General features: G+C 38.4%; 3 protein-coding genes, 1 non-coding gene and 1 pseudogene across 7 annotated transcripts; 3 read left to right on the top strand and 2 right to left on the bottom strand.

The window, feature by feature from the left end:
• The first annotated feature begins 16,921 nt into the window (after positions 1 to 16,921).
• Positions 16,922 to 30,990, top strand: LOC132057351 (uncharacterized). Its single transcript, XM_059449917.1, has 15 exons — positions 16,922 to 17,138; positions 17,336 to 17,618; positions 20,523 to 20,598; positions 20,692 to 20,781; positions 20,855 to 20,899; positions 21,737 to 21,817; positions 24,481 to 24,538; positions 24,642 to 24,700; positions 25,080 to 25,190; positions 25,277 to 25,413; positions 25,557 to 25,596; positions 26,863 to 26,925; positions 27,333 to 27,526; positions 29,533 to 30,022; positions 30,758 to 30,990. The coding sequence occupies exons 1-14, from the start codon at positions 16,937 to 16,939 to the stop codon at positions 30,014 to 30,016; spliced, it is 1,923 nt and encodes a 640-aa protein (XP_059305900.1). The 5' UTR covers positions 16,922 to 16,936; the 3' UTR covers positions 30,017 to 30,022; positions 30,758 to 30,990.
• Positions 30,991 to 32,170: 1,180 nt separating this feature from the next.
• TRNAY-GUA (transfer RNA tyrosine (anticodon GUA)) lies at positions 32,171 to 32,254 on the bottom strand. The gene is given in 2 exon segments: positions 32,171 to 32,206; positions 32,218 to 32,254. It is a non-coding gene; the product is annotated as a tRNA-Tyr (tRNA).
• Positions 32,255 to 32,338: 84 nt separating this feature from the next.
• LOC132057350 (pentatricopeptide repeat-containing protein At2g32630-like) lies at positions 32,339 to 45,571 on the top strand. Of its 4 annotated transcripts, XR_009415132.1 has the most exons (6): positions 32,339 to 33,402; positions 40,095 to 41,138; positions 44,268 to 44,343; positions 44,436 to 44,525; positions 44,599 to 44,643; positions 45,491 to 45,571. XR_009415132.1 is itself a non-coding variant. In XM_059449916.1 (3 exons), exons 1-2 carry the CDS (start codon positions 32,422 to 32,424, stop codon positions 41,145 to 41,147), a joined length of 2,034 nt encoding a protein of 677 aa, XP_059305899.1. In that variant the 5' UTR covers positions 32,339 to 32,421; the 3' UTR covers positions 41,148 to 41,196; positions 44,268 to 44,343. The 4 variants fall into 4 exon arrangements, 2 of the variants coding, with proteins under 2 accessions (XP_059305899.1, XP_059305898.1); XR_009415133.1 differs by lacking the exons at positions 44,436 to 44,525; positions 44,599 to 44,643; positions 45,491 to 45,571 and adding an exon at positions 41,296 to 41,346 and having other exon boundaries at positions 40,095 to 41,196; XM_059449916.1 differs by lacking the exons at positions 44,436 to 44,525; positions 44,599 to 44,643; positions 45,491 to 45,571 and having other exon boundaries at positions 40,095 to 41,196.
• A 747-nt stretch (positions 45,572 to 46,318) lies between these two features.
• On the top strand, positions 46,319 to 51,415 carry LOC132057352 (mediator-associated protein 2-like; annotated as a pseudogene).
• A 17,451-nt stretch (positions 51,416 to 68,866) lies between these two features.
• Positions 68,867 to 71,082, bottom strand: LOC132058007 (uncharacterized). Its single transcript, XM_059450576.1, has 2 exons — positions 69,449 to 71,082; positions 68,867 to 69,326 (listed from the first exon to the last, which is right to left on the bottom strand). Exons 1-2 carry the CDS (start codon positions 71,080 to 71,082, stop codon positions 68,867 to 68,869), a joined length of 2,094 nt encoding a protein of 697 aa, XP_059306559.1.
• Between the last annotated feature and the right edge of the window lie 540 nt (positions 71,083 to 71,622).

Here is a 71,622-nt window from a genome sequence, read left to right as displayed (position 1 = left end):
CCTAGTAATCTTCCATTGAGCAAATTATTTCCTTGATTTTTTCTTTTATACATTGCATATGACTTATGAGCACAAACCAACTTAGTTTAGCTTGGAGCTCTCCCAGTTTGTTTCTTGGCTTGCTATTGAAACAAACTTCAATTTCCATGGCAGTCCTTACCGCCTTTAATTTTATTAGCTACGTGCTTTCATGATCAATTGATAGATTAACTCCTTTTTTTTTTCTTATAACTTTGGTGTTGGGGTCAGTTTGCGTGCACCTCGGGTAACTCTACGGGGTACTTGCTACTTCTCACGGAAGAGCTACAGGTAACTCTATCCACCATGGGCTTGGACAAAGAGGGAGAAATCACCTAGTGTTTTTGCGAAAGTTTAACTCTTTTTTTCCTCTTAAGGTGAGAACTTGAATTGGTTGCACCTCTCTGTTAGAAAACTAATATTTTTCTATTTAATATCTCAATAATAAAAAGAATATTTCTAACATTCCTATTGACTTTAATACAAAGGATTTGATTCTATTTTAATAATCTTAAATGCCTTTTGACTATTGATTAACATTTTCCTTCAAACCTCTCCTTTTCTAACGGCTGCTACAATTGTCAGTTGGAATGACAATTGATTCTAATTGAATAATCATTATGGCCTCATTATAATATCAGATTTGGACGTTAACCCTCTGCTCATTTCATTGCCTATGTATTATCCCTGTAACTTCACTTTGTAGTGTGTAGAAGATAGAGAACACAATTCTTCTTTCTTTCTTCTCTTGTCTTTGGGTTTTCTCTTTGGTTAATCTTTGTTAGATTCTGGCTCCTAGTTTTGTACTAGAAGAGCTTGTTGAATTCTGGGGAATACACTCATATCGGGTGAAATATCCTTAAGGACAGTGTCTCAAGCTTTCAAGAATTTCCTGTAAGGTTCGTGATCAAGTAGTTTCCGACAAAGTTCATGATCAAATATTTTCCGTAAGATTTCCAACACTCTCTAGTTACTGCAAGTTAACTTCAGTATAAAATAAGGAATAAGGTTAGAAACAGGATGAGAGGTGTTTTCTTAACCTTTACAGGGTAATCAGATTATTATGTGTCTCTTTTCTTGTCAAGCTTTCTACTGATGGCACTTTTCTTATCCCTTAAAAAAATTGGCACATTTTATTCATCTTTCAAAACAAAAAAGAGTAAACAAAAAGGAGCTGCTAACATCTACAAGCCTTGTATGTCTTAATCATGGATCAATATCGAACTCAATATGTGGCAATCTCAATAACCCATCTTATTATAGAACCCATCTGGTGCAATATATTTGTTGAAATGTTGTTGTAGCATGCATTCTCATCCATGTCGCAACTGATCCAGTAAGCTACGTGTCCAGTGCAGGGAGAACTGCCTTCGGTAAGATGAAAGGATCAAAAGTTGTGCATAGCAAATGTGTCTTATTTATCTAAGTATTTAGTGAGAGCAGTACACATTTCTTAAATCAGAGGCTACCGGAGATTGAAAAAGGGTTTTGGGGACCATGAAAACTTCTAACATGTACGTTCTGAAGACTTCCTCATAAATGTCTGAAGTTTGAACTGCACAAGCAATGCCAACTTTAGAGTTATATATTTGAAGTTTTTGAAATGACTAACCTTACAAAAAATTATAAACTAGGCTTGCCACACAGCCATATAAATTGGACTAACCTTTCAAATTATTATTTTGGTTTCAAATGGAATATTATATATTTTTATTTTCAATCATCAATTTGATTAGTTTGTAATGAGTTCTTTTTCGAGTTTTATGTACTCCTGCTGTCCTGCATCAAAATTTATTACCATTTCTAAAACATAAATAAATCAAACTTTTTAGAAATCAAATCAGGAGAATTAGTTAACTCTCAAAATATGAAACAACGCATTAAATATGAGATTAACGGATTGGAGCATATAAGATGGATACATTAATAATTAATCAATCAATATATAATATAAAGCAAGGCATAGACAAGGTGATTGACACCTCTCTATGGCCTAGAATACCATTTATCTTTTTTCTCATTTTTTTGACTTTTTATCTTAAATTTTCTGTTTATCTTATTTTTAAAAAGCTGAAAGTCTCTAAATGAATTACCCAAATAATGAGGAACAAAAACTGAAAGTCTCTAAATGCATTACCCATTTAGTGAGGAACCACGTTCATTTGGCATATCTGTTACTTAAAACACATTCAAGTAAATGGAAGGTGAAAAGACCAATGTTGTGACTGCTACTAATTCAGTATGAACCAAACGAAATAAACGACAATAACAACTTCTATTAATACTTCACTGAACAATTACAGTAACTGTTTGGGAATGAAAATACAACAATTGAAATTACACTTAAGATAATTAGAAGAAGAAGAAGGGCAAAGGAGTGGAGAAAGAGAATAGAAACAGGGAAGAAGCAGATAGTGGAAGAAGGAAGTTAATACAATTTTGCATACCCCTAATTGTCCCAACTCCTATTCCTTATACTCACGTACAATCTGATCTATAACTGATTTATCGGGGGGTCCCACGAATAATCCCTCAACATTCTATTAGCTACACGTAGCCTAGAACTTTTCCTCGTGCCACCTAGGATATCCTTTTCATCAGCCATCGCAACTGAACGGGAAGTTGCCGTGTCATTCGTAACATTACCCCCCTCCGCAAAAGGAACCTTGTCCTCAAGGTTTGTTGAAGTATCAAGCAACTGCAGAGGAGTAATCTGATTTTCAGGTCTGCCAATGCATCTCTTAAGCATAGAAATATGAAACACTGGGTGAATCTGTGCACTTACTGGCAGTTCCAGTTTAAAAGCAACCTGACCGACTCGCTTTAGTACCCGGAAAGGTCCAAAGAAACGACGACCCAATTTGTGATGAAGTTGCTGCCTAACTGAGGACTGTCTGTAAGGCTTTAATTTAACAAAGACCCAGTCTCCCTCAGAGAAGTTATCATCCCGCCTTTTCCGATCAGCGACCTCTTTCATCCTAACTTGTGCCTTCTGCAAGTTAAGCTTTAGAATGCCTAAGACTTCGTCTCGGCGGGTCATGTATTGATCCACCAAATCATCCGAGCTGCCACCAAGGACATAACGAACCATAGCAAGAGGTTCTCTACCGTAAAGGGGCCTGAAATGGGGTCATACCAGCTGCGGATTGATGGGAAGTGTTGTACCAAAATTCTACCCATGGCAACATGGATACCCTATCATGAGGTGTATCTGCAACAAAGCAACGAAGATACGTTTCAACACATTTGTTTAAAGCTTCAGATTGGCCGTCGGTTTGAGGGTGATAAGCAGTACTTGTAGCCAAAGTAGTCCCCTGAAGTCTGTGTATTTCCTTCCAAAAGGAATTTAGGAACCTTGGGTCTCTATCAGAAATAATAACACGAGGGGCACCATGTAGCTTCAAGACATGGCTGACAAAAGCCACTGCCACAGATTGCGCAGAAAAACTAGAAGGCAAAGCCACAAAGTGCCCATATTTGGTCAGGCGGTCAATAACCGTCATAATGGTCGCCTTGCCCTTCGAGGAAGGCAAGCAAGTAACAAAGTCCATGGAAACTTCCTCAAAGACCATATCCGGAATTGGAAGGGGCTGCAACAAGCCCGGAGGTAATCAAGAAGAGTCCTTCATCTGTTGACAAACTTGGCAAGAAGATACATAGTTCTTGACGTCCTTTCTCATCCCTTTCCAAAAGAAATTCGAAGACAACCGATGAAAGGTTCTGGTTTCCCCAGCATGACCACCCACCAATGTTGAGTGAAACTCATGTAGTAATTGCAGTCGAAGAGGAAAATCAGAAGGAAGCACCAACCGGTTCTTGTAGAACAGTAAACCGTTGCGAAAATAAAATGCAGCAACATCAGCTAAACCTTGCTGCAAAGCAGCCTGCCAGTCTAATAACTCGGGATGGGACAGATTAGCCTCGCGAAGCTCAGTGATGAAATCAAAGGTCCGAGTAGATAAAGCTAGAAAAGAAGCTGTAGGAGTGCGGGATAGAGCGTCGGCTGCTAAATTTTGACGGCCAGGGCGATAGAGAATATTAAAATCATACCCCACAAGCTTACAAAGCCAACGCTGTTGTTCCGGAGTTTGAATGACCTGCTCTGTTAAATTCTTGAGTGCTTGTTGATCTGTCAAGATGGTGAAGCGACGACCTAACAAATATTGGCACCATTTGCAAACTGCCTCAGTGATGGCATACATCTCCCGGTGGTAAGTCGAGGCCTTCTGCATGCGAGGGCACAACTTTTGACTATAAAAGGCAATGGGATGTCCAGCTTGCGTTAAAATAGCACCAATACCCGTACTGGAAGCGTCTGTTTCAATCTGAAAGGGCTGGCAAAAATCAGGTAACACAAGGACAGGGGCGGAGCTCAACATGTCCTTTAATTTGTCAAAAGCAGCCTGGGTCGCAGAGTTCCAAGTAAAGGAGTGCTTTCGTAACAAATCTGTGAAGGGGCTGGACACTTGAGCATAATGACGAATAAAACGCCTATAGTAGCCGGCTAAACCAAGAAAGCTCCGGAGTTCCTTTAAATTTCGAGGAGACGTCCATCGTTGAATTGCAAGCACCTTGTCCGGATCTACCAAAAGCCCCTGTGGTGATAGAACGTGTCCCAAGTAATCGACATGAGATTGGCCAAAGACACACTTGGACAGTTTAGCCACAAGCTGGTGGCGACGAAGCAGCAACAACACTTGAGAAAGATGCTCCAAATGTAGCTCCCAAGTCGGACTATAGACCAAGATATCGTCAAAGAAAACCAAAACGAACTTGCGGAGATACGGTCGGAATATGTCATTCATCAAAGCCTGGAAAGTGGAGGGGGCATTCGACAGACCAAAAGGCATAACCAGAAATTCATAGTGACCGTCGTGTGTGCGAAAAGCATTCTTTTCCACATCAGTAGCTTTGATACTGATTTGGTGATAGCCTGCCAACAAATCCAGCTTTGAAAAAATTTGAGAGCCATGAAGTTCATCAAATAATTCATCTATTGTAGGAATGGGAAAACGATCACGGACTGTAATGGCATTGAGAGCTCTATAATCAACACAAAAACTCCACGTGCCGTCCTTCTTTCGTACCAACAAGACGGGCGAGGAATATGGACTAGTACTAGGGCGGATGATACCATCCTTCAACATCTCAGCCACTAATCTTTCCATTTCACGCTTTTGGAAATATGGATACCAGTAAGGTTTGACGTTGATAGGCCCGGAGTTAGACAACAAATGAATGGCATGGTCTTGTGGGCGCGGTGGTGGCAAGGACCCTGGTTTCTGAAAGATATCAAATAACCCATCTATGAGCTCCTTAAGATCCGGTGGATGAGCCAGAGGATTATTCGGTGCATGGGAAGCCAAAGCAAGGTGAGAGTAAGAGGCTACAGAATCAGAGTTGTGCAAACGACGGAGACTTTGAAGTTGCACGGGTTGAAACTCAGGGGAAGTTTCCCCATCCCAGTGGACACGTTGATCACCGTGGTTAAATTCGAAATAACATGCTGCATAATTAATCACAACTGGTCCGAGGGTAGCCAACCAAGAAACCCCTAGAAGCAAATCGGCATCGTGCATCGGTAAAACATAGAAATCGAGGTGAAGTTCAAGGCCCTGAATGGTTAAGGGCACCGAACGAACAATGCCTTCACAGCCAAGGCGTTGTCCACTGTCGACGACAACAGAAAAATTCTTCGTGGACTCCACTGGTAGGTGAAGGAATTTAGCAACCCTGGTCTGAATAAAATTGTGGGTACTAGCCCCATCAAGAAGTACCTGGACAGGGGACCCTCGAATATGGCCATGGAAACGTAAGGTGTTTGCTGAAATACCACCAGCCAAGGCGTGAAAGGAAATAGCAGACTGAGCTTCCACCTCTGAAATCTGAAGATGTTCTGCTAGAGCTTCGTCAGAAATGGCCGAATCGAAATTACCCGAAGCATCTAAGTATTCATCAGTGATCAACAAAAGGTGAGAGGAAAGTTTACATTTGTGGCCCGGGGTAAATTTTTCATCACAGGAGAAGCATAGGCCCTTTTCTCGACGTTCACGAAGCTCTGTCGGTGAGAGTCGTTTGATCGGAAATTTAGGTTTAGGTACAGAGGAAGTAGGGATAGAGATCGGCGAAAGAGCAGATGTCGGGGTGGGCAAAAGTGGTTGCGATTTGGGCCAACTGGACCGAGGCGGCCCACGATCGCGCTAAAGCTTATGCTCATATAATTGGGCCAAGTGGATTGCTTCGTCTAATGTTTTGGGGTTTGCAATGAGTACATCGTCCTTAATCTCAGGTTTAAGGCCCGACGTGAAGCCGTGCAATATCATAGCATCTGGAAGAGCAACTGCTTCAGTCACGATTGCCTCAAATTGCGCCTGATAAGCAGCCACTGTAGTCAACTGCTGGAGCTTAGCCAAACGTCCCTCCGGTTCCTCAAGATACCGCTTTTTGGATCGAGAAATCAATTTCTCAGAAAAAGCCGCCCAATCACTTAATTGCTTGTTATGAAAAAGCCAACGATACCAAGCAAGAGCGTCACCACAATAAAAAGAAGAAATAGACAGTTGCTGATCAGGAGCAATACCATAGAACTCAAAATATCGAGCAGCCTGAAAAACCCACCCCTCCGGATTGTCACCCGAAAAACGGCCAAGTTCCACCGGCGCCGGCTTATGGCGCAGAGTTGGGTTGGTGGCCCCCGCCGAAGACGATCCCGCAGTCAGATTCAAGTCAGCCGAAGCAAAACGAGAGCGACTAGATTCAGAAAATAAGGAAGTGACCTGATTGCCCAAAGCCGCAATATGAGTGATGATCTCTTGAAATTTTCGTTGATGGCCATCCACCTTAGCATCGAGATTGGCCATGGAAGCATTGACTCCCTGAATTTCCTCTTTGAAGCCCAACTGAGTCTCCTTAATCTCTTTCACGGAGTCATCCAACTTTTGCAGACGAGTATCAACCATGGCAAAGAGAAATCAATGAAAGCACCAATGTTGTGACTGCTACTAATTCACTATGAACCAAACGAAATAAACGACAATAACAACTTCCTATTAATACTTCACTGAACAATTACAGTAACTGTTTGGGAATGAAAATACAACAATTGAAATTACACTTAAGATAACTAGAAGAAGAAGAAGAAGGGCAAAGGAGTGGAGAAAGAGAATAGAAACAGGGAAGAAGCAAATAGTGGAAGAAGGAAGTTAATACAATTTTGCATACCCCTAATTGTCCCAACTCCTATTCCTTATACTCACGTACAATCTGATCTATAACTGATTTATCGGGGGGTCCCACGAATAATCCCTCAACATTCTATTAGCTACACGTAGCCTAGAACTTTTCCTCGTGCCACCTAGGATATCCTTTTCATCAGCCATCGTGGCCTTTTCAACTGAACGGGAAGTTGCCGTGTCATTCGTAACAACCAACCGCTCAATTTTTCCAGTGCTAGATTGGCTTTGTGGCCTTTTTCACCATCAATGTTAACTATCTCTTCTTTCTCGGTGTCCCTTTTCCCTTTATTGTTTCTTCTGTTAAATATCTTTTTCCTCCCTTGATTCTATAACTCCTTGTATTACTATGCAAGTTCGTGCAAAGTACTTGATCTTTGTCACATTATCGGGCAAATTCATCTCAGTCCAACCTCTTTTCTTGGTAATCCATTTACAGTAGCACAGAGCAGTTTCATAAATTTAAATTATAGAATGATTGCATAGAAGACACACATGATCATGATGAGACGGGAAAAGCACAGAGATATAGAATCAATGAAGAGTAGAGTAAACATATTATTCAGTTTTTCTGAATATAAGAAGAGATGGACTGCTAATTCTGTCAAAATTCGCAGAGCTGAAAAATGCTACTATACTACTATTAATGCCTCCAAATGTACTATAGTCCATTTGTAAGATCGAGTCGTAGTATTTGATCTCCATTCTGATGAAGATTCTGAATCTGCACCACACTTCATATAGACTTTGGTCGCTTCTAAATTAGTGGAATGTTACTTTCTTTAGAGCTTTTGGGGTTATGATGCATTTGAAGAAATCATCACAAATCATATTTCTTGCTTCCTTGGGAGCAGTTGAGAGTAGCGTGGAGCCTTGGACGATGCAAATTGAATTACGCAATTTTGTCATACTGATGAATTGTGGTGGTCAACTGTTATAGATTATGCAAAAATCAAGTATTTTTAGACAACTAAAATTAGAGGAAAAGATTTAAGTATTAAAATATTTTTTAATGATCTAATATTTTAAAAAAAATAACATTTTATATTATTAATGAGCACTTTTATAACCGCGCGAAGCGCGAATAAGTTTACTAGTTCTATATATGATACAATTCGGAGTCAAGATTTTCGACAAGGGGATTCAAAAATGTAAATGGATTGTCTCTAGCGAGACTCAAACCCACAACAATGGACTAAACATTATGCCCTTTGGCCGCTGAGTTGAAGTTCATATTGTGTTAAGGAGATTCAAAACTTAATAATTATACATAAATAAACAAATTGACCTTATATATATAATATAATTTTTCGACAAAGGGAATTCAACTTTGAAACCCGTTGCACTCCTATATACAATTAAACAAAAGTTATACTCCTATATATAAATATAAAAAGAAGTCGAAACAACCCTTTTATTTATTTTCAAAGTGAAATTAATTACCATATGAAAGGATGTAACTTAATTGTCCCAAAATTGGGATAAATACAAAAAGTTCATAAGCCTCACCTGTATAAAATTATTAGGGGTAAATATGACAACGTATAAAAGTATTGGGGGTGAACTGTGATGCACAACTAAGTTCTAACGTGTGTGTGAAAAAAAAAACAAAAAAAAAACAAAACTGAAATTGAATTTTCAAATCCTTTCTCCACTTTCAGGTAGGGGTGAACATGGACCGGGTTGGTTTGAATTTTTTAAACACCAAACCAAATCAATTGCGTCGGTTTTTTAAATTTATACACCAAACCAAACTAATAAAATTCGGGTTTTTCAACCTCGGGTTTTTTTAGAAATAGTCTTGATACAAAACATATAACTTTTACTTCAAATATTTCTTTAGTCCTAGTAAGATACAACTATACAATTAAGGTGTTTCTTAAGAAAATAACACAAAATGTGATAAAAGTGATGATATTGTATTTTTTTCTTTTTAAAAAAAAAAATTATTTTAATTACATAGGGGCTAGGGGAAGGGGAAATGGGAGAGGGGATTACAACGTGGGGATTCAAACCCTCGCCAATAAGGTGAAAGTTTAGGTAGCCAACCAACTGAGCTATATTAAAATATTCAACAAAAACTAATAAAATCGGTTAAAATAACTATTGTTAATTAACAAGCCATAAAGAAAATGACCATAATCTAAAAATACTAAGTCATCCTAAAATAAGTACGGCTAATAAGTATTAATTACATGACAAAGAAAAAAAACTTAAGTTATGTATTTTCACTCTCTAAACCAATTATGCAAAACTAAATAATAGATATCCAATAGTATTGTCATTCCTAGTGGTAAATTGATTTTTTTTTTTTAGCATTAGTGTTGAGTTGGTTTTGGTTTGGACTTTATTTGAGTTACTAACATTCATAGGATATAAAACTTATTGACATTCAAAATTATAAGTTCAAGCTTGAATAATATGATAATAGACAAAAAAAAAAACTACGAAAAATTTAAGAAATATTTATAAATTACATTACAAATATATGTTTTTATGTTTAAAATATATTAAAAATTGAATACATGTAATGTCGGGTTGGTTTGGTTCGGTTTGACTTTTTTTAGTTAAAACCAAACCGAACCAATTATGGTCGGATTTTTTTTTCAACACCAAACCAAGTCAAACCAAACTACTAGTCGGGTTTTTTTCTTGGTTTGACTCAGTTTATCGGTTTGGTGCGGTTTGTCGGTTTACTTTGTACGTCCGTACTTTCAGGTACTCTTGTTTAGATTTTAGATTTCAAATTTTTCATTTTTTTTTCTTTTTTCTATTGTAAAAAATGATTACTTGTAATTTGTTATCTCTGTTGTTAAAATAACCTTTAGGGATTTGATTTATGTAGTGTTTTTGAGGGCTGTGTTTAATTATGTTGCCTTTCTTTTATGTAAATTGCAAAATAAGTCTATGCATCTTGGTATAGGATACCCTTTTGAGATTACCAACTATTATTACAAATAGGCTTAATACTTCAGCATCCTCTTAAACTTTTCTGTAAATTTCATTTAGACACTCAAACTGCAGCTTGTTCTAATCAAGCACCTTACTCTGTCTCAATCCGAGTTAGTTGGGGACTTGGAGTTGGAGCCAGCTATATGAATCCTCACTGATTGTGTCGTTCGATTTGACATAATATAAGTCGTACTTATAACAAAGGAAAAGTATTTACAGCTTGTCAAGATTCTTTATATGGGACATGATGTAATAGGAGTGGCAAACGGGTGGGTCAGGTCGGATATGGGCGGGTTGAAAACGGGTTAAACAAAAAACAGATAAAATATCCAACCTGCCCATACTTAACACGGATAAAAAATGGGTTAACCGACGGATTCATGGTCAGGTGAGAACACAAGTTAAAAGTCAAAATAAGCCTCCACTCTAAGAAAGCAAGAACTCATGAAAAATAACAAGAAGATAAATGCTTATTGATAATATGGATATCCATTTTTTTGGTGGATAATATTCATATTTGATCCATTTTTAAATGATGAGTTATCCAACCCATATTTAATGGGTCCGAATGGATGGTTACTGGTTTCTTTTAACCATTTTGCTAGCCCTAGGCATAAATAATATATGCGTAGTATGCATTATTTGTGCACCATAACTTACGAACTTTCAACAGGTGAGAGTTGGTGATATATTGAAATGCATAAATTCTTGCATTTTAGTATTACTGTTCCACTGTACAGATTCCTCTGTCCCTCCCTGCACATTCAAGTTGGAGTACAATGAAACTTGATGGATGATAGCGAGTGCATGATGGGTCGAACAATTTATTCTTCTGATACAAACTAATAGTCCTAAACTCCACATTTTTCACTCATCAAATGCGCGGTAGAGTTTAGTGGAGTTTATTGCTTAAATAGTAACCAAACTATTGGAAATAGTGATAGAGTCACTTTTCTTTCGTTTGTATCAGAAAAGTCACTTATCTTTTGCTATTTCACTCAAATGTATATATGACCAGTTTTTAGTGGAGTTCATTGCTTAAACCGTCACTGGACTATTAAATCTGTTTTAGTGAAATAGCAAAAGATAAGTGACTTTTCTAATACAAAAGAAAGAAAAGTGACTTCGTTCACCTATTTATAATAGTTCGGTGACCATTTAAGCAATAAACTCGAGTTTAATGATCTGATAGGTATGGTTAGAAGGTGTCATTTGACAACTCTTACTACAATGTTTGATGCTTTCCAGCAGTTGAACTTCATTTAATAGCTATAGCTTATTCTCATTGTTTCCAAACACTATTGGATGAGTATCTGTGCTATACTCCATGGTTTCGGCCAATGACAGAGCCACCTTTGTTGAAGGGATGTCAACTGACACCCTTGAAAAATTTACCCTGTGTATATAGGTAAATTTCTTATTATATATATATATACTACTCATTCTGTCCCAATTCACGTGGCACCGTTTGGTTAGGCACAACATTTAAGAAAGAAAGAAATACTTTTGAAATTTATGGTCTAAAACAAAAAAACCTTAGACTTTGTGTGGCTATAAATTATTTCATTAAGGTTAAAATGAGAATTTTAAAGTTAAGTTGCTTCTAATTATAGAAGGAGGTGACATTCTGTTTGGGCAAACTAAAAAGGAAAGTGTGTCATATAAATTGGGACGGAAGGAGTATTTGTTTGAATCCAACTTCTTTATGTGTTTACTTGTTTTTATTTTGGCTCCCTTTAGTGAAAATTCTAACTCCACCACTGGTTCCAGCCTAAACAAAAACATTTCGTCTTGTATGATTGTGATAGATGATACTATATGGTTTCTCTTGTCTGCCCACTTAACTAAATGTTTCTGACCGGATGTTATAGACGGTGGTAGTGGATCTATAGATGATCCTAGCAAGGAAGAGATCACAGATGCTACTAAGGGTGTGTTCGGTATGGAGGAAAATGTTTTCCTGCAAAATGTTTTCTTGAAAAATAAGTGGATTTTTACTTTTTTTTCTCATGTTCGTTTGGGTAGCGAAAAATAAGTAAATTTCTTACTTATTTTCTCACGTTCGTTTAATTGGTAGAAAACATTTTCAGGAAAATACCTACCCAAGCCCCACAACTTCACCCCAACCACCCCCCACCCCCACCACCCAATTTTTTTTTTTTTTGAAGTTTTTAATTTTTTTTTTTTCTGAATTTTCTAAACCACCACATCCCCACGCCACCGCCCAACCCCCAATTTTTTTTTTTTTCTGAATTTTGCTAAACCACCACATCTCTCCCCCCACCCTGCGTGGACCCATACCACACCCACCCACCCACCCCCCCCCCCAATTTTTTTTTTTTGAAGTTTTAAATTTTCTTTTCTTGGTTTTCTACAAAAGAAACCCAAAAGAAAAATTTAGAAAAAAAAATCGAGGGGGGGGGGGGGGGTGTAGGGCGGGGGTAGGCGCACGTGTGTGTGGCATTTAATAGTTGGGAGTGGTTGGAGGACAATGGGTATGCACGGTTGCGGGAAGTGGTGGGGTTTGATAGTCAAAGGGGGTGAGCGTGGGTGGTGATCAAAAAAAAAAAAACTTTTTTTCAATTTTTTTTTTTTGGGGAGCGGGCGGGGGCAGGGGCGGGGTGGCGGGGGGTGGGGGTGTGGGCTTGGTTGGGGTTTGGTGGATTGGTGGCATTGAACGCATCATGATTGCTTTTCTCTATTTTTATTACAAGCCTATTTTTTCCCTTTTTGAGTTTAACTTCGTTTTCCTGTTAAAAATATTTTCTAAAATTTTTAAACAAACGAACATGAGAAAATTGAAAAATGTTTTCCTTCATACCGAACACACCCTAAATCCGTTGGCGAGGAAAATGTTGGTCGCGGGGATGATAATCTAACCCCTGCAGAGAGGCGATACATAGAACAAAGAGAGAAGATTGACATGCATAAGACGGCCAAGACTGATAATAAATCACATCGTGACCGAATCGAAGATTTCAATCAGTACTTGGCGAACATGAGCGAGCACTATGACATTCCCAAAGTCGGCCCTGGATGATCAGCACCAAATCAGGAATTCGCCGAACATGAGTGTTTGTTTTATGGTGTTACAAAGGGTGTACTTGTACAGATTTAAGGTACTTATATAGTGACATAACTTGTACCTGTTTGAATTTAGTGAAATATTTCAGGATGTGGAGAATTCTTCTTAATTGCTTAATTTTTGAAGATAGTATTGCTGGATCATTAATTGTTATGAGAGATTTTTGGATGTCCCTATTCTTTTTGGTCTAGTCTAAAAAATTCATTAAGTGGGAATCGACCATTGGTCCTCTCAGTAAATAACTAAGTTTTTAAGGTATTAAGTGGGAATTGTTCCTATTCTACTTATATAGTCTGTGAAAGAGTATTCATGGAGTGTGCTAGATTTTTTTTCCCAAGTAGTGTGGAATTTCAAATTGATCAAATACTCGAACATAACAAAAGTAGTAGAGATTAGTTCGTGTGAAAGTGCTTTTCTTTTGTCACCCGTTGTTCGATATTCGTTTTGGGGCTCAAGCGTCTGAATAATTCCAATAGGAAGTTTCAAACTAACTCTAATTAAAGTATACTTCCTCTCCCCATATGATTCTTTTTTTATTGGGGAGAAAGGATCATACCCATCACCAAAGGTTGTGATGGGATAGGGAGGATTGGTCAATTCTTAACTAGAGGTCTCAAGTTTGACGTTGAGAATGATTTTTTTTTTTTTTTGTTGGAAACAATTTCTCTTTTAATAGAGTTTATTTGGGATGAATCCGAATTAATTGGAGTCACGGATCGCTTTCAGATTCCCTCGACTTTCATTCAGATGGAGGGGCAGTCTTAACATCAACTAAATATGCGAGTAAGAAAGGCAATTCTTACAACTTTTTGATCCTGAAAGCAACACTCGACCTAGGAATTCTTGTTTGAACCACCAAGACATTTGAGGAAATAAAAGCCCTTTTGAAAGAAACTATACCAGAACAAATGGACCGTTTGATTCAGAAACAAGCATAAGAAGATTAATTAAATTGAAAACTTTGATTTAGTTTTTGGATTTTCAAATTATTATACTTTTTAAGTAAATGTGATTAAAAAAATATTTAAAATTATATGTTATAATTATTTAATTCGTCCGTTTGACATGTCAATAAATTATTATATAAGATAACATTAAAGTGATTTGGATGCCTTGATAATCCGTGACGCCAAATTTCTTGTGTTAGGGCTTGAGTGTCGAGATCTAACCTCTATATATGATTTCTCTAAAAACTAGCATGTCAAATGTTGGACAAACTATAAACATATCTTGTCAAAATATATCTTTCCTTCAATACGTAATTACTGAATTACCGTATCGAAGTTTGATTTTGCCATACCTTACCGAACTATGAAAATTCATATTTGAAATCTATTTGCAATTACCAATAACTAAAACGAACTTTAAAAATACCAAATCGAATACCGAACGCCCACCAACACACAACACATCTTGAAAAGCCAATTTTTTCTGTTCAAATTAATAAATGGCCATAAAAAACCATTCCCCTCATCTCTGCCAAGTAATTTTATTAAAATGGTCACTTAAAAAGTTGAGACATTACAATTTCCCTCAACTTTAACGCTATTAGTGTATTTTGCGCACCCTATTAACAAGAAAGCCTCTTCCCTCCCATTTTTTTCAGGGCCAAAGGCACTTTTGTACCCAAAATTTGTGCACAAAAATATTTTTAGTTTCAAGTAAAATTTTTGGGAGAGCCAACATCCCAACATGTTCATAATCTTTATCAACCCATCGTATAATAAAGTTTTTAGCATATTTTGAAATTATAATTTTTGGATTTTAGATGTCCAATAACCGAAAATGAAAGTGTTCGTCATATGTATTCATAAAATCCAAATTGACCAACCGTATCCGATCCGTAGGGGATCAAACTTTTAGAAAATGATGTTTATATTCGGTATACACTAATAGCGTGAATCGTACCCATTTCTCGAATGGATGCCGTAGCCCAATCTAAAGGCCAAAACGTCCCAACACCTAGTTCATAATCTTTATCCACCAACTTATAGTAAAGTTCATTAAACAAAATCATCAAAAAAAAAAAAAAATGAACTTCAAACATCAACAAAGTAAACTGAAATTCCAAACAAATGTCCAATAACCTAAAATGAAAGTGTTCATAAATTTCGCGCATAGTGGAAGCTTAGTCTGGTCGATTTTTTTAAAATTTAATAAAAAACCCGTATCCGATCCGAATTCAAAATTTAATAAAATATAATCAACGTCCGAACTAAATATCCAAAGTCCGAAATCGAACCATTTAAGTGAAATAATTGATTTGGGCAAATATTAGGATATTTTTGTTAGCATTCATAACCGTGTATAAATAGTCAAATAACTAAAGGACAAAAACATCCAGTCGATACACTTTCCTTTTCACGCTGTCACAAAAAGCATGATACATTTCTATAACCAAATTAACTCAAAACCTTACTTTTACCCTTAATAAAATATATACAACTATCACTTGTTTTAAACCATAAGTTTCGAAAGTGTAAACACTTGTCAAATCAAGAAAGAATTAATTTTAGCCAATATAAGGTTTAAAAACCCTCGTTATATTTTGGGTCAAAAATACCCGTTTACTTTCATCAAATTATTCTCCGTTAAAGTTGTTGGACATCCTATCTTACGTGGCACTAACATTTGATGAGTTGGATGGCATATTTACCTCAACCCTAACTCATTTTACTCAATTTGTTCTTAACAAAAAATATTCCCTCGCCAAATCGAAACAATGTGGTAGATCGTCGGGAAACAATGAAAAATACGAAAAAAACGTTTTATACATTCCTCGCAAAATGGATGTGATTTGGCAATTACTTTAATTTTAAAAATTTTGATCGAAAATTGTTCCAATTAATGTGTTGACGAGGTTTTCCAAAAGTGTGCGTCCTAAAATAATCCATTAAATAAAGGTGGGTCGTACGGTGCACGTGGTTGTGACTTGTGGTGGAGGAAGGTAAAAAGGAAATTAATTTAATTTAATAAAATAAATGAAAGAATTTTTTATTTAACTTTTTTTGTTGAATGATTAAAAAAAAAGTTTTGTCTAAGATCGATTCGTCCCCCAAAAAAAAAGTTTTCAAGTTAACCTTCATCTTCAATTTTCGTGGCGGTAACTACGGTGGTGGAGAGAAAGAAATTTTAGTGGTGGAACCCAACAAATAATGAATGACAAAATGAGTTAGGGGCAGCATGTCATGTCCGTTGGATGTTTCGATTGAGGATATATTTGATCCAATAATATACACGGAGGATATATTTAAACCTAAAGTATAACGAGGGTATATTTAAATTTTCTTAACTAATTCATAATATTTATATGACTAGAAATCATTTTTTCAAATTTTTAAAAGTTAAATTTAAAAATTTAAATTATTTAATTAAACAGTTAAATTATTTATTTTTATACGTAAAATTAGTATTTTTTTTTTGTAAGGAGGTATGCAAATGTCCAAGCGAACTTTTTTTATCACATATTTATGAAACTTTCCCCCCAATCTAAATGCCCAAAAAGTAAATAGTTAGTTGAAAAAAGTTAATGACGTTACAATTTGTGTTTGTGTATTTCGTCCACACCCTATTTCCCTTACTTTTATAGAGAGCGTGTTGTGTTCCCTCCCATTTATTTTTGTCACACAAAATTGAGGGACAAAAGGGCATGGCAACTGGCGGTGACGATGATGAGAGATTCCTTAGCGCAATTGGCGTTATGGATTTCAGTAGTGATGATTCTGAATTAGCACTTCTCTTACCAGACGAAGCAGCAGCAGCAGCAGCCGAGGACGAGGTAGAAGAAGAAGAAGAAGAAGAAGAAGAAACCGAAGAAGAAGAAGAAGACGAAGAGGATGAAGAAGAATCGGGTAAATTTATTATGCATATTTTTAGAAGAAGAAGAAGACGAGACAAGTTTGTGTAGGGTTTGCAATTGGCCAAACCATATTAAATTTATTATGCACATTTTAGTATAGTCTCTTTTGTTTCTCATTTATCTTGAATTCAAGGTTTGCAATGGTAAACTTTCCGTATGACGCCCTGTTATTTCGATCGATCCCAACAGGAAGGACAACGTTGCGCAGGGTTTTATACGGAAATCGTAGTGGTGTTGCTATGAGTTCATCTCGAGAGCAAGCGATTAGACATGAGAATTTGGAGGATTATGCTGTGGAAAGTGGAGATGCTGCTATGAGGAGGACGAAAGGCGGGGAAACGGCATCGCAAGATGTTGATGAGGAAGGAGGGGGAAGTGAAGGAGGAGGAGAGTGGAATCGAAGTGAGATTGATGGTTTGTTTTGCTCTATTTGTATGGAAGCTTGGACTAACGACGGCGACCACCAAATCTGGTAATTTATACTCCCTCTCTCCATTTTTACTTGTCTATGTCCACTTTTATGTGTCTAGTTGGAAAACGGATGTATGCAGATCTTATCTTTACCTTTGTGAGGTAGATAGGTCAAGTTTCCGGTAGACCCTCGGCTGTAAAAATTACCCGACACAATAATGTCAGAAAAGAGATAGCAAAATAACAAGATACAACAACAAATAGTAATACACAGCAAGGAATAAGAAACTACGTGATACTGATATACTACTACTAAAAGGAAAAGAGGAGAGAAGAGGAGGAGACCTGCCCCCTCTCTTCCCACAAAGAAGTCGACAACCTTAGCTACCTTCTAACTTTCTACCCTACCTTCATTCCTTCCTATCTTGGGTCATGTCCTCAGTCATATGAAGTTGTATCGTGTTATGTCCTGTCTAATCACCTCCCCTAGTTCTTCTTCAGCCTACCTGTACCTCTCCTAACTCCTGCTACCGTCAACCTGTCGCACCTCCTTACTGGTGCATTCTCGCACCTCCTTTTCACATGCCCGAATCACCTCAGCCTCGCTTCCCTCATCTTGTCCACTGATGCCACTCCCACTTTATTCCGTATAACTTCGTTCCTAATCAAATCTCTCCGAGTATGCCCACACATCCATCTGAGCATCCTCATCTCAGTTACCTTCATCTTCTGAGCATGAGCATTCCTGACTGGCCAACACTCTGCCAGACAACAATGCTGGTCTAACCACCACTCCGTAGAACTTTCCTTTAAGCCTTGGCAACACCTTCTTATTGCACAATACCCCGGAGGCAAGCCTCTATTTCACTCACCCCGCTCCAATGCGATGTGTGACATCATCATCAATCTCCCGGTCTCACTAAATTACATACCCAAGATACTTGAAGCTTCCTCTCTTGAGTATGATTTGTTCCTCTATCTTCACTTCTACCCTCCGTCTCATGCGCTACGCCACTGAACTTGCACTCTAGGTACTCCGTTTTAGTCCCTGCTTAACCTGAAACCTTTAGACTCTAATTGTTGAGTTGGAAACTTTAAGGAATTGTTAGTGGCTGCACAACTTTTAAAATATGTTTGATTGATTTCAATCATGACTTAGTAATAATTAAGGGGTGATATTGTAAAAATTATCATTCTATTTATGGCTCCTTAATGGGTGTGACAAGTCAATACAGGACAAGTAAAAATGGATTGAGGGAGTATTTGTTTCTCAAGAGTTAATTTCACTAATCTTCAGAGCTGAATCACACTCCCTTCTTTTCAATTTGTTTGTCTGGTTTTGACTTGGCACGTAGTTTAAGAAAATAAAGAAGACTTGTGAATCTTGTGGTCTTAAACTAATTATATGTAGAATGTAATAAAATGCCCTTTAATCTTGTGGTCTTACACATGCCACATGGAAAGTTGGAACTAAAGAGTTGCCAAAAAAGGAAAGAAACATTATTTTTTTAAACAGACGAAAAAGGAAAGTAAGACAAACAAATTGAAACGGAGGGAGTATTAGATTAATTCGATGTTTAGAATTAAATTTTAGATATTTGAAAACTATAAGAAAAAGTACTATATGGTGAAAAAATACTATCTTAAAAGTGTTAGTTAAAGTTCATGTAGTTTGAATCTCGAGAAACAAAAAAGTGACAAGTATTTGGGGACGGATGGGTACTAATTATGATGACGTCAGTAGCATACAACCTCAGCAACAAACTAGGTTAACAACTGGTTGGATCAACTATATAAATTCTTAGTACGTGTTCCCCCATTTGGAACTGTGACAATTTTGAAAGAAATTGGGTATATCATATGATGTATGCGTAGCTAAGTCTTGTAGATTACAGTTTATAATAGTAATATTGAGTTTCGGCAGCATAACTGAATGTGTTATACCTGTGAATGTTAGAATCATCTACATTCAACCTTATAAAAAAAGAATTATCTACATCAATAGCAAGACAGATAAATGAAGCCTCGGGGGAATGATATAGCACAATGAATGTTTTTCATGCTATAGTAATCTCTGTTACTGTTCTATTTTTTATTTGTTGTCAAGATCTTCATTAATCTCGTTTAGTAACCTTTACCTTTTCATTAAAAAAAAACAAAAAAACAGCTTAGTGCAACATGTAAAAGGGAACAAGATTTGTAAAAACTTCTTTTATGACAACTTAAGTACAATGATGTAACTTGAAAAGAAAAATTCTGTAGAAGACCTCTAATTTTTTCCGTACTAAATCTAGAGGGTCTGTGGGTTGTGTATTTTAAAAGTTTGTTTCAATTGGCTTGATAAGTGACAGCTGAATGGTCACGATTCACATCCGACAAACGGTGCAATAAACATACAGGATGAAATGATGGAAGGTGGTTGATATTATTTGTGGATGTTCTATATAGCCATTGAAATGCACCGCTTATAGGTGCCAAATTATAACTATTTAAGGTGTTAGGAGGAGATGAAGTAGACCGAAAATACATGGAGAGCAGTTGTTAGTGAAGTCTTATCATCTCTTGAAATCAATGTGGACGTAGCTAACACTATAATACAATGCAAGTAAAAGGCTCATACAAGCAATATCAACTAATTGGAATTATGGTTAGGGACTTACATGTCACTGTAGGGATAACTTTACCTTATCAAAAAAAAAAATAAAAAAATGTCACCGTAAGGATAAGCTTGGTATTTACAGAGTCCCTAGTTTTAGAGACAGATTTACCACGAAACATAACTTATTTAGTTATGGAATGACATTGACCCAAATAAAGTTGAATGTATATTGATAATTCATACAGTCGACCAAACTAGTGGAGTTGAGGTTTAGCTAATTTATTGATAGATATACAACTGATCACGAAAAATATGATTTTCAACTGTTAATACTTCTTTCGTCTTCCACCTTTTAATCTTTTGCAGCTGTCTTCCTTGTGGGCATATATATGGTTTGTCATGTATCAAAAAGTGGTTGCAACAAAAAGGAAGTTTAGGAAAGGTATTTCTTATAATAATTTGGTCATTGTTTTATAAAATATCTGAGATCCTTTTTCAGTTCATCCCTCACGTTCTTTGTTTTGTTCTTTTGTAGTGCCCTCAATGTAATAAGAAATGCACAGTGAAGGGTATCCGTGTACTTTATGCTTCTCAACTTCATGCTGTTGATGAAGAGCTTCAAAAGGTCTTAATTTGACGCTTATATATATTGAAGGTTGCTCTATGAGATAGTGATCCAATCCTTTCCTCTTTTGCAGAAAATTCGGTCTCTTGAAGCTAGATGTTTTTCTCTTGAAAAAGAGGTAAGGAAAAAATGAAGGTTTTAGAATTAGTCAGTGTGACCTCCTGATAGAACTGAGGTCTGACGTCTAAATGAAGAATCACAGTGGAGACCTTCAAGGTTTTCCATGTAGCCAATGCAAAGTACTTGAGGAAAACGTATCAGACTGGCCTAACCCACCCACCCACCCCTTTCAAAAAAAAAAAAAAAAAAAAAAAAAAAACAATAGGACGATTGAAAGATGGTTATCTTTTTGTGTCTTAGGCTGGGGTTTTCCTTTGCTCGATTAAGGAATGGTGCAGCTTAAAAAAATTGTTAGTTTTCAAATGGAGAAAGTCTCTCAAGATATTAAAAACTTGACGTATGTTTGTGGAAACCTCTGAAATAGTTGTTATAGGTAAGGGAAGTGTCTCTCATTTTTTAGATGGAACACAAGGAGAAAGATGAGTAGTTGAAGAGGTTGCATTAGCTTTTTCAATCATCTAAAATTAAACAGAAATAAGTAAGATAAACATAGTTCCTTGCCTTATAACATTTAAGCTATACTCAAAGGGAAAAATAAAACGCCTTGAATTGGAGAAGAAAACCAAAACCTCCCCTTCCCTTCCTCTCCCTTTTACCCTTATTCACTATGTACAGCCAAATTGTTTGCTTTTAACAGCTTGCTCTCTCTGGAAGGGTATTCAATTTACCTGTCACTTTAGCCTTGGTCGGGTCCCAGATTCACCCTGGGTTGGCTGCAATAATGATACTTCTGCTTTAACGACTGTTGAAAACAATTTTCTCACCTCTCTGGAGGTGCTAAATTGCATCTTTCTTTACATGTTCTCATGGTGATTATAAGATTAAATATGTGCAGTGTACTGACTGGTGTAAGAAAGAAGTTGAGTGGAGGAGGAGAGAAGCTGAGTTGCATAAGCAAGTGGAGCACCTCAAAGAGGTCTGTCTCGTTTTGTGTGCTATATCACTTTTTATGTGATATGGTTACTACCAAAAACACCCACTGTAAATTTTGTTTAAACTTTTTGTCTATGGTTTGCACAACTAGCTGATTATGCCTACTTCATCAGTATTTTTTTTTTTTTAAGCACTCATTGAGCCCCGACTAATCCCGGGGGTGCACAAAGCCCTCGGCAAGGAGTTTCCTTGTTTGAAAATTCGGTGGTTTCCCAGTCCAATGCCCTTATTGTTTATTCGAACTTGAGACCTACTTCATCAGTATTTTACTTCATCAGTATTTTACTCATTGCCTTTCTCTTGTTTGAAAACTCCAATGTTATATTCCCTTTCTTCCTGAGGACCAAATTGACTTTGGTGCATTTTCTTTAATACATATTATGGAACTCTTTTTCCTGCCAGCATTCCATTTTAACATTCTTCAGAATATGACATTTTTCAACGCCTTTTAGGTTAAACCAGGTACTTGTTTTGCTTTCTAAGAAATATTCTTGAATGTTTATATTCCCCTTTCCTAGTTTATTCTAGCCATCTCTTTCGGATTTTTGATTTATGCTGTAGCTTTTTTTGGATAACAACAACAACATACCCAGTTGGATCCCACAACGTGAGGTCTGGGGAGGGTAAAGTGTACGCAAACCTTACCCCACCTCGAAGGTAGGGAGGTCGTTTCCGAAAGATCTCGCTAAAGAAACAAGGAAAACAAGGGAAACAAGGGAAAAGAGTCAGATACGGATAAACAAATCAAAACCATGTGAAAATGAGAAATAGCAAGAGTAACGAAGTCATGATAAAATAACAAAGATAGATAAGACCAACACATAGAAGCAGGATAAAAATACTCCTAATACGAGAAAGGAAACCTCGCGGCCCCCCACTAGCCCTCCTGATACTCGACCTCCACCCCCTCTTATCACCGGTCATGTCCTCGGTAAGCTGAAGTAACGCCATGTCCCGCCAAATCACCCTCCCCCCCCGCCTTTTCGGCCTACCCCTCCCCTCTCTTCGGCCCACCACCGCCATCCTCTCACACCTTCTCGGCGGGCGCGTTAGCGCGTCTCCGCCGCACGTGGCCGAACCACCTCAACCTCCCTTCCCGCATCTTATCCACCACGGGGGCCACACCCACCTTATCCCGAATCACTTCATTCCGAATCCTATCTCTCTCCCGGGTATGCCGCACATCCATCTCAAAGATCCGCATCTCACTACCTTCATCTTCTCCGGACACGCGCTTTCTTAACGCCGCATTCCGTCCCATACAACATAGCCGGCCTAACCACCGCTTTTTGTAGAACTTTCCCTTTAGAATAGCGCCACCTTCTCATCACATAACACCCCGACGCGACTTCCATTTCATCCATCCCGCTCCCGCGACGTGTGACATCGTCGTCAATCTCGCCGGTCCATGGATGATCGACCCTAGGTACTTGAAACTTTTTTTCTTCGGGACGACCGAGTATCCACCGCACGTCCTTGTCCTCTACTTGACTCCCATTATCGAACTTGCACTCTAAGTACTCGTCTTAGTCCCGCTCAACTCGAAACCCTTCGACTCCGCAGTCTCGTCGCCAAACCTCCGGGCCTCGCGTTAACACCGCCCCGCGACTCGTCAATAAGCACAATGTCATCCGCAAATAACATGCACCACGGTACCTCTCCTTGAATGTGTGGCTTGTCGAGCGTCCATCAAGCACAAAGAACGAAACGGCTAAGCGCGGACCCCTGGTGCAGGCCCATCGTGACTGGAAAGTGTTCCGAGTCACCTCCAACCGTCCTCACCCGGGTTTTGGCTCCATCATACATGTCCTTAATCGCTCTAATGTATGCTACGGGATTACCCTCAGCCTTCTGCACATCTCCACGCACCTCTTGGGACTTTGTCGTAAGCCTTCTCAAGGTCGACAAACACCATGTGCAAGTCGACTTCTTCTTATCCCTATACTGCTCCACCAACCTCCTCACTAGGTGAATGGTTTCTGTAGTCGAACACCCCGGAATGAATCCGAACTGGTTCTCCGAAATAGAAACTAACTTCCTCATCCTCGCTTCCACCACTCTCTCCCAAACTTTCATCGTATGGCTCAACAAACTCGATACCCCTATAGTTGTTGCGTAGCCTCGAATATCCCCTTGTTTTTACACAACGGGATCATAGTGCTCCATCTCCACTCTTCATGCATCTCCGCCGTCCTAAAAATAACATTCAACAACCGCGTAAAATTCTACCGGTATTTCATCTGGCCCGGTCGCCCTCCCCCTGCTCATCTTCCGCATAACCCCCTCGACCTCTTCAACCTTGACCCGCCTGCAGTATCCAAAATCGCGGCGGCTCTCAGAGAGCTCCAATTCGCCTAAAACTATGTTCCGGTCCCCCTCTTCGTTCAGGAGTTTATGAAAGTAGGACTGCCATCTTCGTCTAATAAGGGCATCCTCCACCAAAACTTTCCCTCCCTCGTCTTTGATACACTTCACTTGATCCAGGTCCCGAGCCTTCCTCTCCCTCACTCTGGCTAGCCTGTACAACTTCTTGTCCCCCCCTTTTTCCCCCAAATCTTCATACAAGTTTCACAATAGTATAGATATCTCTGTTAATCTTTGTTCATCAAAGCAGCATATTACTTACTGTATATCTATTCTTCGTAGAGAACAACTGAGGGCTCGCCAAGTGAGATGCAAAACAGGTCATCTGGAAGCATTTTTGGTAAGCAGTCCATGAGAAATCCTTGCTTAGGGGTATTGATACTATTGGGTATGTTGTATCATCATTTCACGCTGAAGTTCCAGTACCTCTCTATGTCGTGCAGGACGCAATAATGTCTCCAAATCTGCAAGACGTGAATATGTGAATGGTTTTGCTTTTCAGGTTTGCCATCTGCTCTGCTCTTGTCAAATGTGAAAATTGAGCTATAGGAATTCTGTTCTTTTTAAGTTTGATTTCTTATTAGTAGCAATTGAGAAATCATTACTCCTTTATCCATTGTTGTTCCAAATTTATTGCAACTTGTGTACCATGATGCACTGGAAATATACTCACCTTTAGGTTAGCACTTGCGTAGCATCAATAGTCTGAATGAGACTGGGAACATAGTACAGGCTGGTCAGTTCCCTTCCTGCTTATTGGCCCAAGACATGACCTTTATTTTCTCTGTTAACTCGTTTTTCTTACTGGCTTTATATTGAGAATGAACTAGCATACCCCCGTTGACTGAGGTTTAGTAACATTATGTTTTATCCGTTTGTAGAAAGAGTTTCAGATTGATGGTGCTCGCCTATTTGATGTGGACAGCAATGGTGAGAATTTGATGATTGCCAGAAGGCTCTCTGGAATGGGAGGACAGCATATGCTTACCAAAGTAAATTTCATAGGTCGCCTTATTGGTCTCTAATGATTTGTGGTCTGCGTACGTTCTTCAACTTTTTCTACTTTTGCATTTTGCAGATCAGTCTGTTACCTCCGCATGAAAGAGAAGACATTATGCTTCCTCTGAACATGAAAACTATCAAGGACTTGCATGTTTCTCCTCATGAAAGACTCATACTCTTGGCTTCTTTAGGAAAGAAGTTGTCAGTTCTTAGGTTGATAACCTCCCTCCACTTTCTGCCAAATAATTGCTGTATAACAGCAAAATATACTTAATTGAAAAATATCTGTGTTAGTTTCCGTTTTGTGTTTCCCTCCTGGTAAGCATCTTATTTATTTTGTTCTCTTTCTTTTGCAGTGCTGAAAACAACCATATTGTTCTGACATACGACTTACCGGTAATAACTCTAGGTCTTCTTTTATATTTGTCTTTTTGCTTTCACTGGTTAAGTTTGTGTAAAGCTAAAATTGCTCGCAGAGTTGTTGGGTAATGTATTAGATATTTTATTTTGGTTGATAAGCTCTCTGGATGAGAAATCTTCTGTTTGAATGTTTGTCGATTAGAGTTCTTGTGGAGTAATTATTCTGTACGCTGTATACACTTTATGGTAACTGGTAGGCCTCATAGGTCCCTTATTTTCACAGTTAAATTTACAGAGCGACTACTAGATTGGGGTGGACCTTCACTATCAGCATCAGAAGCCAATCTTAGGAAGTGCTACTTTTTATTGACAACTTGAGACTTGACAAAATACAATTTTCTTTAAAATAGCAATTAGCGTTGGTTCTACCCTACCCTCCTAATACATAGAACACAAATCTCAGCCGTACTTTTTTGCAGCAGAAGATTATGTGCAAAGTACTGATTATTGCTTGTCTTATTTCTGTTGAAGTTTCTGCTTTTTTTTCCATCTTATCTTTGTTGTTGATTGTAATACTAAAGCCTGTTGAATTTTTCAAAGTTATATATTTCCTGCCTGCTTGATAATTTGTCTGGATGGCGAGGTTGCATTTTCTCCCTGTCATCTAGATGTTGATGGGCCACGGACAGTTTACTTGGAAAAATAGTAAGAAATTTCTGTTTTTATCAAAAAAATGGTAAAACATTTTTGCATAATTTCCCAAGTCTCATTGGCAGGTTAGGAGTTTGTCGAGTCCAAGGCTGCTTTAAGTTATATTTAAATCTCTGTAAGTTGTCAAAGTAATTGAAAGAAGTTTTAAGAGCCTGTGGGGAATTTCATAAATCATCAAAGACAATACCATGTTTAAAACTTTAAAAGGAATGCTCTTTTTAAAATATTGAGGTGGTTCTTTTGGACATTCAAAAAAAGAGATGGAATTTCTAACAGATTTACAAGGTAAAAGATGCATCTCTTGAGCTGCAAAAAGTACTGCCTTTATAACATGCCTCCGAATGCCTTGCTGCTATGATTGTCTAGATTCAATTGCTGCGTCGTCGACTTTTACACTCTCAGTAGTGTGCTTCCTGATAATAATCCTTTTGTTACTATTGTTATTTTTCTAATTCTGTTACTGTTGTTGACTTCTCTATAGGATGGGTTTGTTGCTAATGGATAGAGTATCACTTTTGTTCTAGACTTCTAATGCCATTGGCCAAAGTTAATTTGATTCTTCCTTTTTTTTAATCTATTCGGAATGTGCAGGCTGTTCCTTGGTCATGTTCGTGGGATCTCAACATGTCGCATAGCATGTATGTTGGATTACAGGTCCTAACACATAATCCATCTGTTGGAAAATAGTTCCACTTTTTGTTTTTTGCGAGTCCAACAAAATAATCTTCAACTAATAATTCTGAATCTATTCTCTCATTATTTTGACATGGCAGAAAATTACAACTTATAGTCTTTTTATATGTAGTTTATAAGTATCTGATGTTCAAAAAATGAGTGAATATATACCTAAGTTAGCTCGGAAAATTTGTCAAGTTGACCATCATAGAATCTGAAGTGACAAGCAAGTTGGTATTGTTGGAACATTTATTCTTTTTCATTAGTTAGTCTCTCTTTCAAGTCTAGCAACGCCATTGTTATTTATCAAAAAGAAAACAGTTACTATCTCTTTTCTTCTTTTTCCTCCTGAGTAATGTGTCATATTTTTAATTTCGTGTTTGCAGAATGGCATGGTTTTGCAGTTTGATCGGCGTCAAACTACTGTTCCAGTGGAATCTTTGACTGGGTTAACAGGAAATCCTGTTCATACTCTGTGTTCCCTTTTTGCTGATCCTACACTTGGTGCCGGTGTTAAAAGTGTTCTTTCTGCATCTTCAGTAGGCTTGTGCCACTGGAACTTTGGTAGCAGTAATGAAAGGTGAGTTCTGGTATGGTAACTACTCTAAATTTCACTTAGTTGTTGGTTCTTGAGGTGAACAAGTTTTTCTTACTGTCTACTATCTTTTGAGTTGCAGCATCCATTACTGTAGCTTTAGAACTGTTAGGATCCCGACGACTCTTTGCTGAGTAACTGACTCAAGAATTTTTGCACTTTGGAATATCTCTGAGTAGATTATTCCTGTAACCTGACAGTTGTAATCATTAACTAACTGCAAATTTAGATCTGAGGAATTTTCTTAAAGGGGCCTAACTGAAAATTTAGATTGTAGGAATATTCTTAAAGGAGCCTGCATTTTCTGGTCTCCGAATATGTTTTAGGTACTCATTCATCCTGTACAAAAGACTGATGTAGAAAAACTAGTGGGTTATATGGAAAAAAAAATGTTTGAGGCATTTAGTTGGCCATTTTTCCAGTTTTTGTAGAAAGAGATATTGCTTAAATAGGGGCAGACTATACTCATTATCTTTGTTTATAATAGCTTACATGCTGTGGTGAGATTAAGAGTGATTGTGTTCAATGCAAATTGTGGCTCACTAAATAGTCCAGCTGGCTATTGAGTTATGGGTTCTTGAGAATGTAAGCTTTTTGTTATGGTAAAACAGTTAATTGCTAGTACGATATGGTGATCAAATATCTCAAAAGATAGGTTAGAAATGATATTATCTTCAGACAGCGTCACAACGATGATACACGGGAGGTGATTGATTACATTTTGTTCCTTGAAGTTGTTTGTTATCGCATTTCGCCTTTTCCTGATAGATTTTAACTCTAAAAGATACTCTTAATTGGAATAACAAGGTTATCAGGTAATGTCAAGGATTTAACTTGGTCATTGATTTCTTATTGACTTAGTTTATTGTGGAGACAACATGAATTTGTGTCTTGATATTCCCACAATCTGAAGCCATGGCAAGGCTTTACGCCTAAAGTCTTAAGGTTTGCCAGGAAGGATCTTTTTTCTTTGATTAGTTAAAGTTCCCTGTGGACCATTTGGCGGACGGTTGGAAATTCATTGGATAAACAAGCCCCCCCTCCCTCCTTCTCTACCCCTCTTCACTTAAATGCTAGGGTTTTGTATCCGGAAAGGTTTGAACTCGTGAAATGTGATTAACCCACACATCATGAGCTATGAAGAATCTTGAAATTATTGCAAAGAACTTTCACTACTTGAATTGTCAAAAGTACAATCTTACCTTTTATTTTGGAGGATTTAACCTCGTTAATGTATTTAGGTCCTTCCTCGTTCACAATTCAATCTACTATTTCTACAAATATCTATGGGTATATAAAGCTTCTTAGAGGCAAAGTTTATTGCTTTTTTATGCAGAAATTTTTTGCTCGTATGCCAACCGTTTTCTGATTTTCGACGTGCTAGCCCTAGTAGTAAGAACAATTTCTCTGAATGTGCATGGCTGTGTCTAGAATCATGTTAAGAGGAGTTGGTGGATAGTTCGCCAGCAGTTGTGGCGTTCAAGTGATAAGAGCATCTGTTACGTGGATGTAGATCGAGTTTGCTTTTAAAGCTGGTCTGAGAGATTGTTTATCGTGAAGGTCTACTTTATTGTCCACTGATGATTTTAAGTGATAAGAATCAGAGGCGGATTCAGAATTTAAGCTTTATAGGTTCAACTTTTACAGTATTTTGGTTGAACAATTATATTCTTTAAGTTATGGGTTCATATCTACTACTTGTTGCAATTTTTGTAAATTTTTTACACATTAAGTACTGGGTTCAAATGAACCCGGTACCAATACTCTACATCCATTTCTGATAAGAGCTTGTAAATGATAGTTGATGTAGATCGTAGCAGGACTTATTATGTGACTTTTCATGCTGGTCTAAAAGAGAGCCTTTCTTGAAGTTCTGTCTTATTCCCTCGTAGTAGACAAGATTGCTTTCAAAAATAAATTGTTTGAATGTTTGACTATGCCCAGAATCTATGAATTCCATATTAATAATAGAGTTTCATTTATCACTGAAGGCCGTGCTTGGTCCCTGAGTCGGAGAATCAAGGAATCTGTATATCTCTCGCTTATGGAGATAGAAATGATGACGTAGTTGCCTCTTTCCGTCCTAAACTGGAGAGCTCTGGTGACATGGCTGCTTCTCAAGTATTGCCTACTCCAGTTTCTACAATGGAGCAAGCAGTAGACGGTTCTCATGTTCTTTACAGGAGAATGGGTACCAGATACCAGAAGTTAGGATCGTCTTGTGCGAAAGTGAGTGGCATCCGACTTCCAAAATCTGCTATAATTGATAGAGGGAAGAACGCCATGTTTGCTTCTGGTGATGAATCAACAATGGAACTGGTCTTACAAGATTTGCCATCTTTAAATGTGGCTCAGCGCATTAAATCTCTCGACGGACCTATTCGTGATGTGAGGTATGCACGCCTCCGAAATTCAGGATGGCTCGGTTGTTTGAGTGAGGATACATTGCAGCTTTACTCAACTAAGCTCCAATGAAGAAAGGTAACTTTTCATAGCTTGTTTACCGTCTTTGATTGCTTTAGCTATGTTTATGTTTACAGTCCAAAAATGCCTTTCTGTTCTTTCTGCTCGACTCCTTTAAAGTGTATTGGGATGCACTAAAGTTTTGCCTTGTGTATCAGAATTCCAAATTATAGACTCTTGCTAATTTGGTACTAGAGTTAGTCGCCTCCTCTTACAGCCTGGCCTAGCTAAAGTGTTCATTTTTTTTAAAATTTAAACAGCCAAGATTTTAGGGGGAAAAAAGTGCTTGTGAGTATTAGCAGAAGTTTTTCCAGAAGCTGAAAAAAACAGTTTTTCCCCGGAAGCACTTTTGGAACCTTGACCAAGCACAAAATACTTCGATAATATTGCAAAGTGATTTTTCAAATTAATTCGCCAAAAACAAATTGTTAGTCTCCAAATGTTCTTTTTCCAAAAAGAATTTCTGACAAAAAGCATTTTTCAAAATAAGCATGTTTTGGAAGCTTGACCAAACATGATATTAGCCTCTCAGCGATAGAACGGTTTCATATATGCATGTTTGATACCCATTGTGTGTACTGCAAGCATTTTGCCAAGTCTAGTCTTCTGGTCTTGAATTTGGAGTTATGCCTGTTGTCAATAATGTGATTTATGTAGATGCAGAATAATTAGTTTCTACCGACTGCCTATGCTATTTACTAAATGATGATACCGTCTCCAGTCAGTTTGATTTTGATTTTTTTTTTATTGCAGGTGGCTTCGAAGACTCCTTAAATCACCAGTATGTTGGATGCTTCATGTGACCGATTTTGACTGTATAGTTTTGCGTCTAATGTGTAGAAATAGCATCGTTTTTGTAACTTTTTGGGGTCAGAGAGCAGTCAGGTTGTAGAAACGATAATTTAATAGTGGTAAGTTATACAGCCGTGTATAATTTAACATAAGGTAAAATTGACCTGCGACGACAGGTAAATCTTCTTATCAAATTTGGTATGGTAACTCGAAAAAATAGAGTAGAGACTTTGCTATAACTACTTAACTAGTTAAATTGCACATAGTGTAAGAACTCTCTAATAAATTATTTATTGGTGAAACGGAAGAGCTGATGTATAAGAAAGACACCTTATTTGACATCTATAAATGAGTTTTAGATGAACCTAGCTCTTTTTTTCTTTCTTAAATTGGTAACACAATCCGGTGTTTAGAACAAATTGATATGATTAATCTAGATTTGTGTCGTAATAACCTCTTAATCTTTCAAATCAGAAAGTGGTTGAGATTTGTAATTTTGCACCATACAAGGACAGACGTACGTAAACTTCCATTCAAAGATTAAATTCCAATATCTTCGTACTTTTTGGGTGTTTTGTAGCACAACTCAAGTTTATGACAAATATTGTTCGTTTTAGCTTTGTAGACCTTACAGATTTGTCTCTTCGTCTACGTCATTATCGAATCCAAAAGCGCATCTAACGGTGTATCATGTACATTTGTTACGATAAAGCTTTTCAATTCTAACATGGAATTCGTTTAAGGTTCCAAGCTTGAACTTTCAGTCCTTCTCTTTAATCAATCGGGCAATTTGCAGGATTGTCCTTCGCTGGGGGTGGTCTTTAATTTTTGCCCCTCAAATTGATGGTCTTTAACTTTTGCCCTTACGGCCCAAATTCTGCCTTACATGGGCAAAGGCAGAATTTCTGCCCCCGTAATTTGAGCCTTAAGGTAGAATTTGCATGGGCAAAAATTCTACCTCTGCTCATGCAAATTCTGCTTTAAGGCCCAAATTTGCCTTGCATAGGCAGAATTCTGCCTTAACTTTTTTTTTATTTTTTTATTTTTTACTGTGGGTTCGAATCCACAACCTTGAGATATTAGGCGAAGGACATAACTTAAAGACCACCAATTTGAAGGGAAAAAATTAAAGACCACCCCAAAATGAAGCATAATCCGCGCAAAAAAAAAAAGTAATCAATCCATATCGGCCCGTCTTCCATCATGGGCGTCACGGACAACCCCTAAAAATTGTGTCCTTGTTGAGGTTTGACCCAACACTGAGGTAGTGTCCTTTAGAGAGAGCAATTATCCAATTTGCAAATATTTAACAACATAACGATTATTTAACTATGCAATAAAGATTTTTACAGAAGGTAAAAAAGAAAAAATATATCCGACCTGCCGGATTCGAACCAGCGACCTAAAGATTACAGTACCAACTACAGTCTTCCGCTCTACCAACTGAGCTAAGGTCGGTTTGTTATTTTTCCTTCGACTATTCATTTTAATACAATACTATTTAGATCTTTCATTTTCTTCGCCATTTCTACGTTGTTCTACGTAAACTGTACTTACTGAATACTCCCTCCATTCCATAATTTACTATACTTATTTCTTTTTTCCATAAACCCTAATTCATTAAAATGAATCTGAAACACTTAATTTGCAAGCAAACAATCAACAAATTATCAAATGGAATTCTATCTCAATACCCTCATTTTCACCAGAAAGCTGCAATCTTTACATTCTTGGTTCCGCCCCCCACCTGTTCGACGAAATGTCACAATGATTTTTTCCACTATAATCGAAAAAATGAAACTTGGGGTTGTAAAAGATTGATTCACACAGGTGCTGAACAAGTGTTAATTGATAATGCCACAATGAATGAGTTCTTATCAAGATTTGTTTGGATAATGCGTGGTAAACTCAAACCTGATTTTGACAAGAAAACAATTGATGTTATGCTTTTGGTTATTGTTGGTAAGGTTGTTGAGGAGTTAGAAAAAGGCGGTTTTGATCAGATAGTTGGAGGTGATTTTAGTGAGGATTTGTGGAAGACAGTGTGGGAAGTGAGCAATGTGGTGTTGGAAGATATGGAGAAAGCGAAAAGGAAAGAGAAAATGAAGAGCTTTCTTGAAGCTGAGCAAGTTAAAGACATGTGTAGGTTTGCTGGCGAAGTTGGTATTCGCGGAGAGATGCTTAGGGAGTTAAGGTTCAAATGGGCGCGCGAGAAAATGGAGGAGAGTGAGTTTTATCAGAGTCTTGAACGTCGTCTTAAGGAAGAAGAAGAGGAGGAGGATAGTGTCGGAGAAAGTGAAGTTGTGTCTCTTCCCAAAAGGCGTGGGAAGATTAACTACAAGATTTATGGACTTGATTTGTCCGATTCGAAATGGTCTCAAGTGGCTGATAAGGTTCATGAGGCTGAGAAAATCATATGGCCTCAAGAACCAAAACCAATAGCTGGCAAGTGCAAAATTATTACTGAGAATATACTTTCGTCAGAAGTTGAAGATGATCCTTCTTCACTTCTAGGAGAATGGGTAGAACTTCTCCAACCTAGTAGGGTAGACTGGATGAATTTACTTGATAGATTGAAGGAACAAAATGCTCATCTTTATTTGAAGGTATTCCTTCTCCAGTTTAAGCGTTTTCTTATTCGCGTGACTTTGAATTATTGTTGCATTTTAACTTTCATTTGTCCCATTGTTTTAGTGTCAACTTGGATCCACAGAAAAATCTGAATGGACCTACAAAATGCGGGGGGCTTTAAGTTAATGTCCTTAATATTACTTGTTCCTGAATGCACGTTCTTCTTACTGATAATGTTCATAAGTACAGAAATCTTTTAAGCAGATTAGGTTTCTTCTAACTTTTTTTGGTTGGTATTTTTTATTTTTTTGATCAGGTGAAGTTATAGTGTGTATATATGCCCTGCTAGTATAATCAAAGTTTACTAAGCAAGGAAGGAACTTTGATCTGTAGCTTGCTATTTGACTAGCTTATAGTGCTTCATATTGTTGATCCCAATAGAATCTAGTTTGGAAGTAGCGAGTTCGACCAAACCTATTGTGTCTGGCTAAGACCTTACATATAAGTTGGAAAAAAAATAAAAGTATTGTATTTTGATGAGGAATAAACTAAAGTAAGTTTTTTTTTTTTTTTTTTTTTTTTTTTTGATGAGATAAATGATTTCAGCTAGTTAAGGGACAGGGAGCTGACAAAGTTCAGAAAGGTAACAGGGGAATCTAATGGAGATAAATAAACTCAGCTATACAAAAACATGAGGCATTTAGCTTTTAAAGATTGGTAGGTAGTTGATATCCCATCAAAGCATCTTCTATTCCTTTCATTCCAGATACTCCAACAGATGGCTGCAGGTATCATCTTCCAGATTCTCTTGATGGCACTATCAACTCTCCAGCAACTCCAGCTTACAAAAACATCGCTGATACTCTGAGGCATGACCCATTTGAGTCCAAAAAGTACTAAAAACATATTCCATAAATTTGCAGCTATTGGACACTGTAGAAATAAGTGGTTGTGAGTTTCTGCTTCCTTCATGCACATATAACATCTGTTAGCCATCTAAAACGTCCTTCTAGCTAGATTGTCTTGAGTCAAGCAAGCTTCATGAAGTGCAGTCCAGCTAAAGCAGCTGATCTTAGGGGGCAGTTTGATCTTCCATATTAGCTTCCAAGGCCAATGAGCTGTAATTTCATTCTGTCGGCCTAGAATTTTGTATGCTGCTTTAACTGAGAACTTTCCGTTCCTTGTTTCTCCCCAATTGAGTTGGTCTGGTGTTTCACTGTTTATTGCAACACTATGAAGTGCTGCTAGTAAGCTTACCAACTCCTCCATTTCCCAATCTTGTATGTTCCTTCTAAGGATGATGTTCCATGAATTCCTTTCTCTGTGTTGTTGAACTGTAGAGTTTGGCTCCTTTGATAACTGAAACATGTTGGGATAAGCAGCCATTAAAGGGATGTCGCCTAACCATTTGTCTCTCCAAAATCTGATATGCTGCCCATTCCCTGCTACTAAGTGTTGGTGTTGTGAGAACTCCTCCCATAACTTGCTTATGCTTCTCCGTACACCAACCCCATATGGCTCTGTTGGGATATGAGAGCACCAGTGGTTTAGCGCTCCATGCTTGGCAATAATTACATCCTTCCAAAGGCTCGCTCCTCCCGAGTGTATCTCCATAACCATTTCATTAGTAGGCTTTTGTTGTGCAGTGATAAGTCTCTAATGCCGAGGCCGCCCAACTTTTTTGGTAACAAGACTATTGGCCACTGCACCAAATGAAATTTATGGTCGGTGCTATTCCCTTTCCAAAGGAAATTCCTTCTAGTTTTGTCCAATTGCTCCAAAGCCTTACTGGTTATGGGATGTAGTGACATACTGTAGGTTGGGATGCTATCAAGCACATTGTTAATCAATGTTAGTCTGCCCCCCATTGATAGGTACTGCATTTGCCAAGTAGCAAGTCTCTTTTCAAACTTCTCGATGACTCTACTCCAAATGCCCTCTGTCTTATATTTAGCCCCTAGTGGGAGTCCTAAGTATGTGGTTGGAAAAGTACCAGTTCTGCAACCCAGTATGTCTGCCAGTTCCTCAACATTCTGCACTTCATTTACAGGATAAATCACACTCTTGAGCATGTTTATATGAAGACCTGAAACTGCTTCAAATATTAGTAGAGTAAGGTTTAGATGGAGGATCTGCTCTCTGTCAGCCCCACAGAAGACCAAAGTGTCATCTGCATATAGCAAATGGGAGATGTTGACTGCTCTATCCCTTCCTATATCAAAACCAGTTAGCCATTGCAATTGCTTGGCTTTGTTCAACATTCTACTCAACCCTTCCATAGCTAGTATGAACAGAAAAGGTGAAAGGGGGTCACCTTGCCTCAGGCCTCTTTGTGAAGAGAAAAATCCTACTGGGCTTCGGTTAATTAGAACAGAATACTTCACAGTAGAAATGTTGAACTGAATCCATTTAATCCACCTACCACCAAACCCCATTTGTTTGAGCATAGATATGAGATAAGACCAATTCAATTGGTCAAAGGCTTTTTCGACATCTAATTTGCAAAGTAATCCAGCACTCCCTTGTTTCAATTGCCAATCAAGCACCTCATTAGCTATGAGTGAGGCATCTCTGATTTGTCTCCCCTTGATGAAGGCATTCTGCTGACTTGAAACCAGTTTCCCTATCACTCCCTTCAGTCTTCCTGCAAGAACTTTAGCAATGATCTTGTATATGCTTCCAATTAGACTGATAGGTCTGTAATCCCTAAGCTCCAATGCCCCTTTTTTCTTAGGGATAAGTGCAATGAAGGAAGCATTACAAGACTTAACCATCCAACAATGTTGATGGTACTGTTGCATAGCTGCTAACAAGTCTGTCTTAATAAATTCCCAAGAACTCTGGAAAAAGGCCATAGTATAACCATCAGGCCCAGGGGCTTTGTTAGGGGCACATGATTTAATGACTGCTAGCACTTCTTCCTCTCCAAAAGCTGCTTCTAAGCTACTGCTTTCCTCTGCTGTGATGGAAGCAATTCCTTCCAAATTTACAGTAGGCCTCCAGTCTTCTTGCTCAGTGTACAGTTTTTCAAAGAAGTCAAGTGTCTTCCTTTTTATTGTCTCCTTATCTTCGATGATCACATTGTCCACCAGAAGTCTATCTATGCAATTGGATCTCCTATTAGAATTAGCAATCTTCTGGAAAAATTTGGTATTCTTGTCCCCTTCCTTGAGCCAAAGGCACCTAGATTTCTGGCTCCATGAGATCTCCTCTATCTTGGCACAACATCTCAGCTTTCAGACTTGTCATTTGACTAGCCTCTGTCATGTTCAATTGTCTGCCTTCAGTGTTTTGCTCTAAGATCATCAATTCATCTAGTGCTTTGCCTTTCCTAGTCTCTAATTTACCAAACTCCTCCTTATTCCAAATATTTATGTCCTTCAGATTCTTCGGTTTTTGCATAAGGATGAAGTCAGGTCTCCCATTGGAATTGTAGCTTTGCCACCAGTTTTTCAGTTTGTCCACAAAGCCATCAACTTCCAGCCACATGTTTTCAAATTTAAAGTAGGAGGGAGTGGCATCCCAGTCCCCATTTTCCAGCAAAATGGGTCTGTGATCTGAAATTACTTTAGGCAATGCAATTTGTTTCACAGCTTTGAAAGAGTCATTCCATTCTGGGGATACGAGAAATCTATCAATTCTAGATGCTTGTTGATTGTTCTCTCCTCTTGACCATGTATATTGGGCTCCCTGCAATGGTAGGTCAATGATCTCTAAGTCTTGGATTATGTTCTGAGAATGTTTCCATGGCTCTTGATCTCCTAGTGCAATTTAGCCTTTCACTTTCAAATCGGCATACATTGAAGTCACCCCCTATGACCCATTGATGCTCCCAAAGTCCTTTTATCCCTGCTAATTCATCCCACATCTCTTCCCTCTCTTGATTAGTGTGTGGACCATAAATTCCAGTGAAGCACCACCTAAACTCTTCAAGTGAACTCTGCAGCATACATGAAATTGAATAGCAGCCCAGTTGTGCATCCATTTTCACCCATTTCCTTTTGTCCCAGATTACTAATATACCACCTTTTGTGCCAGCTGCTTCAAGCTCTACCCAATCAACCCATCTGTTTCCCCATATCTGTTGTATAAGCCTATTGTTGCAGCCTTGGATTTTTGTCTCTTGCAAACATAATATGTCAACCTTCCAACTCTGAATGAGGGATTTGATGGTGTCTCTCTTCGCCTCCTCATTCAGCCCCCTAATGTTCCAACTAAGGACTTTCAAATTCATCCAGACAGTGAAGTGTACTGCCTGCCCCTGCTCCCACTGCTTTGTTGCTCTTTTTTGTCATAATTAATCCCACTGATTAATCTTTTCCGTTCCCCTTCCCCTCCGCTTTTCTTCCCTTTCTCAGACCCCTGTTGCTTTAACTCCTGTTCTTGGATTTGTTTTTGTCTTCTTTGCTCCATCCTTTTAACTAATTCTAAGAGATCATGTTCAAACCCTATAGCGTTGACCCCAAATGCTTTGCATGCCTTTACCATTGTGATTTTTGTTCACTTTGATGCTCAATAACAGTAGGTTTTTCTATAGCCAGTGGAATAGGGCCTTCGTACCAAGACAATGGTAATGCTTCACATATCGCTTGAGAGGGGAAATCTGTATCTGAGCTGGAGAACGCAACCAATTCCTCACCTGAGGTATGTAGTCGCAGTGGCCTGTGGATTCTTTCTTGGGGAATTCTTTCATCGTCTGCATCTGAATGCCTCTCCCCTGATGTTTGCTCTGCAGGATTTACTTGCATGGCAATTTCAAAGTCACTGGAGTCTGAAGGGGCTGAAAGAGCACCGAATCTGTTGGAAGATGGGCTGGGCTTTTTAACCTGCCAGATGGTTTTGAGTTTAAGAAGTTTGGCCTCATTTAAAGCTTTATTTTTTCCCCTCTTGCCATTTGGGCCTGTTTTGTAATAATTCTGATCAGCTTCTAGGCCCAGTTGTCTTTTAATTGGCCCTGGCCCACTCCCTATTAAACTGTTGGACTCTTTGACTTTTGCCCTTTTATCTACTGGATAAAACAGACTGCCACTTTTTGAATTAAAGCTGTCCCTTTGTACCTCCTCATATGATACAGTGTTCGAGGTACCAACTTCTTCCGACGTTTTCCTTATCTCGGGAGCAGTGCCTTTTCCGGCGAGATTAACGACGGTGTGCAGATCTTCTAAAATTGAGAGTTCAAAACCCCAATCTTCTTTGAGCAATTCTATGGTCCTTGGAATTACCTTCATGTTCTTCTCCACACAGATACGAGCCCATAGCATGTGTGTTCTGTGTTTCGTGTCTTCATCTACTTCGACGTAACCTCCACACTTGTTCCCAATAAATTTGAATGTTTCTGTTGACCAGGCATGGAGTGGAATTCCGAAAACCTTTATCCATTTATGTTCTGACTTTTTTGTGGTTAGCTTTGATCCGGCCACTGGCGTCCACCATTCGAGAGTCAGCCTCCTCCCTTTCCAGAACCAATTGCCTGCTTTAACCCTGCTTGCCTCCAATCTGGATGGGAGCTCAAAGAGAAATTGGTTATGGTTAATGGGTGTGACTTCAAGTCCTGCAGTGACTTGCCACCTGCCCACAAACCATTTTTGGATGATATTTGCATTTGGGCTTGTATTAAATGGATCATTAAATTCTCCCACAAGACACCTCGAGAGGAAGTACTCTGTTTCCCCCATCTCCCTGTTACTGGTTTTCCCTGCTTCAGAACTGATTGTGCTTGACCATTTTGGGATCCTTGCTGCCTCCATGTAGGATTTGGACTGCTCATCTGCTAAATGGAATCTTGGATCTACAAAAGGACCCAGATATATTTGTATCTTCCCTGCAATGTCATCCCATCCCTTGTTGTATCTGTCTTCTGGGATGATGACTGATGCCTTTTTGTCCCCTAGAATAGTCTCTATTCTCACAAATCGACCATAACTGTTGAAGTTTTGTATCACTCTGAATGATTACGCCTGTACTTTTCTTCCCCATCTTCTGCATTTGTTGCCTGGCTGCAAAGAGGCCTGCTTTAGGGCTTCACATATCCATCTGAGATTGCTTCGTCTAACCTGATGCTGCTCCTGAACTTTCTGCTATTTTCTGTTAAGATGAACCAACTATCTCCACTGCTCGTTAATCTAAAAAACTTCCCACTCGAAGTAAAAGAAATGCCCTGCTCCATAACTTAGGCAATAAATGTATAAAGAGCTGAATCGATTGCTGTCTGACTATCTGACACAGGTCTTACGTATAAGTGAAAATAAAATTAGGTTGTTATTACAGTACCAGTTTGTAAAAAAAATAAAAAAAAAAAAAATTAGGTTGTTCTCTTCACATGTTGGACTATTTATTTTCCTTTTTGTTTTTTGAAATGGTAAGTTTTTATTCACATGTTGGACAAATTATCTTGAGAGAAAAAGTACATGTTGACTTGCCATCTTATGCACTGGTTTAGTGCTGCAATATAAATGTTTCTCTGGTTTCCTTTTCATCCTGCAAGGAACTTAAACATAGAGTTAGATTAGTTAGTGAAATGCATGCCAAGAAAGTTAGTCAAAATTATTAACTTTTGCTTTGAAAAGAAAAATATTCTAACTTTTGCCAATGTAGAAATCTTTGACGACTGTTCCATTCAGTAACCAAATGTAGTGAAAAGTCTGAATTTAAATTTCCACCTATCAAAAAGAATGTGAATTTAAATTGTTAAGTATAGGCTAACTCTGACATTTAGTAAACATGTTAGATTGCAGAGCATGTGCTTGGCGAAGAGTCCTTCCAAACAAACATACGTGACTACTCAAAACTCATTGATGCCCATGCTAGAGATAACCGGCTAGAAGATGCCGAGAGAATTATCAAAAAGATGAGTGAAAATGGGATTGGACCTGATATTCTCACATCAACAACCATGGTTCACATGTACAGCAAAGCAGGTAACCTGGATCGAGCAAAAGCTGCATTTGAGAGCTTGAGAATTCAAGGATTCTTACCAGACGTGGGGGTTTACAAATCCATGATCCTAGCCTATGTAAATGCTGGTCAGCCAAAGTTGGGTGAATCATTAATGAGGGAAATGGAGGCAAGAGACATCAAGCCTTCTAAGGAGATCTTTATGGCTCTCCTAAGGTCATTTGCTCAGCATGGTGATGTTAATGGAGCCCAAAGAATAGCAAGTACAATGCAGTTTTCAGGATTTCAGCCCACTTTAGAGTCATGCACATCACTTGTTGAGGCATATGGAAAAGCTGGTGACTCTGATCAGGCAAGGCATAATTTTGATTACATGATCAAACTTGGACACAAGCCAGATGATAGATGCACTGCTAGCATGATAGCAGCTTATGAGAAGAAGAACCTGCTGGATAAAGCCTTAAATCTTCTATTGGAGCTTGAGAAAGATGGCTTTGAGCCTGGGGTGGTTACTTACTCGGTTTTGGTGGATTGGATGGGTAAAATGCAGCTAATTGATGAGGCTGAACAGTTCTTGGATAAAATTGCTGAGCAGGGTGAGGCTCCTCCATTTAACGTTCATATTGGCCTATGTGACATGTATGCAAGAGCTAATGTTGAGAAAAAGGCTCTTCAAGCTCTTGGAGTTCTGGAGGCCAAAAACGAGCAGTTGGGAGCAGAAGAATTCGAGAGGATTATACGGTCACTTATAGCTGGTGGATTTGTGCAAGACGCTCAAAAGTTTCAAGGATTGATGGAAGCTCGGGGATATACGGTATCCGAGCAACTTCGAGTAACACTCAACGCGTCTCAAACTTTTTTTCGCAGGAGACCATCTGTAAGATAATGTTCCAGAGCATTTTACGGCCATGCGGCCCATGCCTTTCTGACTTTAGGTATCTGTGATGTTGGAGTTTTTGCTTCACTGAATTATTATGTTTCCGGTTTACAACTTGTTGGAACACATGATTTGTTACGCTTTATTTAATTTGCAGAATCTCTTTGAGAAAATTTTTGTTCAGTTCTTATTGAAAAGGTGACATCTTGTAGGTTCTTTCTTCCCTGATGTGATCATTCCTTTATCTTGTTATTGTATGTGTGCAAGTTAAAGTTAAATAGATAGCTTTATTCTATGTAGTTTTGGGGCTAAAAATAAATGAGTGTTTTGTTTTTGCTGTATGAGCTATTTACGTTACCCAACAACCATGAGAGCTTTAATTGAACTGTTTTGGGTTTTGCAACCAGAAAAGAGGCCTGAGTTTGGGCAGATTGTGAAAATACCGGAGCAGTTTGAATCATCAGTCTCTTATGATGGAACTCTGAATCTTGTTAAAGATCACTGGATCCAAAATATTGTCCTGTGCTGCAAAATGCTTCATTACATCAAATGTTTCATGAATGCCAATGCCGAAACCTATGTTCGCTTGAGTTTTCTAGATGATCTGCCTTTTGTAGTTTCACCAGGTCTCTATCCAATTAAACTGCTTTTGGTTGCACACTGTTGTATATCTCTGCTCTGCCATTAAGAAAATGTGAATTATTAGGTTGTAGTTGTGCGTTGAGGTGGCCTATTTTGCATGATAGGTACAAAAAGTATGCTTTGTAATTTTGCATGGCAGGCACACAAAATATGGTCATCAAGTTTTGGATGCAAATGCCATCTGTAAGCCTACGTTAAGCTGAACGGAATAAATTCCATACTTTTTTATGTGGTATATTACATAATTCTCAGGCCAATACAACCCTTGTTAATAAACATTATAGTGCCTTTACTTGCATTACACACTTCTTCTGATGTTTTCCGCTACTTTAATATCGCAAGCAGGAAATAGAGGAAAAAACAACTGTCCACAACAAGAGATTAAAAAAACTAACTAAGCAAAGATGGACATTGATACACTTTATTATATGCAAGAGATTCCATAATTAATGTTGACAAAAGACATTACCTAATTTTATTTATTTAAAGAAACAATAACTGTTAAGCAACTCACAATAAAATAGTTTTTGTTCAATACTTGCTGATTTTGATAATGTATCTTACTTATTTGAGTATTTTGAACTTTGGCATCCATATTATCTTCATATATATGCAAACTCATGCTTATACCACTGTTAGTGTAGAAAAGCAATGCACTGATAAAAATATTCTTCACAGTGAGAAGAAAAGAAAGTGACATTACCAGCACATCATAGGACTACTCCCAAATTCATCTATTGTAAGTGCTTCAAATATTCTTATTTTCTCTTTTTACTCTTCTAATAAAGAAATAGAATTGGAGCATCATCTAATTTAGAAGTTTGGAATCTTCCTCTCTTGTTAATTGCACGGGGTTTAGTTTGATACTCTATTTATTTAATTTGGTAAACTGAAACAACTTCTGCAGAATGTATTTTCTAGTATTTTTGGTGACTCTTTGAAGGGGAGGAACGGTAAAGCTGTCTCCGTGTGACCTATAGATCACGGGTTTGAGCCGTGGAAGCAGCCACTAGTGCTTGCATTAGGGTAAGGTGTCTACATCACATCCTAGGGGTGCTGCCCTTCCCCGAACCCTGCTAACACGGGATGCTTTGCACACAGGGCTGTCCTTTTTTGGATGACTCTTTGCTAATCTAAACTGTACAAGCACTACAAGAAATGTGACTTTTAACGGCCACTTCTTAATGAAAGGATAGGAATTCGGTTGTTAAATATATTTATAGCGACCAATTTTATTTCCGGTCGTTACAAGCAATTTTAGTTTAAATTGAGCAGAGGCAAACATCCGATGTGTAAAAGATGTAATATCCAGTCGTTAAAGTAAGAACAAAAAAAAGAAGCTCGTTTTCGTAATCATTTTTTCCCAATATTGCATCTCCCGCCCTCAGGAAAAAGAAAACCGATAAGAAACACTCTAAGACAGAAACATAGAACAAAAACCGTCAAGCCACAAACACAGAATGGCTAGGACTCATTTCGTCACCTCGATTTTGATAATTCATAGGGTTCAGCTCTCTTCTTGGCGAGGTATGTTTTTAATTTTCTGAATCTGTATTAGTTTGGTAGTAGTGGAAATTTAGATGTATTAATTTGTATTGGTATTTGTTCAGTGTTTCTCTTCTCCTTCTCGTCAATGCATGTTTCAGCCGAATCAGTAATAGCAGATAAGCCGAATCAGTAATAGCAGATAAGTTTTAGGACTATTAACTACTATGGTGTCCTTTTCAATCTTTCCCATTTGTCTGTTTTTTATTTTTCTAGTTTATCATATTTCAATTTCAACAAATCTAATGCTGATTCAGAGTGTGGTAAGTAACCTAAACTCGTTTAGAATATTTCTTATGGCTTACCCATCTGTATTACCCATACCTAATTGGCCTTAATTGGCTATTGTTGTTATCTAGACACACGAAAGAACAAATATTTGACCATAATCTTATGCATAAAAAGGGATGAAAAATAATCATACTCTAAATAATGTGGATCGATGTTGTCTGGAATGGATATGTAAACGCTTTGGTAATATTTGTTAGAAATTAGTTGTCACTGAAATTAAAGGACAATATAGTATTATATTCGTCCTATTCAGTAGAGGGCTAGTCTGTTGTATTTAATACAATTATTTCCAGCCAATAATAATTCTTACACCAAGAAAGTTATCTTCTCTTCGGCTGGTTAATAGAATTCTCAAATCATCAGCTTCCTCCTCTTATATATAGTCTGGTTATATATTATATCTCCTGTGGCGTAAAGAGGATTGTTTGAACTTGATAGAGGACTTTTTAGGATTACTGTAAGTATCTCTCTTTCAGTAAAATGTAAATTTTTGGAGGTGGCCAGCATACCCTTAATGCTGAGGAATACAAAATTACCAGTTTCAAAAAAAAGTAGATTAGCTAATTGATTGATAGATATACAGCTGATAACGAAAAATATGATTTTCAAGTGTTAATACTTCTATTGGCTTCGCCTTTTGATCTTTTGCAGCTGTCTTCCTTGTGGGCATATATATGGTTTGTCATGTATCAAAAAGTGGGTGCAACAAAAGGGAAGTTTAGGAAAGGTATTTCTTATAATAATTTGGTCCTTGTTTTATACAATATTAAGATCCTTTTTCAGTTCATCCCTCACAATCTTTTTTTTGTTATTTTGTAGTGCCCTCAATGTAATAAGAAATGCACAGTGAAGGGTATCCGAGTACTTTATGCTTGTCGACTTCATGCTGTCGATGAAGAGCTTCAAAAGGTCTTAATTTGACGCTTATATATATTGAAGGTTGCTCCATGAGATAGTGATTTAACCCCTTCCTCTTTTGCAGAAAATCCGGTCTCTTGAAGCTAGATGTTTTTCTCTTAAAAAAGAGGTAAGGAAAAAAATGAAGGTTTTAGATTTAGCCAGTGCGATCTCCTGATAGAACTCGGGTCTGACGTCTAAATGAAGATTCCCAGTGGAGACCTTCAAGGTTTTCCATGTAGCCAACACAAACTACTTGCGGAAAACGTATCAGACTGACCTAACCCACCCCTTCAAAAAAAGGAAAAAAACAAACAATAGGACGATTGAATGATGGTTATCTTTTTGTGTCTTAAGTTGGGGTTTTCCTTTACTCGATTAAGGAACTGTGCAGCTGAAAAGATTTGTTAGTTTTCAAATGGACAAAGTGTCTCAAGATTTTAAAAACTTGACATATGTTTGTGGAAACCTTTGAAATAGTTGTTATAGGTAAGGGGAGTTTCTCTCATTTTTTAGATGGAACCCAAGGAGAAAAACGAGTAGTTGAAGAGGTTGCATTAGCTTTTTCAATCATCTAAAATTAAACAGAAATAAATAAGATAAACATAGTTCCTTCCCTTATAACATTTAAGCTATACCCAAAGGGGAAAATAAAACGCATTGAATTGGAGAAGAAAACCAAAACCTTTCCCTTCCCCGTTCCCCTCCCTTCCCTTGCCCTCCTTTGTACCCTTATTCACTACGTACAGCCAAAATTGTTTGCTTTTAACAGCTTGCTTGTTTTCTCTCTGTAAGGGTATTCAAGTCACCTGTCACCTTATCCTTGGTCGGGCAGCAAATTGACCCTGGGTTGGCTGCAATAATGATACTTCTGCTTTAACTGACTTTTGAAAACAATTTTCTCACCTCTCTGGAGGTGCTAAATTACATCTTTCTTTACATGTTCTTATGGTGATTATAAGATTAAATATGTGCAGTGTACAGACTGGTGTAAGAAAGAAATTGAGTGGAGGAGGAGAGAAGCTGAGTTGCATAAGCAAGTGGAGCACCTCAAAGAGGTATGTCTCGTTTTGTGTAGTATATCACTTTTTCTGTGATATGGTTGTTACTACCAAAAACACCCACTGTAAATTTTGTTTAAACTTTATCTAGGGTTTGCAAAACTCTCTGATTATGCCTGCTTCATCAGTATTTTACTTATTGCCTTTCCCTTGTTTGAAAACTCCAATGTTATATTCTCTTTGCCCTTTGTCAAGTTAGTTGCATGCCTCTTCCTGAGGACCAAATTGACTTTGGTGCATTTTCTTTAATACATATTATGGAACTCTTTTTCCTGCCAGCATTCCCTTTTAACATTCTTCAGAATATGACATTTTTCAGCGCCTTTTAGGTTAAACCAGGTACTTGTTTTGCTTTCTAAGAAATATTCTCGAATGTGTATATTCCCCTTTCCTAGTTTATTCTAGCCCTTTCTTTCGGATTTTTGATTTATGCTGTAGCTTTTTGGCTTGAGAAAATTTGGATAACAAGTTTCAATGCAATAGTATAGATATCCCTGTTAATGCAATAGTATAGATATCCCTGTTAATCTTTGTTCATCAAAGCTGCATATTACTTACTGTATATCTATTCTTCGTAGAGAACAACCGAGGGCTCGCCAAGTAAGATGCAAAACAGGTTATCTGGATGCATTTTTGGTAAGCAATCCATGAGAAATCCTTGCTTAGGGATATTGATACTATTGGGTATGTTGTATCATCGTTTCACGCTAAAGTTCCAGTATCTATCTATGTCGTGCAGGACGCAATAACGACTCCAAATCTGCAAGACGTGAATCTGTGAATGGTTTTGTTTTACATGTTTGCCATTTCTCTGCTCTTGTCAAATGTGAAAATTGAGCTAAAGGAATTCTGTTCTTTTTAAGTTCGATATTTTATAGTAGCAATTGAGAAATAATTACTCCTTTATCCATTGTTGTTCCACATTTATTGCAACTTGTGTACCAAGATGCACTGGAAATATACTCACCTTTAGGTTAGCACTTACGTAGCATCAATAGTCTGAATGAGACTGAGAACATAGTACAAGCTGGTCAGTTCCCTTCCTGCTTATTGGCCCAAAACATGACACTTATTTTCTCTCTTAACTCTTTTTTCTTACCGGCTTTATATTGAGAATGAACTAGCATACCCCCGTTGACTGTGGTTTAGTAACATTATGTTTTATCCCTTTGTAAAAAGAGTTTCAGATTGATGGTGCTCGCATATTTGATGTGGACAGAAATGGTGAGAATTTGATGATTGCCAGAAGGCTTTCTGGAATGGGAGGACAGCATATGCTTACCAAAGTAAATTTCATGGGTCTCCTTATTGGAATTCTCTAATGGTTTGTGTTCTGCATAAGTTCTTCAACTTTTTCTACTTTTACATTTTGCAGATCAGTCTGTTACCTCCGCATGAAAGAGAAGACATTCTGCTTCCTATGAGCATGAAAACTATCAAGGACTTGCGTGTTTCTCCTCATGAAAGACTCATACTCTCGGCTTCTTTAGGGAAGAAGTTGTCAGTTCTTAGGTTGATAACCTCCCTCCACTTTCTGCCAAATAATCGCTGTGTAGTGGGGTCTGGGGAGGGTAGGATGTATGCAGACGTTACCCCTATCTTTGTGGGGTAGGGAAGGAAGGTGTGTTTTGAGCTATAGAAATTTCGTCAGCTTGTTTGACCGCTTAATTCACCTAGAACTAAAGTCGAAGCTAGGCTAGAACATCTTCCTCTGTTTCTTAGGAGCAAGTTTGAGTATCTTGTCTGTACATGAAATACACTATTTTTGGAGTATCCTGCACGCACACGTCCGCATTTTGAAGAGTCCGAGCAACATAGGTTTCTACGAGTTTGTGTTTAGAAGTTCAAGTGATTGGAGAACTAGATAGACTTGTGCTTATGTGAATTATAAGTCTTATCAAAGTTCACAGTTGGATTGTTTATTTTATTGCTTTTATCAAAGATCTATTAACTCTCCAATTATTTTCAAATTTTAAGTTATCTTATGTTGTTTGTACTTTTCTATGTAAAGGTGCATTCTTTTTTCCCAGGAGCTGCTTTTTCTGCAATCTTCAAGCGCTTTTATTGATTATATTCCATCATTATGGATGCTCCGAATGAACTGAGCTACAAACCACCCCCAGAATTTGAGGAGGTCAAAAAGGATTCAAATATCAATCTTAACTTAACAGACTGAACTGAGCTCTGGCTTATACAGTGGCCCTTTAATCAAGTAAGATTCACGAGAATTTATTTTTCTTCCACTTTTAGGGTGTTATAAGGTGCATTCTTTTTTTCCAAATCATTCAAGTCACAATTGGAAATAATAACGGAACTATTTCCTTTCAACATCTATGTATGTTAAGTGTACAGAAGATGAAGATATTTGTTGGTTTTTTTATGTTTCTCATGTTATCACTTATCATAGTTTGATGTACATCATAGTCTCTGGTTCAATCTTAATTCTCTCTTTTTTTTTTTTTTACCCATCTATGCAACTATTTGATGCCTTCACTTATCTATGAGATCTTATTTACATATTAAAAGAAGATAAGAATTTCTTTCATCATCTAGAAGATAATTTTCTAATTCCTGAATTGATGTTTCGTTTGGAAAGTGAGAAAGGGGAAGGAACGGGAAATGACTAAGAAAGTGCGACTTTTTCTCTTCCTTTATGCAGTGCAGGAAGCAAATTAGAGATTTACGGAAAGAAAAATCAAATGTCGGGGTCTCTAAGTGAAAAGTGCTTGAGCAAAGAAAAAAAAAAAAAGGATTGAGTTAATATTTCCCCTCACATAGGTGAAAATACCCAACTAATGAACAGATTCTGTCTTCTTTTTTTCTTTTTTTTTTTTTCTTTTTCTTGGACAAGCCATCTAAGGATTCCCATCCTTTCCTAGTTTCCAAACGAAGAGTGAGTTTACATATGATTTTGAATGGAATGAGAATGACTCTTAATGTTGGGTGTGCACTTGAGAATGACTCTTAATGTTGGGTGTGCACTTGAGGTTGTTAATATATTTTTTAGTCATCGTCACTTACATGAGTTCTGACTTATTACATTTTCAATTGGCTACTCCAGCATCCAGGTCTCGATGGGCAAGAAGTTTCTTTGAAGCTCCATCATGATGGGCATATGGGCAGCCTTGAGGATTCATCTGGCAAATACAGTATTAAGAATAACATTTACATCTAATTGAGTTCGTCTCCGCGCTCACAACCTTTACTTTTCATAGTAGGCTTTTTAAGATATTGAAAGATGCTTTTCATTTCTTAACATCTTGCTCAATGATTGCTTTTGTAACAGGTAAATCATATGATGTGGTCAGTTGTAAAGCGCAGGACCCGGATGCGGTGGTCTTTCTATCTTCCGAGTCTGAGCCAAAAATCGGTTAACTCTTAGTGGGCATTTTCTTTCATAATACAAAATCCCTTTGCATATTGCTATCCCTTTGTATATGGCATCTTTATAGGTTCGTTTGTTATGTCGTTCAGTTCAAAGCTATTTTATTGATAGTTGAGGCATCATACTTTCATATAAGTTTGTTGTACCATGCATTTTTGTTATGTGAATACTGCAGCTAATGTGACTCGACATCTTTGATGATTTCAATTTGTTGTGTTATGTCCACATATGAGTATATGACGTGCTCTTTTTGGTTTGTATGTTGAAATTTTACTGCTCTCTCTTAGTTGTGTGGAACTTGTACATAATCCAACCACTAATGCTCTTTTGTTTATATTTTTTGGTAAAACATTTTGGTATTCCTTAATGTGAACCTCTAGATGATCCAACTGCTGCTATTTTCCCATACAAGCATAATATTAAGGCGTTTAAGCAGATTTTGACAGTGAATTGTTTTGAGTTGTTCTAGTGACCAATAGACAAGTCAACTATAAGATATTTGCACCTAGATTGTACCTGTGACTCCAACTTTGTTTGTCAAACAGTATAATTATATGTCAATTAGTGTTCACTTCTTCAAGATTGTCTCTGATGTTAAGCATAATGTTTTCTTTGCACAAACACTATCTTGTTTGCGACACTATACTATGATTTTTTTACTTTGAGGGTGTGTTTGGTATGGAGGAAAAGCATTTCCAGAAAATGTTTTCCAATTTTTTCATGTTTGGTTGGTCAAAGTTTTTGGAAAACATTTTCTCTAGGAAAACAATTTCCCTAAAAATGAGGAAAATGGCATCCCTAGTGGAAATAGGAAAAATAGGTTCCGTAAGTGACATTCCACATTGATTGTCTCCTCCCCACCCTCCAACACACCCCACCTTCACCTCCACCCCATAGGCCCCATCCCCACCACCCCACACATCTACCCCTTCACCCCAACCCCCCATCCCCACCACCCCCAAGTGTTTCCCTAGATTATATAAAATGCTTTTGGGACAATTTTCTGTGCAAAAACATTTTCCTTCATACCTAAGGACGGAATTTCATTTTTAGAAGGCAGATCAATGACCGGGAAGTGCAAAGAATAGCTGATTTTTACAACATACTGGGGAATTTCACTGGACTCCAGACAGGTGAGGATGTTTTTTGGTAGCTGGGCAATGACAGAGGAGTTTATAAGGTGGGTGCTGCATACAAGATGATGAATCAAACAAATCAACAGATAACCAATTGGCCTTGGAAACACATTTGGAGATCCAAAATTCTACACAAAGTATCATGCTTTGTATGGCTTCTAGCTAGAGAAGCAGTCCTAACACAGGACAATTTGATGAGAAAGGGGACAATCTTATGCTCTAGATGTTTCCTTTGTGGAGAAACAGGAGAGACAGTCAACCACTTATTCCTACACTGCACGTTTACACAACAGCTTTGGAGAGTTTTCTTAAACCTCAAAGGCATATCTTGGACCATGCCTAGAAAGGTCTCAGAGGCCCTAAAGAGTTGGGAGGAAGCAGGACTACAAGCCAAGGATAGAAGCAGATGGAGAATTGTTCCTGCTTGCATTTGGTGGACAATCTGGAAGGAAAGGAATTCTAGATGTTTTGAAAGCATAGAGAATGGTGTGCAGAAGATCAAATTAAATGTATCTTGCTGCTTGGTTTTTGGTGTAATCAATTATACATTGATGTTTTAGATTCTATATAGACATACGACAGTAGAGTTTTGGAGTACTTTTGTAAATGTGGTTTCAGTACAACCCATGTACTGTTTTGCTCACAAGATATACAATACAGTTACCAGTTTAAAAAAAAAAAAAAAAAAAAAACATTTTCCTTCATACCATACACACATTGAGAGTCAACTGATTTTCTCTTATGCACATGAGGTTCCATCAGATGCATCTTTTTTCCCTCCCTGTTATCATTGTCAAGCATGATGTGGTTTGTCGCACCAATTATGATACTTTTGCATGTTTTCACAGCTGGAAAAATCTTGCGGCGTGTTTCCCTTATTCATTACCCAGAGCCAAGTGAGCTTAAACAGAACAACATAAACTTGAAGCATATGGCTTAGAGGTCATCTGGTGCTACTACATTGACCAATTCGTCTCGTCGTTTTGATATATATATATACACACACACACACACACTCAAAGTACTAGGACACGGAGTATTATGCGACCAGGGAGTTCATCCAAATCTACTAAGAGAAAACACAGTGACGACCCTGCGAAATCCAATGGCCAATCTATTCAAGATTCAGGAAAAAGCGGTCTTAGTGCATTGACCTCTTCAGGGTCCTTTGATCAATCTCAAGATCAAAAATCAAAGAAGAAAAGGAAAATTGATGGTTGAAGTGTTGGCTTAAGTATTTTTTGCGACTGTTTTACATTAGTTGTAGAACAAATATATGAGGTTCCCCACTGCTGGTGTGCCTTGTAATGCTTTTGAAGTATTAAGTTTTGACCTGCTCATTTTTTATGAGATTAAAAATCTTCCATAGAGATGAAATGCAGGAAACTGGGAATTCCTTATGCAAGTGCATTGATGAGACCAATACTTCATCAAATATGCAATGTCAAATATTTTTGTTTTTGTTCTTTTGCGTCTTCATGTTTCGCCCCATAAACGTGGTAGTCTAAACCAGGTTAGGAATCAATTAGAATTTGAATTTCATATGTCCGTAATTTTTAACTACATAAAAAATGGAATATTAATATTTTGTAGTTTTTAACCATGGACATTTGCCAATACCCAAGAAGGTGAGCTTATTTAGGTTGGGGGATTTTGTCGCACTCTTTAATGATATGATTGGTGGTGTTGTTCATGTCACTTTATGCGTACCTTGACTGTTCTCTCGAATATATGTTGCCTTTTCAAAATAGAGGTATCGGATAATTCTGTCTGCTAAAAGTTACGTTGGGGCAAATACAAAAGAAATGGAGTATATTTTTTTGCCTTCATTAGAATTTAACTTAAATTTTAAGGTTCTCCGTCAATTTCATGGACTCTTCATGTAATATCGTCACATCAACACTAGTAAAGTTGATAAAGTGAAAAGCAAAAAGGGCAAAGCCCTAATAAAAAGAAAAAAAAAATCTGAAGGGTAATTACGTAAAATCAAAAGCCCTAGAGCCAACCTATAAATATTCTCCAACTTCTGAAAACCTAGTTCTCACCTCGGCCGCTACCACACTCTCTCCCTCACAACATGCCCCTCAAGCCTTGAAACCCTAATTACCACTCTCTCTCCCCCAAGCCTTGAAACCCTAATTACCACTCTCTCTCCCCCAAGCCTTGAAACCCTAAACCACTCTTCTCTCCCTCACAATGCCTCCCAAGCCTTCTCGGTGTCAAGATTGTGTTAATGGATTGAACTTTCATTCATGCCATGGCTGTTCGCTATCTTTGATTTTTGGTGAGGAACATTTCCGGGTCTTACAGCTCTTAAGGGATACTGGCTATACAAGGCCCTATTTCATTGAAAAAGTTAACAATACTGAACGTGACGTGATGGTCCATTGGGTGTACGAAAAATCATGTGAGCTGAATATAACTGCGCGGTAGCGAGCTGACATTGATGTAGTGAGAAACCAGAATAACGAACAGGAGGCTAAGATAGTAACTCTCAAACAGAAAGTAGCCAGGTTGGAGCGGACCCTATCGGGTCCCGCAACCCGAACTCGATCCAAATCAGGCACCGATTCCAACGCCTCTGTTTCACAGACTGAAGGTGCTCCCTTATCGGGTCCAGCAACCCGAACTCGACCCCAGTCCCGATCAGGTACCGTTTCCAACCACGCCAACCCCTCTGTTTCTCAAACTGAAGGTGCTCCTGCTAATGTTTCATCAGGTGCTATTAATACTGCTAATCCTGCTAATGTTTCATCAGCTGCTATTACCGTTGCTAATCCTGCTAATGTTTCATCAGGTGCTATTAACGCTGCTAATCCTGCTAATGTTTCATCAGGTGCTATTACCGCTGCTAATCCTGCTAATGTTTCATCAGGTGCTATTAACGCTGCTAATCTTGCTAATCTTTCATCAGGTGCTATTACCGCTGCTAATCCTGCTAATCTTTCATCAGGTCCTATTACCGTTGCTAATCCTGCTAATGGTTCCACTAATGACAATGACTAATTTGATTTTGGTCATGGTGGGTCCTATGTTAAGGAGGAAACTAAAAGGGTTGAGGAGGAAAATGAGGGTGTTGCTGGAAATCTGGCTCCTCTTCAGCCAGCACAGGAAAATGAAGGTGTGGTGAGAATGCGCTCTCTTGGCCGACAAAGAAAATGCTAAAAATACGGCTCCTTTTCGACCAGACAAAGGAAAATGAGGTGTTCTTTGAAAATCGGCTCCCTCTTCGGCGGCAAAGACGGGGAAAATCCGAAAATGCGGCTCCTCTTCGCCTAGCAAAGAAAAGTCTTGAAAATCAAGCTCCTATTCGGCCGGCCCTATAACGAAAAGTGCTTGAAAATCTAGCTCTCCCTGCTGTAATGTTGCACAATAGGAAAATCTTGAAAATCTAGCTCCTCTTGACTGACATAGGATGTTGCTTTGAAAATGCGCTCTTTTGAGCCAACACGAGTGTTCTTTGGCATTAAGCTCTTATGCTTGCACCTCTTGCCAACACGGGGAAAATGAAGGTGTTCTTTGAAAATGCGAGCACGCTCTTCTTGAGGGTGCTTGCACCTCTTGCTTGCACCTCTTGACTTGCGCGGGAAAATGAGGGTGTTGCTAAAAATCTGGCTCTTGTGCTTGCACCTCTTCAGCCAGCACATGAAGAGAAAAATCAGGGTGTTGCTGGAAATCTGGTTGTTGTGCCTACTGGTCATACCACACGAACTAGGAAGCAAAGGGAGTTTTATGGTTCTGATTTCGAGGTTAGAGGCCTTAGTATAAAGGGCAAGAGCAAGGAAAAAGCAGAAAAATGATGCAACATTGATTGTGTCTGCACCAAGTGTCAATGCGGCAAACTCCGTCAATTTAATGGACTCTTCATTTAATATCGTCACATCAACACTAGTAAAGTCGGTAAAGTGAAAAGCAAAAAGAACAAAGCCCTGATAGAAAGAAAAAAATCTGGAGCGTAATTACGTAAAATCAAAAGCCCTAGAGCCAACCTATAAATATTCTCTAACTTCTGAAACCCTAGTTCTCACCTCAGCCGCTACCACATTCTCTCCCTCACAACATGCCCCTCAAGCCTTAAAACCCTAATTACCACTCTCTCTGTCCCAAGCCTTGAAACCATAAACCATTCTTCTCTCCCTCACAATGCCTCTCAATCCTCGGTGTCAAACTTGTGTTAATGGATTCAACTTTCATTCGTGCGGTGGCTGTTCGCTATCTCTGATATTTGGTAAGGAACAATTGTGCGTCTTACAGCTCTTAAGGGATACTGGCTATACAAGGCCCTATCTCATTGAAAAAGTTAACAATACTGAACGTGAGGTGATGCTCAATTGGGTGTACGAAAAATCATGTGAGCTGAATGTAACTGCGCGTCACGAGCTGACATTGATGCACTGAGAAACCAGAATAATGAACAGGAGGCTAAGATAGTAACTCTCAAACAGAAAGTGGCTGAGTTGGAGAAGACCCTATCGGGTCCCGCAACCCGAACCCGGTCCAAATCAGGTGCCAATTCCAACCCCTCTATTTCACAGACTCAAGGTGCTCCCCGATCGGGTCCTGCAACCCGACCCCGACCCCGGTCCCGATCAGGTACCATTTCCAACCGCACCGACCCCTCTGTTTCTTAGACTGAAGGTGCCCCTGCTAATGTTTCATCTGGTGCTAATAACGCTGCTAATCCTGCTAATGTTTCATCAGGTGCTATTACTGCTGCTAAGCCTGCTAATGTTTCATCAGGTGCTATTAACGCTGCTAATCCTGCGAATGTTTGATCAGGTGCTATTACCGCTGCTAATCCTACTAATGTTTCATCAGGTCTATTAACGCTGCTAATCCTGCTAATATTTCATCAGGTGCTATTACCGCTATTTCACAGACTCAAGGTGCTCCCCGATCGGGTCCCGCCCGAACCCGACCCCGATCCCGATCAGGTACCGCTTCCAACCGCGTCGACCCCTCTGTTTCTCAGACTGAATGTAATCGCGCAACAATGGCTGAGTTCGAGTGATGTCAACAAACACGGAATAATGAACAGAAGGCTCAGATAGTAACTCTCAAACAGAAAGTGGCTGAGTTGGAGCGGACCCTATCGGGTCTCGCAACCCGAACCCGATCCAAATCAGGTAGCGATTCCAACCCCTCTGTTTCACTGATTGAAGGTGCTCCCCGATCGGGTCCCGCAACCCGAACCCAACCCCGATCCCGATTAGGTACCGCTTCCAACCGTGCTAACCCCTGTTTCTCAGACTGAAGGTGCTCCTGCTAAGGTTTCATCTGGTGCTATTAACGCTGCTAATCCTGCTAATGTTTCATCAGGTGCTATTACCGCTGCTAATCCTGCTAATGCTTCCACTAATGACAATGACCAATTTGATTTTTTTCATGATAGGTCTTATGTTGAGGAGGAAAATGAGGGGATTGAGGAGGAAAATGACGGTGTTCTTTGAAAATATGGCTCCTCTTCAGCCAACACAAGAAAATGAGGGTGTTGTTGAGAATTTGGCTCCTCTTCAGCCAGCATAGAAAAATGCTAAAAATCGCCCCGCTTGACCCGGCCCGGCACGGGGTGTTGCGAAAATCTAGCTCTCTTCGGCCCGGCACAACGGGAAAATCTTGAAAACTAGCTCTCTCGGCCGGCGCAAGGTGTTCTTTGAAAATACGGCTCCTCTTCCGCCGGCCACCGGGGTGTTCTGAAAATCTAGCACTCTTCGGCCCGGCCTTGATAGGAAAATCTTTGAAAATCGGCTCTTGCACGCCGGCCCACGGGTGTTCTTGAAAATCTGGCTCTTGTGCTTGCACCTCTTCAGCTGGAACAGGAAAATCAGGGTGTTGCTGAAAATCTAGCTTTTGTGCTTGCACCTCTTCCTTGACTTGAAGAGGGAATATCGAGGTGTTGTTGGAAAGAACTAGGACCACACGAACTAGGAAGCAAAGGGAGTTTTATGGTTCTGATTTCGAGGTTGGAGGTCTTAGTAGAAAGGGCAAGAGCAAGAAAAAAATAAAAACAGTAAAACGATGCGACAGTGATTGTGTCTCCATTAAGTGTAAATGCGGCAAACTCCCACTTCCAGTACCACCAGTACCACAATGAATTAGGTTGTTTCATTTTGTTTTCTTTGTTGAATTTTGTGAATAAAAGTTCTAGTGAAAGTAAATCCTTAGCCATAGTGATGAAGGTTTAATAGATGCCCACTATGTTGAGTCAGTTCCTTATTTCTCCTTTCAATTGTATGAATCCTTACCCATAGTTATAAAGGTTTAATAGATGCCACTATGTTGAGTCAGTTCCTTAATCTCCTTTCAATTGTATGAATCCTTACCCATGGTGATGAAGGTTTAATAGATGCCACTATTTTGAATAAGTTCCTTATTCTCCTTTCAATGTTCAATTGCATAATTTTAAATTTATGAACCGAACTGGTTCAATTGTAATGATTGGATAAAGCGAACTAGTTCAATTGTGATGATTAGATAAAACATTGAACCCAAAACAAGTTAGCAGCAAATGAGGAAAATAAATTTTCATTTCAAAGAAGTTTTTTAGTCTAACATTTCCTCAATGGTTCAAAGTGGAAAAGTGTTCTAAATGATCATGATATTTATGTGGTTATAATTTTTTTGAAACTTGTGGTTTTAAACAACAATAATATTTGTGTGACTATAAAAACTTCTCATTAAGAAAATATTGAAACGTGTCATTCTTTGTTGAACAGACTAATAAGAACGGATGAAGTTTTTACAAACCGCTTATCATTGAAAATATTTAATTGGGGTTGCGGCAGCTTTCCGTCCGTCAAAAATTCCAATAGAACTTCATCCATCGAAATAGGCCGTAGGAAGTTCGGGTAATTCTAGTAGTGATTTTTTCTTAGTCTGAAAAAAAAAGGTAAATTAAAGATCTGGAAATTGCCTTTCAGTTTTGTGTATCCTTTATGTGACGTATTTTTTAAATTTTGAGACATAGAATTTTTAAGTTTTTAAGGGATACTGGCTATACAAGGCCCTATCTCATTGAAAAAGTTAACAATACTGAACGTGAGGTGATGCTCAATTGGGTGTACGAAAAATCATGTGAGCTGAATGTAACTGCACGTCACGAGCTGACATTGATGTGCTGAGAAACCAGAATAATGAACAGGAGGCTAAGATAGTAACTCTCAAACAAAAAGTGGCTGAGTTAGAGCGGACCCTATCGGGTCCCGCAACCCGAACCCGATCCAAATCAGGTACCGATTTCAACCCCTCTATTTCACAGACTCAAGGTGCTCCCTTATCGGGTCCCGCAAGGAACGACCCCCGACCGATCCGTCAGTACGCTTCCAACCGCGTCGACCCCTTTGTTTCTTAGACTGAAGGTGCTCCTGCTAATGTTTCGTCGAGGTCTTAATTGTTGTTAATCTGCTAATGTTTCGTCGGGTGCTATTACGTTGCTAAACTTTTGCTAATGTTTCATCGGGTGTTATAACGTTGCTAATCTGCGAATGTTTGATCGGGTGCTATTATGTTTGCTAATCCTACTAATGTTTCGTCGAATGCAATGTATTTGCTAATCCTGCTAATGTTTCATTAGGTGCTATTACCGCTATTTCACAGACTCAAGGTGCTCCCGTCGGGTCCCGCAGCCGACCCGATCCGTCGGGTACGGCTTCAACGGCGGCCTCTGTTTCTCGGAGGCGGAATGTAAGCTGCGCGACGACGAGCTAAAATTGATGTACTGAAACACCGGAATAATGAACAAAAGGCTCAGATAGTAACTCTCAAACAGAAAGTGGCTGAGTTGGAGCGGACCCTATCGGGTCTCGCAACCCGAACCCGGTCCAAATCATGTAGCGATTCCAACCTCTCTGTTTCGCCCAGAAGGTGCTCCCCAGGTCGGGTCCATGACGAACCCGGCCCGATCTCGATTAGGTACAGCTTCCGGCCCGTCTTGGCTGCCACTGTTTCTCGGAGGCGGGAAAGGTGCTCTTGCTAAGGGTTTAAATGCAGTGCTATTCTGTGCGGCTAATCCTGCTAATGTTTCATCGGGTGCTATTACATTCTAATCTGCTAATGTTTCCACTAATAATGATGACCAATTTGATTTTTTTCATGATAGGTCTTATGTTGAGGAGGAAAATGAGGGGGTTGAGGAGGAAAATGAGGGTGTTCTTTGGAAATACGGCTCCTCTTGGCACAAGAAAATGAGGGTGTTGCGGGAATTTGGCTCCTCTTGCCCGGCACGAGAAAAATCTTGAAAATGTCACCCCCACTTTTGGCTAGACACGGTGTTCTTGAAAATCAGCTCTCTTCGGCCCCGGCGCAACGGGGAAAATCGAAAATCTAGCTCCTCTTCAGCCAGCACAGGGTGTTCTTTGAAAATCTGGCTCCTCTTCCGCCAGCACAGGGTGTTGCTGAAAATCTAGCTCCTCTTCAGCCAGCACAATAGGAAAATGCTGAAAATCTGGCTCCTCTTCAGCCAGCACAACAGGAAAATGCTAATAAGAACGGATGAAGTTTTTACAAACCGCTTATCATTGAAAATATTTAATTGGGGTTGCGATAGCTTTCCGTCCGTCAAAAATTCCAATAGAACTTCATCCATCGAAATAGGTCGTAGGAAGTTCGGGTAATTCTAGTAGTGGTTTTTTCTTAGTCTGAAAAAAAAAAGGCAAATTAAAGATCTAAAAAATGCCTTTCAGTTTTGTGTATCCTTTATGTGACGTAATTTTTAAATTTTGAGACATAGAATTTTTAAGTTTTTCGAAATAAAATTTACATAATTAAAAACTACGTAAAAAGTATTATAAATCACAATAATTGATAAATATTTAAGAGACAAATGAAAAGATCCCAATAGGAAAAGCTCCCTTGACTCTTGAAATCCGAACAATGCCACACAAATTGGGACGTTGGGACGGAGGGAGTAGACTACTGTTTATAGCATGGGTGCATATTTTTGCTTTTAGTTGGTTCTTTTGGAAGTTATGGATAGATACACTTGATTCCAAATCACCAAATGTTATATACACTTGCAATTTTAGATAAATTTTATATATTGGCCGTGTAAAAGAATTTTCATGCTATCAAATCAGTTAAGAAGTAGTTGCATGTAGCCTTTCACTAAAGTAAGATTAACAACATGAAAAATAAGCAAGTATTATCTGCCACTGGAGATTAATCAGTAAATTGTGATGTCCAAGAGAAGTTTACGATAATTTACAAAAAAAACACCTTGCCATATCACAAATTTGAAAAATCGTCACTAAATTAGAAATGCAACACGATACACTAGTAACAACATAATTTAACTTCAACTAAACAAAAAACAAAACAATTTTTGCTGTAAAAGCTATAGGAGACCAAATGTGTTAAACAATCGAGAGGGTAAAGTCACTTTCTTCCAAAAATGGTGATCTTCGATACAACCTGAAAACACTGAAACTTATAGTGCTTCCATTTGATGTATTAGACGCTCAATATTTTCTTCGAATGAGTCCACTTGTTGCTTGAGAACACCAAGTTTCAATATATTTTCTTCATGGACGTTAGCCAGAACTTTCTCTTTGTAGCCAGAGGCACTCATAATTATGGTTAAGCTTTGATATTGCCTGCAAAAGAAGAAAAGAGTTGGTACATGGCAAATTGAACAGCTCGAAAACTTCACAATACAAACTGACTCAAATTTCACGATATCCACTCGAGTCCACTTTCGAACGAAGACAACAGAACAACAAAAAGCCAAATTGCATTTCTGCACTATTCGACAATGGATGCACTAATTAAACAAGAATTGGTACAATACGTGATTTCAGACTATCAAAGGAACATGGCAGATGTATACTAATAAGATGAGCATCTGGAAAAAGAGGACAATATCTAGTGAAAAGCTAGATTGATCTTTTAAACAATTTTTCCTATCAAAGGAACATGGCAGATATATATTAAGAAGATGAATATCTGGAAAAACATAGTAATAGCTAGTGAAAAGCTAGATTGATCTTTTACACAATTTTTCCTATTCGCCCAACATCTTTCTCGATGTAATTCAATTGTTCCTCACCAAAAATCAGAGATAGCGAACAGCCACCGCACGAATGAAAGTTTAATCCATTAATACAAGTTTGACACCGAGGCTTGGGAGGCATTGTGAGGGAGAGAAGAGTGGTTTAGGGTTTCAAGGCTTAGGAGAGAGAGAGTGGTAATCAGGGTTTCAAGGCTTGAGGGCATGTTGTGAGGGAGAGAGTGTTGTAGCGGCTAAGGTGAGAACTAGGGTTTCAGAAGTTGGAGAATATTTATAGGTTGGCTCTAGAGCTTTTGATTTTATGTAATTACCCTTCAGATTTTTTTTCTTTCTATCAGGGCTTTGCTCTTTTTGCTTTTCACTTTACCGAATTTACTAGTGTTGATGTGACGATATTACATAAAGAGTCCATGAAATTGACAGAGTTTGCTGCATTTACACTTGGTGCAGACACAATCACTGTCGCATCGTTTTTCCGTTTCTGTTTTTTTTCTTGCTCTTGCCCTTTCTACTAAGAACTCAAACCGCGAAATCAGAACCATAAAACTCCCTTTGCTTCCTAGTTCGTGTGGTATGACCAGCAGGCACAACAACCAAATTTTCAGCAACACCCTGATTTTTCTCTTCGTGTGCTGGCTGAAGAGGTGCAAGCACAAGAGCCAGATTTTCAGCAACACCCTCATTTTCCTGTGCTGGCTGAAGAGGTGCAAGCACAAGAGCCAGATTTTCAGCAACACCCTCATTTTCCTATCTTTGTTGAAGAAATGCAAGCACTAAGAGCCCATTTACTCGCAACACCTTGCAGTCTTTGGGCGAAGAGGAGCAGCCGTATTTTTAGCATTTTCATTGTCTTTGGTGAAGAGGAACGTATTTAAGCATTTTCCTATTGTCTTTGGGAAGAGGAGCCGTATTTTCAACAACACCCTGTCTTTTCGGTGAAGAAGAGCCAAATTTTCAATATTTTCCTGTACTGGCTGAAGAGAAGCCAGATTTTCAGCAACACCCTCATTTTCCTTTGCTGGTTGAAGACGAGCCAGATTTTCAGCATTTTTCTGTCTTTGGTTGAAGAGGAGCCAAATTCTAAGCAACACCTTCAGCCAGATTTCCAGCAACACTCTCATTTTCCTCCTCAACCCCCTTAGTTTCCTCCTCAACATAAGACCCACCATGACCAAAATCAAATTGGTCATTGTCATTAGTGGAAACATTAGCAGGATTAGCAGCGGTAATAGCAGCTGATGAAAGATTAGCAGAATTAGCAGCGATAATAGCACCTGATGAAACATTAGCAGGATTAGCAGCGTTAATAGACCTGATGAAACATTAGCAAGATTAGCAGCGGTAATAGCACCTGATGAAACATTCGTAGGATTAGCAGCGTTAATAGCACCTGATGAAACATTAGCAGGATTAGCAGCGGTTGTCATACCCTATTTTAACCTAAGTCAAAATAGTTTACAACATCCGGGTAATTCCGGGGTTAATTAAAGTTAAGAGTCGCAACCTAATTATTTATGGTGAATTAGGGCACCTAAGGTAATTAAAGTAATTATCTAAAGTTGATTTGTTTTTAAAGTCTACGAAACCAAAAAGATCTAGGTAAGGGTTCAAATTATCCTAGAGGGAAGGGGTTAGGCATCCTCTAGGATCCGTTAACTACGGTTTACCGACCAGACTTAGAGTTAATTAGGCTAAGTGTAGATATATCATTCTAAATGTTTAGAAAATAACTTATAAATATTGCTAAAATTTTAAAGTAAAATGTAATAATGTAATAATGTTATCAAAAATAAGATTTACAAAAAAAAGGGAATAATTTGTATAAAAGAGTTTAGTTATAAATAAACTGAAGAAAACCCAAAATGGTGCAATATTTTATAGATATTTAAAAAATAAATTACGCGGATTAACAAATTAAAACAGGGATTTGTAAAGTTAATTTTGATAAATGTCTAAAGGTTTTATAGAAAGAATATCAGGTCGATATAAACTGTACAAAAATTGTTTTAACGAATACGTATTTCAAATGTTGGAAAGGAGTTAAAATGGAACTGTTATCCATGGAAAGTAGGTCATTTTCCTTATTTCTCAAAATAGGTTAACTTAGTGTAAAAATTTATGACGTTTCCAATTTCTAAGATAGTAAAAGTGAATCATGATTCTTTTGCCCCAAAATATATAGTCATGTTACTTGGAAAATCCGTCATTCTAAAATAAATATTATAGATTATAAATCATTTTATCCTAAAAAGAGGAATGAAGCCTATGGGGGGTAATTGCCGTTTTCTCTACCATCGTACTAACCTACTAATTCTGCTAAGGTTCATCTAATCTAAGCAAATAAAACAACTAAAGTGTTAGTCATGTAATTTGCAAATCAAATACATAAATAAAAAATGAAATAGAAGAGTAAGACAAAAAATGACTTAAGTGGGCTCAGCCCATTTTAGGACTGCTACTGTTCATGCTGTTGGGCTTCGGCCCAGTGAGGCTTGACAGATTGCCTCGGGTGGCTGATGGGGCTGACTCGAGAGAGATTTCGATGGGCTTTGCCCAATACCAAATGCGGGAGATGATGAGTCCCCCGGACTCGCACGCGGTGGTCATGCATAAAAACAAAAGAAAAGGATTAGTACGCACTCAACGAACAAGGTAAAACATGTAAAATATGAACTTAAATAGATCAGTAGATGATGTATATAATATGTGCATTTGAGTATACTTCGTATATATACATGATTCAGCTACTATATACTTGTGACATAGGCAAACAAGGATTAACGTCATTTTTTTACACAACACATAGAAGCGAATAGAATAGGCATGCTGATAGCTCTTATTAGATTCTGCAACTTAATCTCAGACTACTCCACTCGATTTAATCATGTGAACACCTAAAGAAGGAATATTATTTATTTAACATCACTCAAATAAGTAAATGAATATTACGTTATGGGCAGTTTCTTCCTAAACCTGAAGATACATGGACATAGCTATAGATTAACTCAAATGTGAGGCATGTGTGAAGCAATCAGACACCAAACTAGACCTCTATCTTGAAACTCATTAGATAATCCTGTTCGATATCCTACAATCCCTTTTTGCATAATAAAGTTATCACCAATCCAGTAAGCAGTCATACATAAACATCTACTTGTGACAAGTCAGTATGAGCTATATCAATACCTAAGGATACCTTACAAGTAAGTGACTTAAAATTTTCAATCATTTGATCTTGATACTTACGAACTTGATTTCTGATTTCAGATATAGTAACACCTCTAGGAACAAGTTTATATGCAGGACAGTGGGCAGTTTGAATATAAATTGCTAGAGAATCTTTTTGAAACTTGTAGTATAAAGTATAGACTCAACACATATAAACTTAACAAGTTCTGCACGATCAATTTCTTCTGAATATTCAGCAGGGAAGTAGAAAATTTGAATATACTTTTCTAGAGGATCTCTGAAATTCTTACTATGTAGTGACTCGACAATAATGAACTTAGTTAGTTACCATTCATCAATTTTTCCAGAATATTTAAAATGTTCTCCAGTTTTAGGATCAGTTTTGGAATGTACAGCATTACTACCACAACTTCACTGCCTGAACTAAGTTGATCATGACCACGCTTAGTACCAGTAGATGTTGACATTACAAAAAAATCAAAGAAAGAAAATACGCAGATAAAACAAGCAAATAAAAGTTAAGCAAAACAGATAAATAAAAGATGAAACAATGGTACCAAATGGACAAAATAATTCGAGCAGTTTGAACTTGAATACCATTCAGCAGTGTATTCCTTGAGAATGACTAGTTGATGAACTTGAAGAGAATAGGAGATAAATAGATTTTATGAAACCTATTCAAGGTCTAGTTTGAACAGGCATGCATTCTTTCTTAGAGACAAGATTCCATATTCAGATGAATCAAAGCTTATACGTGATTGCTAATAAAAAACTGACGCGCAAAATATGGACTTGAGACCAAATAAAGCCAACAACCCACATAGGCATGTCGTATAATTATTTTATTATGTATAAACCCAAACAGAAGGAACCCTTATGTAAACTTCCTAACATGATACAAGTATCGACAAGGGAAATGCTCGACATCAACACAACAGATGTCAAAATATCAATGCAAGCATCAAATATACAACATTAATATACTCCGAAGGCGTGATTTTACACTAGAAAAACTCTAAGTCATGCTTTTATTTCACACGGGCAGATTCATTTCGTATAACCAGTGAAAGAAAAAACAGAGGAAATTTTAAAGTTTAAGATTCACCGACGGGTCTTTACTACCTTAAATTCACTACGAGAAGCTATGCTAAGCTAAACCAGCAGCTATACCAGGCAGTGGATTATTATCTAAATGAATAAAATTAGAACTAAACTAATCTACCCAAACCAAGAACACACAACAATACTCCAAACCGAATCGAAAAGAGAGAAAAAGGTAATGCGACACCGACCTGTTTCAGGTGCAGTGAACTGGGATGTCGGGGCCTCGAATCAACTCTCTCATTATGAATGGATCTGAAACTTATAATAACAATTTGATACTGAAACTGTCCTCCATTCTTCCCCCCCTTTCGGCTATGGACTTAAGGTCCTTTTTATAGTAGTAAAATTAGGGCTTCCCTCGTTTTGGGCGGGATTTTGAAATCCAAAATTTGAAATTGAGTCAACATGGCCGTTTGAATTGAAAGTTGAAAATTTTGGCTGGATTCAGCAGGAAGAATCAGAAAAGGACCAAATGGGCAGAGAATCTTACTTGAAAATGGCCAAGAGAAAAGTAAAAATGGATAAAGTATAAATTACCTTGTGTATTTATGTTAATGCAGAGGTGAGAATGGCTGACTTTGCTTGGTATGGACATACAAACCTCTGATTTTGAGATATGAAAAGTCGAATCTTTTCTAAAAGGGAAGAAGAAGCCAAAACCCCTTTTTAGCATTGCAGAGGGTGAAGAAGGTGACAAGGAAATGGACAGTGTTGCACGAAAATGGCATGGCAAAGTCCTGCCACTGTTGAAGGGGAATGAACCCTTTTCTCAAAATGAAGGAGATGAGAGAGAGAGAGAGAGAGAGAGAGAGAGAGAGAGAGGAGAAAAGGATTTTAGGTTTAGACGAATTGAAAAGGGGCATTAGTTCGATGGGCCGGGTCGGGTAGAATGTTCTTGGGGTGTTGACGGGTCGGTCCGGTTGGGCTGGGTAGTTTTGAAAATATTTGTGGGCTGATCTGTTTTTTTTTTAGAAAAAGGACTGGTCACGAATTGGGCTAATAATTTGGCTGAAAATTTATTGATCCTTCCTCATTTGTTTAATTACTTTTGGGCTTCTAATTTAATAAATAGTACAATATATACTATGTGAAGATAACTAATAATTAATATGTAAAAAAAAATAAGAATTTGTGATAAAGTAATGCTAGTAATGTTGAAAATAAAAGTAGCGAAAATAAAGTATTTAGCTCGTCGATAAGTTTAGAAGCCCGAGTATATATAAATTAAATAAAGGAGGGACAAAATTGGGTGTCAACAGATGCCCCTCTTCTACCGGAGACGATGTAAGAGTTTTCGGGCGAAGAAGTTGACGTAGTAGCCAATTTTGTTTCGACCAACAAATATGAATTTGGAAGAACTTGGGAAAATATGGGTCAGAATAGATGGTGGAAAAGATTACGGGGGTAGAAGGAATGTTGGAAAATTATGGGATAGAAGGAATGTTGGAAAATTATGATTTTGAAAAGACATGGGATGAGTTGTGATTTGAGTACTCGAGGAGTAAAGATAGATGATGAGAATGTTCAAGAAAGGAACGTATGTTTATAGCCTCCTAATTATAAATGTGGCGCGCAACACACCCATAAGTAGGACTCTACTAGGTACGATACGAGATTCTCAAAAATTGCCCCGAGTGTTGAATTATGGTGAGGCCGGGATATAGAAAAGACACAAGATTGTGATAGGAACTAATTGAGTAGAGTTTTAGCGGTGGATATGAAAGAAAAATTAACCTACGTAGCACGTGTTTGTGGACGCAGGCGGAGTTGAGTTCGAGAGTAGATCCGTGACCCTTGCTCGTGAGTTTGATATTCCTCTTCAGCAAGTTATGCCCCAGTTCACTACGTAAGATAAAGTTCCACGTTGTGCGGTGTCTCTGTAGATTGTACTTTCTGTCAAAAACTGAAATTTATGCCAAAATTAGTAATAAAGTTAAAGTTATAAAATTATAAAGAATGTGAAATGATAAAATATGAGTGCGAGAGTGAGGATGAAGCCGTGTGGCTTATAATGAGGCAGTGTGGCCAAATGTTATCTCTAATTGTCTTCAGGGACTTGAATAAATGCGTGACGTTTATACTGAAGATGTAATAATATCTCTAGTTGTATTTGAAGACTTTAATGATAATAAAGTCTCATTTGTCTTCGGGACTCGATGATAAATGATGTCTGCAGAATTTAAGGTAAAATCGTTAACGTAGGTAAAGTGAATGATAAAGTAAAGTAATAAAGTAGAGAGTAAAGTGGAAGTGCAGCCGTTTGGCTTATGCAAATGAGGCTGTATAGCCATATGATGTATCCGGTTGTCTTCGGGGACTTGATGAAGGTTTCCATAAAGTCCGGGGTAAAGTTGTAAAGTGGATGATGTCTCCGGTTGTCTTCGGAGCCTTGATGATAATTCCTGTAAAGTTCAAGGTAAAGTTGTTAAAGTTGGTAAAGTGAATGATAAAGTAGAGAGTAAAGTCATAGTGTAGCCGTACGGCTTATGCATATTGAATATAGCCGAATGATGCCCCCGGTTATCTTCGGAGACTTAATGATGATCCCTCCGGTTGTCTTCGGAGACTTAATGTTGATTCCTGCAAAGTTCAGGGTAAAGTGATTAAAGTTGGTAAAGTGAATGATAAAGTAGAGAGTAAAGTTATAGTGTAGCCGTCTGGCTTATGCATGTGTGTATAGCCAAATGATGCCGGTTGTCTTCGGAGACTTAATGATGATCCCTCCGGTTGTCTTCGGAGACTTAATGTTGATTCTGCAAAGTTCGGGGTAAAGTGGTTAAAGTTGGTAAAGTGAATGATAAAGTAAGTAGAGTAAAGTGATGGTGTAGTAGTTTGGCTTATGCAAGTGTTGTAAAGATGATTCCCCCGGTTGTCTTCGGAGACTTAATGATGATCCCTCCGGTTGTCTTCGGAGACTTAAAATTCCAAAAGTTCGGGTAAAGTCGTTAGAGGGTAAATGATAAAGTAATTCTATAAAATTGGTAAAATAAATGATAAAGTAGAGAGGGAAAGTGATAGTATAGCCGTTTGGCTGATGATGTTGACGGTATCATGATAAGCCAAACTAGCGACACGTAATCCTGATTTAATTCATCTTCAATCCCGGTAACCTACAAAACAGGTATAATTGTTAATAAAGTCATAAAGTTATTGTAATAAAGAATGAAAGTAGAGATAAAGTTGGAAATAAAGCCGTTTGGCTTTTAAGGCGAGGCTTCTCGGCCATGTTTGATGGACTTATTTGTTGGTCTCGCGATTTTAGGTTCCTGCACTCAAAGAAAAATTCTTAGTTTGGGAGGGGAAGTTGATTCGTGTTGACTCGAAGCTTGACGTTGTTGACACTCCATTCGTCTTGTTTGTTTGGATCTTGTGATCTCCGTTCAAGCCTCGGTAGATGAACGGTAGTGAAACAATTGAAAGAAAGTATTTCATTTGAAAGGTAGGTATGTAAGTATATGTATAAGGAAATGTAACTATATGTATATAAGTTGTATAAATATATATATGTAAATATATGTATGTAAGTTGAAAATATATATGTAAATATATGTATGTAAGTTGTAAAATATTTCTGCCAACCTCAGATTGTGACACAATTGAAAAAATCATTTGTCTATAATAATTCCTGTCTGGTAGCCTTCGATGTCTAACTCTGTTCTTGTCTAATCTTTCAAAATATGCCCCAGTTTTGGCTCAGAAGGGTGTACTAAACTTATGTTGTGGTGTGACCGAACCTTATATAGGTTGCCTACGTATCCCAAAGGAATCGAGGTCGAACGTAGTTCGTAGGACACGTGGAAAATAAAATGGTTTAAAATTTTCTAATAAAGGGACCGAACCCGATGTGGATTGCCTACGTATCCCTTTGAGGAATCAGGTCGGCGTAGTTCTGTTACGTAAATGGCTAAAGGTTTGTTGGATTTTATCTAAATGTGACTGACTCGTCTATTGATAGTCTACGAATCCCGCCGAGGGAATCGGGCCATGTATAGTTATTCTTAGGTAATAAGGATTTTTGGATCTTTTGTTGTAATGCAACCGAACCCTATGTGGGCTGCCTACGTATCCCCCACGGGAATCAGGTCAGCGTAGTTCGTACTTGTATTAAGGAAAGGTTGCAAACTAGGTTGTGTAACCTAATGTCGTATTTTGATTTTCTTCTTGATAGCTAGCTTTCAGGCTTGTGTCATCACCTATTGGCTATTTGCTTTCTCCCAAATGGAATCTTGTCTTCTAATTTCTTTGTTATTCCCTCGAGGTGTACTTGGTTCATTCGTTCGTTTTACGTCACAATCATCGGTTGATGATTTGATAAATAAAGTAGAAAATAATAAATAGATGATTAGAGGAAAATCGAAATGCATTCATAGTTTTTGCAATTTAAGCTTCCAAAAGATGAGGCAAAACAACAAAAGTTTTAGGGCACAATTTAAGCCTCGATTTTAAAATTGTGCTATCTCAAAAGTTACTACAGTTCAATCTACCAAGACTCGGCGAACCAGGGACGGAGTACAAGTCCAATTCTTCAGAATCTCTCCTGGTTCGGCATCCTGAATGGTCGGTGTCTCGGTGTTGTGAGTAGTTGTAGCAGCAATCTTTGTTGGTGCTTGTTTTTGGATTGTTCCCGCGGGAGCGACAAAGGTTGATGTCACGATGGCTTTCACATCTCCATCTTCCTCAACAGTGATCATGTTCACGTTGGCATTTTCATGAGTAGGTAGAGGGTTGTTGTCCACATTGGGCCGAGCTCCAGTAAGTTGGATCGCTCCTTCTTTAATCAAGGCTTCAATTTTGTTTTTGAGGCCATAGCAATCCTCAGTGTCATGTCCGGCGACTCCATAATGATATGCACAACGTTTAGAACCATCAAACCATCTTGGAATGGGATCAGGAATTTTCCCTTCAATCGGTTGTATCACGCCTGCTGCTTTCAATCTTTCGAACAATTGAGCCAAGGGTTCAGCGAACCGAGTGTAATTACGGGTGTTTTTGGTGTCAGTGTTTGGACGAGTTTTGGGTGCGGTGTGTGGTCGATTTTGGTAAGTAGGAGCTTGAACAGTCGATATGGACGTGGGTTTTGATGTGGAGGTGCTCGGGGTTGGTAGTAATTTGCTTGGGTATTGTAGACAGGGTAAGGAGATAGTGGAGTTTGGTAAGGTTCAACGTAATGGTAAGGGTAGAAAGGTGGTTGTGGATGGTTAAAGTATGTAGTGGCTTGGCTTGGCTTATGTCCTTGGACATTCATGACTGCAGCAACATCTTCTTTCTTCTTTTTAAGCCCACTGATAGAACCAGATTGAATGGCTTTGTTTACAGCTTGCAAAGCCGTAAGATCCTGAATTTTCCCAGATTTGATTCCTTCTTCCAAGGCTTCACCCATTCGGACAACTTCTGTGAATTTTTGTCCCATCATACCTATCATTTTCTCATAAAATATGCCGGCCTGGCATTCAATGAAAGTAGCAGTCATTTCTCTGTCATTCATCGGGGGTTGAACCCTAGCTGCTTCTGACCTCCAACGCAGTGCATATTCGCGAAACGACTCAGTTGACTTCTTGGTTAACTTGGTCATGTAGACTCTATCTGGTGTGATATCGGTGTTGAAACTGAATCGGTCCATAAAGTCTTGGGCCATGTCACTCCAACCACGCCATTTGCGGACGTCTTGTTGTGTATACCAATTAAGGGCTTCACCAGATAAGCTCCTGATGAATAGCTTCATCCTTATGTTCTGATCTCTACCTACTCCAACCAGTTTGTCGCAGTAAGCCCTTAAGTGTGTGTGAGGATCGCCAGTTCCATTGAAAGTATCAAACTTCGGCGGTTTGTAGCCTACAGGTAGGTCAACATCAGGCTGAACGCACAAATCCTCGTATTCTACACTCTTAGTTCCCCTAGCAACTTGAAGGTTTCTCATTGCTTCTTTGAGACTGTGGATCTCTTTTAGCAACATATCGTCTGCCCTTGCTTTTGCCTCTTTCTCCATTTCCTCGTATTGATCTACTTCGGGTTGGAACCTGACTGTTACTGGGTTGGTATAGGCTTGTGTTTCCGCTGCATATACCGGAGGAACATATTGCGTGTTAGGAGTGGCAAAATGTGCCCCTTGTATATGCTGGGTTGGATAAGTTTGGACAGTGGGAGTGTTTTGGACTGGAGGTGGTGTGTTGTAAGCGGTGTTTGTAGGTAGTTGGTTTGGTGGGTTTAGAGGAGTAGTTGTAGGTGGCGGATTAGTGTTGGTAGGTAACGGAATATAAGGAGTGTGAACTTGTGATTGATTTGGCGGGTTGACGGGTGGTGGATTAGGAGTAGCGTAGGTATTGTAGGTAGGTGGTTGATTTTGCGGAGTAGTATAGACGGATGATGGATTTGGTGGAGGAAAGTTGTTGTTGGCGGGTGCAGTATTTTGTGGAGGAAAGTGTTCAGGGACTGGAGATTCAAGTGATGGAAAACGGGGTGGATTTGGTGCGACAGTTCTAGGTTCAGGAGGTGGACTTTGGAGTGTAACGGATAAGTTGGTCAGGTCCCTAACCCGATTTAGTTCGCTACGTAGGTCCTCAATTTCTTGAGTCAGGCGGGCGATATGTTCGTCATGTTGCATAGTAGTTCTGTGTTCAGAAGTCTCAGGGGGATCACTAGAGATCACGATGTTTTCCAAACCAGTTGAAACGGATGCGGCTGGATCAGTCATGATGATTTCCTTTCCTTGCACAACCCAGGTACGTCGAGGTAATGATGACGTTTTTTATCTTGTACGGTAAGGATGGTCGGCCAGCTCGAGTGTCAACACGAATCAACCTTTTTGGGAATAATAAAAATAAAAAGAAACACAATAATGCAAGTGATGTCAGTCTAGGTAAAGTCATGATCACGTAAAGTCAAGTAGGTCATGTGGCAAATAATTCATAAAGTCAAACAAGTTGTCAAACAAATGTACATGAATATATCAAACAATGACGCGTCCTAATATGCATGTGACCTCTTTGCGCCAGAGGTAGGCCTAACGTTTGTTTGAAGGGTAAAATATGCCATAATATGTCATCCCATTGCTTTTGATTAATTAAATCAAGTCTATTTTCCTAAAATAAAGTACAAAGTAATGTAGTATTTATTACATACCAAATGAATACAACATAAAGTTTTCCTAATCTAAGCAAAATAAATGTAATTTCCTATGTCTAACTTCCAGCTCCATTTGTGATGTCTTCGATCTTCGTCATTTGTTGCAATC

Source organism: Lycium ferocissimum, chromosome 5 (assembly GCF_029784015.1).
Source record: "Lycium ferocissimum isolate CSIRO_LF1 chromosome 5, AGI_CSIRO_Lferr_CH_V1, whole genome shotgun sequence".
Taxonomy (NCBI): domain Eukaryota; kingdom Viridiplantae; phylum Streptophyta; class Magnoliopsida; order Solanales; family Solanaceae; genus Lycium; species Lycium ferocissimum.
Note: the sequence above shows the minus strand (reverse complement) of the source record. Positions and strands in the feature narration are given on the sequence as shown.

Bases quoted from the DNA above. Each gene is read 5' to 3' on its own strand.
- LOC132057351 (XM_059449917.1), top strand. From the start codon at position 16,937: ATGGCAACTGGCGGTGACGATGATGAGAGATTCCTTAGCGCAATTGGC. The intron at 21,818-24,480 runs GTCTGTCTCGTT...TATTCTTCGTAG, and splicing joins AAGTGGAGCACCTCAAAGAG to AGAACAACTGAGGGCTCGCC. The intron at 25,414-25,556 runs GTTGATAACCTC...TTTCTTTTGCAG, and splicing joins AAGAAGTTGTCAGTTCTTAG to TGCTGAAAACAACCATATTG.
- LOC132057350 (XM_059449916.1), top strand. From the start codon at position 32,422: ATGAATCTGAAACACTTAATTTGCAAGCAAACAATCAACAAATTATCA. The intron at 33,403-40,094 runs GTATTCCTTCTC...TAAACATGTTAG, and splicing joins ATGCTCATCTTTATTTGAAG to ATTGCAGAGCATGTGCTTGG.
- LOC132058007 (XM_059450576.1), bottom strand. From the start codon at position 71,082: ATGACTGATCCAGCCGCATCCGTTTCAACTGGTTTGGAAAACATCGTG. The intron at 69,327-69,448 runs GTTCAAGCTCCT...ATTGTTCGAAAG, and splicing joins AACCCACGTCCATATCGACT to ATTGAAAGCAGCAGGCGTGA.